The following is a 72,089-nucleotide window of genomic DNA, read 5'->3' as shown; positions in this document are numbered from 1 at the left end:
CACTGGTTCGTTTTCTCATCAACAATCAATGAAATCATTGTGTTTACTGGTGAATTGATTAATTGAAACTGAATTTAAACTTGAATTGAAGCAGCCCCTTCATATCTAGACCCACCCCCTTATTACTCGGCAATTGAACGCCTTTGTTGGTGAATTTCGTCCCTTTTCAGTTAGATTCATCCTCGACCTACTGAAACCCTAAAATTGGATTCCCTTTTCACTTTGCTATAAGTTGTATGTTGTTATCATATATTGCTGTAATTTAGCATTTAATTTCAGATGGAGAGGGTTTGTTTTGGGTGAATAATGTTGTTATCGACGAGCGGTGGTTTGGTTCATGCTTGGTTTTCGGTGGCTACAAATGAAATTGGGAGTGATGGTCAGACATTAGCATAGATTCAGGCCAGTTCCGGTACGCCAATAAGTCCAGCGGAATCCATTCCGGTGACCTTGAATTTAAGAACCCTCAAAATCCAAAATCATCCCTGACGCGATTAAGGTAACCGAAGTTTTCAGTGTTAATAAACTTTTTTCAATTATAGTTAGGTAGATGCAGAGGCTAAAATATTTCCTTTTTTAATAAATTTGCATTGAGTTTCTTACTTATATGCTATTTCTTTTGATATAGTTGTTTTTGTTGTTTCTAGCATTCAACTTCATCATGCTCATAAGACTTACAGATTTTGTGGTTCCGCAATAAGGTAAATTTTTTTTTGAATGGCCAACAAAACATTATATATATATATATATATATATATATATATATATATATATATATATATATATATATATATGGGAAGGATGTATAGAAAACCCACTTTAATTTAGAAAACCCGGGAAACTCAAAGCTCCCAATGTTTTTTTTTCTTGAAAAAATTTACACATGCTATATACATGTTTTTAAGGGTTTTGGGTAAAAAAAAAATCAAAAAAGCGCTGAGTAGATATTTAGAAAAAAATAAACAAGTTTTGGTGTAACACATGTTACATTCATCTAACATATTTGTAACATGTGTTACACCAAAACTTGTTTATTTTTTTTTAAAATATCTACTCGGCGCTTTTTTTGATTTTTTTTGCCCAAAACCCTTAAAAACATGTATATAACATGTGTAAATTTTTTCAAGAAATAAAAACATCGGGAGCTTTGAGCTTCCCGGGTTTTCTAAATTAAAGTGGGTTTTCTATAGATACTTACATTATATATATATATATATATATATAAGGGGCTAACGGTTAATTAGCCCACCGAGAACATCCACACAAACAACCGAAAGAAACAGAGGAACAATACATCATATTCCTATACAAGAGATATCAAAAACTCTCCATTTCTCCCAGGTCAACGCACCGATCTTCGCCCGATTCTTTAACCTTAAAAAAGACATAATCTTTATTTCTTCAACCAACCTATCCATATTTGCACTCTTACCATTGAAAGTTAAATCGTTCCGAGCCTTCCAAATACACCAAATACCCGTTTGGGTGATCGTGTATACCGCCTTCTTCCACTTTCTAGATCCTCGCATTTCCGTGTGCATATTTAACACATCTTTCGCCCCAAAGAAGAACGTCGGATGGATTCGACACCATTGAAGCACATAATCCCAAACCTGATGCACTAGAGAACATAAAGCAAAAATGTGGTACGTGGACTCTTCATACTGGTAGCAAAAAACAAAAGAAAGAGACTGAACCGAAATATTTCTTCTCACGAGCATATCCTTTGTCGGAAGCCTATCCAGAAATAACCTCCATGTGAGAAAGTTAACCTTTAATGGCGACCAACTATTCCATATATGGTGATCATTAGGGCCTTGGTTGCTACTAGTCTTTAAACTATTTCGCAAACTTCGTACTGAAAAAACGCCCGACTCCTCCAACGTCCAAGACCAACTGTCCGCTGAGTTCGAAAGCGATTAAGAGCTGAGCGAAACAGTTAACCTGTTCAGCTCTGAGATTTCATCAGCAGTCGATGGTACTCGCATCCAGCAGAACTGAAAGGACACTGTACCACCAGTCTCTGTGATCCGGTCCGCAAGTTTCACGTTTTTCACCCGTTCAAGAGCAAATAAGGCTGGATATTTAGTGCTTAGGATCCCCTCAAAATGCCAAAATTCTTTCCAGAATGATACTTCTTCCCCATTGCCCATTGTAGCCATAAAGAAGCTTGATAAATTCACACCAAAATCTGCAAGGTCTTTTTCTACTCTCACGACTTGTTTCCACGGGCCCGGAATCGTTGGTTTTGCCGGAATGAATGACCAAGATCTCGCATTTTTGTGTATGCTCCAAATAACCTTTCGCCAAGTATTGTCTTTTTCTATCTTAAAGCGCCACCACCATTTCGCTAACATGGCGATATTTGCCTTTTTTAATGACCCAATACCAATTCCGCCCAAATCCTTCGGCTCCGACACAATATCCCACTCAACCCAGCTAACCTTTTGGTGACCCGTCTCCATACCCCATAAGAATTCCCTTCGCATCCTTTCCAACTCCTTGATTACTTGGTTCGGTGCCCTATATAGCGAAAAGTAGTATGTAGGCAAGGAGTTTAATACGGACTTAATTAAAGTGACCCTCCCACCATAAGAAAGAGTATTTGCTTTCCAAATCGATAGACGACTTTTCAATGTGTCGATAACCGGTTTCCAATGCTTCACCAAATTCATGTTCGCACCCACTTGAAGGCCTAGGTGTTTAAACGGAAGAGATCCCACCCTACATCTTAGAAATGTAGCCATATCCAATCTTTCTTCCTCCCCCACCCCAATACCATATAAGCTACTTTTAGCCAGATTCACCTTCAACCCTGAAGCAAGAAAGAAGCATCGCATAATTCTATTTAGATTCATCACATTCGTGTGTGACCATTCCCCAACAAAAATAGCATCATCTGCAAAGAAAAGGTGAGATAAAAGAGGACCGTGCGGGGTGCACTTGATCCCATGATACAAGCCGATTGAGCATGAGCGTTTAATCATTTTAGATAACGCCTCCATAGCAATAATGAATAGAAAGGGGGACAAAGGGTCTCCTTGTCGTAGGCCCCTGTAACATTGAAATTCTTGAGTCGGTGACCCATTAACCAAAACGGAAGCCCGCGCCGTTGTAACTGTAGCCATCACCCAACCCCTCCATCTATCTGGAAAATTCATTTGACACATGATGGAATTCAGAAAATCCAATTTAGCGAATCATATGCTTTTTCGTTGTCTACCTTAAACAACATCCCGACCTTTTTCGACTTTTTAACCAAGCTATAACTTCATTTTGGATCAAAGGGCCATCCAAAATGCTTCTACTTGCCAAAAAGGCCGTTTGTTCTTCCGAGATTAGTCCATTAACGACCGGTTTCAACCGATTGACCAAGACCTTCGAAATCACTTTATTTATACAACCAATAAGGCTAATCGGACGGTAGTCCCCTAACACCCCCCCCCCCCCGGGTCATTTCGTTTAGGGATTAGTGCTAAAAACGATGAAGTACAGCCCCTGCAAACGGATTGATTATGATAAAATTCTTCAAAATTTTTGTAGAAGTCGCTTTGTAACCCGCTCCAACATTTTTTAATAAACGTAGAGTTAATCCCGTCCGGGCCTAGAGCCCTATCCCCTTCGCAATCCCAAACCGCGTTTTTAATTTCCACAAGAGAGAATGGTCTAACCAATGCATCCGCATCCATCGACGAGATCCGGGCTATGTCGGGGCACACCAAGGTGGGCCGTGATTCAACGGGTTCCTCAAACTTCTTAGAGAAAAAAGCTGCTGCAAAATCCTTTATAATAGGAGGTTGATTTACCCACTCCCCATCAATCCACAGACCATTAATACAGTTGTTGCTTGAGTTCGCCTTAACTACCCCATGAAAATAGCCGGTATTCTCATCACCTTCAACTGCCCACCGAACCCGAGACTTTTGTTTTAGGTGCATATTTTTCATTTTATCCGCTTCAACGATTTACACTCCGCTCGAGACTCAAGTTCATGCGGCATCAAGTCTCGAGATTCGGCTTCAAAATCTAAAGTTTCAAGAATCTCCAGTTTTTGACTATACTGGGCACTCTGCACCTTTTTGAATTCATCCACCCACTCCCTTACCCGAAATTTAATCCATTTTAGCTTCACAGCGAGGCCTAAATCTGCCTTACCCTGAAAATTAAAAGCCCTGCACAAGTGGTCAATGTAGTCCAGCAGACCCGGTATCTCCAGCCACGAGTTGAACACTCTGGTTGGGGTGGGGCCATAGTCTACTGGAATCGTGGATAGTAAAACAGGGCTATGATCTGACACAACATTTGACAGGGCGAGCACCGACGCATTAGGCCAGTTATTCATAAACCCCCTGCAAACTAAAAAGCGATCCAGTTTACTCAATTTTAACCCATTGTCCGACCGGTATGTGAACAAACGACCTCCGATATGGTATTCCAAAAGATAAGCTTGCTCAATGAATAGGTTAAAATGGGCCGCATTTAACGCCACAAACTCCGAATTTTTCCTCTCATCTGGACTCCGAACATCATTAAAGTCCCCAGCCATCACCCACAAGCCAGAGCCGTTGTTTTTTATCTCCGCCAATTTACCCCAGACGAGTCTTCGAGCAATCGGGTCATTAGTAGCGTTAATGTTGACCACGTTCACCAATTCCCCAGTTGCTCTAATGTTACCAGTCACAACTAAAAAGTGTCTTTCTTTAATCGAACAGACTTTATCAAACACAGTAGGATTCCACAGTGCCAGCAAACCCCCGGAAGTACCCACTGCATCGACCGCTTCGAAATCGAAGGCCGATCTCCCCCAAAAGCTGCTATACACGACTCTCCTGCCCCTACTCAGTTTCATTTCCTGTATCGCCATAAAATGAGTCCCGTGTGTAGTTTTGAGACCCCGAACCCACTCCGCTTTCTTCGGGTTCTGAACCCCCCTCAAATTAATCATCAAAAAATTCATTGGCTAACCTCTAATGCTCTGGGCAGCATCTTTGAGACTCGAGAGAAAGTATTACCGGAGAAGTGGTAAACTTATGTTTCTTTCTGCCTTTAATCATCTCTTTTCTTCCGATCTTCTTGTTGCTAATGGCCATTTTCACCCTTTCGGTTCCAAACCTAGCTGATTTTGCTTCCTGTCTTCAGTCAATATTGATTGATTAGAATCCCATTGGTTTATCACTTTGAACTCTTGTGGTTCCTCTTTTTTGGACTGCGTGGAAACAATGACGCTTTCATGACAAAACTCCAAGAAGACTCACCTTTGACCGAAACTGAATCTTCTTCTTTTGCTAATTCATCATCATTCATCACATATAAACCCCTGGAAACACACTACATCACACATGATATTGAGCTTAGCATATGTTTTTGTTCTTCATCGCTTCTACAATCACTAGGGAGAAAGAAGTCCATAACGAACTCAGTGGGTCCCGTGTAGGTGCTTTGTAAGCGTATTGCTACCGCACCACCAAGTCCAAACACCTTGGCATGATCTGCTAATGGGTATTCACTCTTACAAAAACCCGTGATGTCCGTGGCAAAGCATGCTTGGTTTGTGCCAATTGCTTTACCAACAATACCTTTACCATGAACCACATGTAGCTCAGTGCATGCCTTGTACAACCCTGACACATTAGGATTAAACAAGTAGGACGTAGAACTTATGATTGACATGCAACCAATAGATTGCTTTTGGCATCCAAGTCGACCTTGTTGAGCACACGGGCTCCATGTTTGAGCCAAGGGTAAACAATGCGCGTCACACACCGATTTCAATACTTGTTTGATCTTTGTCAGAGCCAATTCATAGGATCCATTGCAGAGATCCTCATATATAGAATAAGCCACAAGTTTTGAATTGGCATGGGTAGCTGTTTTGATCATTAAAGAATGTATCCGTTAAAAGATAGTCGAAACGGTTTACATCCACTTCATCTTCACAAGACCTCTCGTGAGAAAGGTTCTGGTATAAACATGTGAGTTAGGTTTCTGAGGAATTAAGGTACAACGGAGACGATTCTATATCGTATGATCTGTCATCCAAAGCTGTTAGATCACTTTCTTTAGTCGATCCAAACATGGAGGCTAGACGATCATTCATATTAACCGTCTTTATGCAGGATTGATTGCAGAAAAATAAGAAGGAAATGAATCATGAGCTTATCAGAAAAGTTGATATGCAGGGTTGTTCAACAGGTTGTTTCCGCGGGTTGGTGGGTCTAACACCACTCGAACCTGAAATTTTTATAGGAATCCTAACCCGTAAATCATGGCATACTCACGAATATTCCATATGTGTGAAATTTTGTCTTCGTATGCAACTTTCATATATTCTAGATACATATGTGATTCTATTTAGAAATCATATGCTGTTATCTCATCCTAACTGTTATATACTGATGTACATGTCCAAAATATTCCTCTATTTGTTGGTAGTAATATATAGTGGGAGATTGAAAGACACGTAGGAAGTGATGGCATAAGCAACCGCTGTTAAGATGAAGCTGCAACAAATATCTTTAATCATATTAGAACAATGGAAGACAAATAGAATAGAAGAGTATTTCTTTATGTTGATCAGCAAGAGTTAGATGTATCAAATTAGTTGCATGTGGTTTTACACATTCAGCCAAATTTTACTTGTTATTAGAATGGTTATATGTGGATGTGTACTGATGTGTAGTGTTCCCTTTTCACATCTTAGAAGATTGTACATATTTGTTGAAATATTTAGTAATGTTCATGTAATGTTGGTGATCTTATGTCCAAGTTATCCACAATTAAATTGTCATCTTTATCATAGAGACCCACAACACAAGAAATTAGCAAGTGATTATAACAAATACGGACAGCTAATGCATTGGGTTTGTCAATGTGCGCCCCACCGTACCATTGCTCTTTTTGTATTTGTATTGGTATTTTCATGTGGTATAGTGTCATACTCTCTTACCATAGGATGTTGCTATTGAGTAGAAAACGAAGCAGGTTTGACTAAGGAAAGAAAAGCAAATAACTTTTTAACAGGCTGGCGAGGTGTTCAAAGCATCCGTCTTGCATACTGGCCCATCCCTTTAGTGTTGAAATGAATTGTAATGGAACTTACCCGCGGCAACGCGCGGGCATTCCCACTAGTAGTAATATATAGTAATTGATTTATTTAAAAAAAAAACTTAAACAAAAAAAAAACAAAGAAAACACTTCATCACCAATGTGATATACATCACAGAACGAGACCATCACCAAGAGATACACCCACCCACTTGCGATGGTGTATCATGCAACTTCTAATATAAGACGGCTACACAGGCACAACCAGACTATGATACGTATATGGGTGCAAACGAGCTGAGACTACATTGAAGCTTACTTAATAAACAAGTTCGAGGCCGAGCTTGAAAGAGGATTCACAAGCCAACCTCAGACTTCACATATAGAGCTTGAAACAAGTCAAGCCCTACACCGAGTGTGTTGTTAAGTTAGAAGAGCCAAGCAGTTTTACAAACAGAGCTCAAGCTAATACAAGTTCGAGCCTGGCTCAACTCGACTCGTTTAAACCCCTAAATGTGCATATGCAAGTGCAAAACACAAGCACAGGCCCATATGGAACTCAAACAAAACCTCAAATTCTATTGCAAAAACATGGCCCGTTTAGAGCATCAAACGATCCAACTACAAACTGACCGGTATAGAACTATTTAACAACTAGAAACAGAAACAGGTAAACCCAGGCAGAACTTTGGATTCAGAAAAGCGGCTTTTTACCGTTTAACAATCCCATCAGGTGATCCAAAACATGGCCCGCACCATCACGTAGACCCGAGTGCATGTATTCATTAGTTACCCACAGCCGAATGCCTGCTATCTCAGCAGCCGTCTCTGTTGGGGGTGGTGGCTTAAACAAATAAAAAGAAAGGATTTATAACAAAATGTTATCGTTGTTAAAAAACCTCAAAAGGCCTCTCAATGTTGTTTTGTGAAAACTTTTATAGTTTTTTAAATATTGTCTTTTTATATTGAGCGTTTCAGTAAACGTTTTTACAATATTCGAATACTCCGGACGTATACCATCGGCCAAAAAGTATCGACGTGTGTAGTCATTTCCATTTGCATGAAACATGGCTTTCGACATCGTACCTGAAATGTAACCCTCTAGCAATGGTAAACACTCAAAAGTATTTATGTCGTTCATACACCCGACTGTAAGATTAAATATATTATGTTTTAGTATTTAATCTAGTAGCCATTATAATCATTTACATAATATAGATCAAAATATATAACAACCTATTAAATAATTAGTTGGTAATTGTTGATGGACCATATTACCCTTATTGATTTATGTAGAGGTTCTAAGGTTAGACACATAACCTAATTCTCATAACATCATAATCAAATAAATATTGTTCCAATTCTAAGGTTCCGACAACTCAGATTTAATTATTACAAAACCAAATAAATATTGTTCAAATGTTTCTAAGACCCGTCTAGACAAGATCTACATACAGCTAAGTCCTAGACTCCTGCTCAGAGAACTATTTGTTGGGGGCCTCTAGAAACTTATTCTAGCCTCGCTTTCCTAGCAAGCGAATACCTTAAACACCTGTCACATACGTTAAAATAAAGTCAATACATAAAATGTAAAGGTGAGTACACAAGTTTGATATAGCATATAGAGTTTGAATAGTTTACGCATAACCAGCACGTACACAGAGGAAAACGAAGCATGTTAATTATCGACATGGGACCATTGGTACCAACGACTGCGGGTTGACTGTCCGAGACAGTTCGCAATACATGACTACCACCGTAATCCATGCAAGTAATTGTCCTTAACAACCCCCGTGTGAACGGGTGCTGAGTCCAAACTATAGTACTATGTTGCTAAGGCAGGTAGACAGCATTCCATGTGTAAACATAATAAACAAGCATGCATTCAGTCACGTAGTACATACAATCAGTTAGCGTTCAAATAGTTTGTGTTTGATTGTGATTTGATATGTAACGTATGTAACACCCAAAAGTGCTAAAGCAAAAAGGGATCGAGTATACTCACAGTGTTTGATTATGGATTGAAGGGAGCGCTGAGAGTAGGTTAGCCTGAATAGTTCGATAGTATAACGATGAGTAACACGGAAATGTTGACAAGTATAATGGATCGAACGGTCTGGTCGATCGAACGGTAGGTTCGATCAACAGCCCTATCCGTTCGGTTGGTCTAACCGTTCGGATAGTCTGCTCGATCGGCCGGATGGCTCGATTGGCTTGGACAGTTCAAGTGGATTGTTTCTTCCTTTAGGAAGGATGTGTTTGTGTATGATGGTTTGAACTTTTGAAGTTTTAGTTGCAGCATTTGGAAACATTGAAGTATTCTTACCTTTCAGGTCGTTCGATCGATCGAACGGGTAGTTCGATCGGTCGGCCCAACCGATCGGTTAGTCAACTTCGGTTGCAAGTCCTCAAGGAATGGTTACTCGATCGGGCGGTGTATCCGATCGAACAGCAATCTAAGGCTTGACTAGTTTGAAAAACGATTAAGTGTTGAAGCATAGTATCTCATGATCCGAAGAGTAATGTTTACCAATCGAGTGGCATATTCGATCGAACATCGCTTCGTCAATAACATACTTCACGAAATTTGAAAAGATGTGGGACCATGTGTCAGCCGATCGGCTGGCCCGGTCGATCGGCTGGTAGGTCCGATTGGCTGGACTGTTCGTTCGAACAGCCTAGCCGTTCGGCCAGCATTTCTGACCTGGTCGGCCTTTCGTCTAACACTTGGCTGTTTTGGTTTGTTTTGATATGATTTTGAGGTATTTTGACGACGAGTTGAACCATAGAACATGGGTTCTTACTTGTTTCACTGGTGCGGTGTAATGCCCATAAATTTAAAATCATTATGCTAGAAATAAAAAGAATAATAGTAATTTATAAATTAACCACTAGAAAACCCTAATTAAGACACCCAAGCATGTCAATCAAGCAAGTAGGTAGGCATGTCAATCAAGCAAGTAGGTAGGCATGTCAATCAAGCAGGTAGGTAGGCATGTCAATCAAGCAGGTAGGTAGGCATGTCAATCAAGCAGGTAGGTAGGCATGTCAATCAAGCAAGTAGGTAGGCATGTCAAGCAGGTAGGTAGGCATGTCAATCAAGCAGGTAGGTAGGCATGTCAAGCAGGTAGGTAGGCATGTCAAGCAGGTAGGTAGGCATGTCAATCAAGCAGGTAGGTAGGCATGTCAATCAAGCAGGTAGGTAGGCATGTCAATCAAGCAGGTAGGTAGGCATGTCAAGCAGGTAGGTAGGCATGTCAAGCAGGTAGGTAGGCATGTCAATCAAGCAGGTAGGTAGGCATGACAAGCAGGTAGGTAGGCATGTCAAGCAGGTAGGTAGGCATGTCCCAAAAATTAGTATAAATAGAGGACATTGGGACTTGATCTGGGAAGGTGAAACGACGCTCATAAGTTCTGTGTACGTCGAGTTATAGTTAAATCAGTCCACAACACACACTAATTCACGAAGTGCTGCCACAATCAGGGTAATAACTCGATCGCTATTACGATTCATTTTCCGACTGATCAATATATCCAATGGATGTTTAAGTGCCGCCCACATTAGGGTTATACTTTGTCGTTCGTCGTTAATTCGATGGATGAGTTTAAGTATCCTACTTTGTCGTTCGTCGTTAATTCGATGGATGAGTTTAAGTATCGTACTTTGTCGTTCGTCGTTAATTCGATGGATGTTTAAGTATCGCACTTTGTCGTTCGTTGTGAGAATTTGATCTCGTGAGTTATCGTAAATGCTGTATTAAGTTACTAACCTAGTTTGTGTGCATGTTATTTAAATTAGGTTAAAAGATTAATCAGTAGTCTAAACTCTGCCCATATAAATCTAAAATATTAGCACAAGGTAGCTTCACTTTGGAGTTATTAAGGTACGGATCCTTACCCCACTCTTTATTGCTTCATATTCAAATTGTTATAAAACCACTAAATTACTATATCTGTTAAAAACTCCTCACGTCTTTGATTATCGATTCATTTGACAGTCCGTTCGATTCCTATCCTAATCATTTGATTTAGCTTTCATGTCATGCGATAATATTATGTTATATTCATTATCGCATGTTCCAATATATGTTCCGTTTTGTTATGAAAATAAGTTTTATAAGTTATGTGAATAAGACCATTTGTACTCTGATACCCTGAGTATCGCTTCTCATGGAGTGTCCCACGAGCATGTTGTTGTGGCATCAACATCATGTGCTCCATCCGTGACGGAGAGATCAGTTCACGGCGTCTCTTAAGTACAAGTGTGGTACATAAGGCTATTAGGAGGCGTATGGATCGATCCTAGAATTTAAGTATAAGGAGGTGGATAACGGGTATGCCAATTCGCCATCTCATGTGATAATTATGCAGGAGTAGCTACCTGTGTATTGTCACGTTTTAAGTTTGCTCATGGGTACATCCGTAAGATATAATTATGAAATTATGTTCTTGCATCGTATCATTTTCGCATAAAGTTCCATCCGGGTAAGATTTCATATAAAGCGTTATTTGTTATTTGAGCCTAAAATTCCGTACTGAGCATTCGGCTCATTCCGTAAACTTTTTGTATATACAGGTCCACAGATTATTTTGGGAGGGGAAAAGAGAGAAGAATAAAGCCTAGGAATAAATCTGAAGATGTTAGTTAATTAAGATGAATGTTTCCGCTTGTATATTAATCTTAATTTTAATGGTCGTGTGATGTTACCGTTATTGTGACACGTCTGCCCTTCCGGGTTGGGGTGTTACAGCTATGGTATCAGAGCAAAGGCTCTTTCCTGTAGAAAACTTAAAGATAGTAATTGATGCGTGTGTAGTGTAATATATTTTTAGATATATATTTAAGCCCTTTTTACACTTTTAGCCAAGTTTTAAATTTATAAAACACGATATTCACTAACACTAAACACACATATGGGCAATTGCACCCATCGTGGACGTAGTATAGTGTTGGTAAGATACCGAGGTCGTCCAAGGACACAAGAGCTTTTAGTACCGGTTTATCCTCAACGTCTAATCAAATCAAAAAGGTTAGAAAAATGTTTTAAACTAAGAAAAGTAAAAACTAACTAAATGCTGAAAATAAAAAATAAAATAAAAATAGATAGACAAGATGAATCACTTGGATCCGACACGTGTATTAGTATAACCTTTGATTATTTTCGCACTTTTGCACTTGTTTAAGAGATTATCTTAGTTATTGTAGTAGGCCCCTCTTTTGAAGGCGACGTTACCCTCAACCCAGTAGTTTGAGTCAGCAAGGATACAATCCTAAAGGGTCGGATTATTGAAAGATAATGAATTAAGTTATTAATGCAAATTGTGGTAGGCCCCGCTTTTGGCGGTGACGTTACCCTCGGCTAAGTAGTCTGAGTCAGCAGGGATACAGTCCTAAATAGCCGGGTTATAGTATTAATAGTAGTTAACTTATGAGGGGGTCAAAGAGTTTGGATCCCCGCCATCCAATACCTATGGGCATTGAAGGAGATCCTACTAAATTTGACCCAGGTCCCAAGCAGGACCTCTAAACGCTGAACAAGGGCAAGACCCTTACCAAACCGTTCCCTTAACCCCCGACCAGGTAGCCAACATACCTCCATATAGACCGTGGAGATATGAATGGTGAAAATCTTTTATTTTATATAGACAGTAAAATAATGCCAAGACACCACGGACAAACGATAAGGAAAGATCACCTTCAACATAAGTAACTAGTTATTAAAGTCATTAATACAAAACCAAATAAAAAGTGCAAAAGATTAAAAATAAAAAGTATTATACTAAACACTTGTCTTCACCAAGTGATGTAAGAGACTTAGGCAAACATGGCCTTGATTGTCAAGAACTCTTACGATCAATCTTGGATCCCGAGACGACTCACACACTCTACGATGGACAATGGATGATGGTGGTGGATGATGGTGTTATGGTGGTGGTGGGTGGTGGATGAGGTGTGAGAGAGGTGGTGTGCCAAGGGATGAGAGAGAATGAAGCCAAGCTCCTCTATTTATAGGCTGAACAGAAGGCTGGACACGGCCCCGTGTCCGCTGGACACGGCCCCGTGCCCGTCTGACACTCTCTCTCCTCATTAATTGTAATTGCGAATTACAATTAATGCGCCTGCTGTACTTTCACCACGCCCCCGTGCCCGCTGGACACGGCCCCGTGGTGGGCAATGGAAGCTTCTACTGGTTTGTCTTTTCTGCTGCTTCCTGGGCACGCCCCCGTGTTCGCTGGACACGGGGCGTGTTCAGACTCTGTTTCTTCTCCTTTGCCTTGGGAGGTGCCGTTGAGGGTCCGGGCAGTCTACTTTTGTTCCTTTTCTTGTATTTATGCTAGAATTAGTTGTCTTTTTGCTTCTTTTGTGATTTTGAGCTCATTTAATCCTGAAAATGCAAAAGGAAGACAAAAACACTATTTTTCCAACATTAGTACTCAAAAAGGGTTAGTTTTATGCCTTAATTGATGTGATTTATATGTTGCATTTTACACACATCAAATACCCCCACACTTGAACTTTTGCTTGTCCTCAAGCAAAACTCTTTAAATGTGGCTTACACTCCCAAATGGAATAGGTAGAAGAGAAGTTTTTTAGCTTGTCCAAGGTTTTTATAGGTTTTATTTTTATTTATTTACAATCCTATTCGTTATGATTTATTTTGAACGTTTCATAAGATAAATTACTTATTTGGGCATAGCATGCCTTATTAAAATTCCATTTATATACAAGTTCACATACCTCACGGGAGATCACTCAACACTCGGCCGAAGGTGTACATTTTTAGTGAATCACTCGAGAGCGGCATGGAACTTACGCCTTCCATAGGCTTGCCAAGCAATCAATCCACCTCCTTTTTAACTTTTTACCTTTGTAAATATCAAGAGGACTTTTTTGGGGTGAAGGGTTAGGCTTGGGTTAAAGGTGGGTGGTTGGTTAGTGGTTAGTAAAAAGGGCGAAAATCATAACAAGCGTCGGTTTTCGTGAAATATCTTGTTTTTAGTGACTTTTTATTTTGAAGTATTTCTCCAAACAAGCTTTTGTTTGTTTTTGACTTCATCATCATTTTTTTTTTCGTCACATAAAAAGGTGAGTTTACGAAAAAGCGAGCTTGTTACTAAAATAAAGGGTGAAAAATAAAAAGGTTTTTGGTGGGTAAAAAGGGTTTTGGGGTAATGAAATGAAAGGTTTAGGCTCAAAGGGGCTATCTAGGGGGATTTTGGGTAGGTGATAAAAAAATGAAAAATAATGGTTTTGAAAGAAAAATGGTTAGTCCTAATGCCTCCATCATTTACTTACTTGGGTTTAAGTTGGTAAGGACCGGGAATGTATCGTCGTGGCAAGTTCTAGATTTGTAAGAACCAAGCGGCTATTCACACAAGAAACGAAAAATGAGTATTTAGTCTAAATATGTATATTTTTATGCTCAATAAAGGCTCAAAACTCACTTTTGTGGGAATGGGTTTTTAATGTGATCAAGTATATATAATCGAATTTTTAACTAAGCTTGTCATGCCGTTTCATAATTTTCTTGTGTTGGTTCTTTTTATCATGACGCTATCGGTTGTAAACTTGTAAAAATATAACCTTTTTAGAACTTGTTATTCCCAACTTAAACTAAGACAAGTAAATAAAAAAATGAAAAAGTTTTTGAAAAAATTTGGGGTGTTTAGCGGTTCCAATAGAGTTTTGTGTAAGGCTTGTGTTTAGGATTTTGCAAAATTTCAAGGTTTTAGCATCCCCCCCACACTTAAATTACACATTGTCCTCAATGTGTCCAAAAATAATGTTTTTGGTTGATTAGAATGTGTAAAAGTGTGTTTAAAAGCAAAGGTTTATGTCACTGGCAGTCTGGACACGGCCCCGTGTCCGTTGGACACGGCCCCGTGGTGAACTGCCAGTAACGAAAACTTACAGAAGGTGAACACGGGGGCGTGTCGGCTGGACACGGCCTCGTGTCTGGCAAAAAATTGCAGGTCAGTAGCCAAACAGCAGATCTGGGAGATGAACACGGGGGCGTGTCGGCTGGACACGTCCCCGTGTGGACAGTCTGTTAGCCTGAAAAACAGGTTTTGTCTCCCGGTTTCTCCATCATAGGGCTGCAAGTGCTAATGTTTAGCACTCTAACCCTCGCATTGCACCTGTTTAAACACTAAATACCAACCAAACAAGCACAAACCATCCTAAATTACCATCGTCAAGCATCATCCAAACATAAAGTAAAAATAAAACAAAGATAAAAAGTAGTTAGAGAAAGTAAATTGTTCGACAAATGGCACGCAGGCCATGAATTGTTTGATAGATAGAAGGGCACTTAAACCTGTGGGCTCATCACCATCCAGCCCCTTGTTCCTTCATGCCTCCTACTCCATGTCTTCATCACTACCATCACCTCCATCCCCGTGCCTCGCCATGTACTCCCGGATGCTACCGATATCATCTTGTATATCGTTAATGTTGCGTTTGATAGCTCCAACCCGGTGGTGTGTGTTGTTGGCGAGATTGTAGGTGTTCCTGGTGCACATGAGGTTTTCCTGCAAAAGATCATGTAAACTTTGAAAGTTAGGAAAACCACCTCCTTGAGAGGAGGATTGGCCCGGATCGCCTTGGGGTGGGTACTGAAAATGGGGATGTGGTGCATGAAGAACTAGAGCCTCTTGCGGGTTCCATGCATAGCCTTCGTCCTCTGAAAGCTCACCGTCCCGTCCTCCGCTTCATAAAGCAAGTTCATGGATCGGCAAATGTGATAATCGACCCGTCCCGACCATGGACTCCTTTCGAAGGACCTTGGGATATTCGTGAAGTGCTTGAAAAGACGGTACACCCATCCTCCGAAGAAGATCGGTGTAGGAGCATGAGCAAGGCGGTTTAGGTGCATGTTTCGCAGTAGGAGGTACGGAACATCGAGAGGCTTCTGGTTGTGGATGCAGTGAAGGACGACCAAATCTTTCAACCCAACAACGCCACTACTGTCGTGGCGTTGGTTCAGCGAGTAGGAGAGGAGCCTGTGAATGTATCGGTATAGCGGGTCCCTCAGTTTGGTGCTTTTGGTGCTGCTCGGGTTGTAGATTCCTTCACCTATTTGAGCCCATGCGGCTTGGCGTTCAGTTGCATCCAAGTCTCGTAATCCCCCAGTATTCTCTTCATTCCCCGCTTCCTCTTCACTATATAGCCCAATGATGGCTCCAAACTGTGCCATGGAGGTTCTAAACGTGGTCCCTCCACATCGAAATTCGACCGCCTCATGGTCAAACGGTTCGCGTCTCGAGTTGAAAATGAAGGTACTGTAGAACTCCATTGTGCATTAATGTACCGACCGTAGTCGGGTGGTCAATGCGACATGCAGTGGACCCCTCACAATGTTGTTGAAGCGGTCAAGTTGATTCACCATGGTTAGCAAATCGGTACACGCCCGCCTTGGGTACTCTTCCGGTCTTGTTTGTAGAACCTCGTATCGTGCCCTAGCGTCCAGTTCATTTGCGTTAAACCTCGTGAATTTCGACATCTGAAAAGAATACATCAAAAGTTAGTACGAAACAAGGAAAATCAGAGTGAAACTGCAAACAGTGGGCTGGACACGGCCCCGTGTTCAGCGGACACGGCCCCGTGTCCAGGCGTCTGTAACCCAAAAATTCCATTTTTCGTCCCGGTTTCGAAAACCTGAAAATTTTTAGCCCAATAGTAGCGGTTTCCCCCGAAAATGAAACCCTAAGTGTCATTTTTCCCAAAACAAACCGTTTACCCTTTCAATTTCGTGTTTTTCGGTTCAAGAACAAGGGTTTGGTGTTTTAGTTGGAAATCGGACAAATCTATCAACAATATTTGTCTATTTACTTTCTATTACTCTATTCTAAACTACTACTAACAAATTTCATCAAAAATTTTGGGTTCGATCCGGATGAACATGAAGAACCCTAGATTTTTCCCCAATTTTTGATGTTTTAACTACATGCAAGTAACTAATCTAACTACTAAGAAGGATAGAATCATACCTTGACGTTGTTAGATTCAGTGGTGACGTTGAAAAACTGCAGAAAATCGCCTCAAACCAGAGCGTTTTCGGCTAAACGGGGCGTGTGGAATGGTGTAACTGATAGGAAAAGAGGGTTTTATCCCGACAGTCGCCTCGACACGGCCCCGTGTCCAGCAGACACGGCCCCGTGCCGGGCAAAGTTTTTAATTTTTTTTTTATATGTGCTCGTGTGCATGCCCCTTATTTCCGAAAAAAATGGTTAGAAGATTTACCGGCTTTTAAACGTACACTTACCTGTAACATGTCTGGTATGAGTTTATTCGTTAACCGTTTGAAGTGAGATCTCCTCTTCCTCATCCTCAATGGATCCTCGGTAGAGTTTCAGCCGTTGGCCATTGACTTTAAATGGTGTCCCATTTCGAGTTTTAATTTCTACTGCACCGTGTGGAAAAACATGGGTGACTGAAAAAGGTCCTGACCACCTAGATTTTAGCTTACCAGGAAATAACCGAAGTCGTGAATTAAACAATAGAACTTGATCTCCAACCCGAAATTCATTAGATTTAATATATTTATCATGTAAATTTTTCATTCTTTCTTTATAAATTTCGGAGTTAGAATATGCATAATTCCTTAGCTCGTCTAATTCATTTATTTGATAGAATCGATTTTTTCCTGCATTTTCTAAATCTAAGCTTACGTTTTTTATTGCCCAGTAGGCTTTGTGAGCTATTTCTACTGGCAAGTGACAACTTTTTCCATAGACGAGTTTATATGGGGTTGTGCCTATAGTGGTTTTATAAGCAGTTCGAAAAGCCCATAAAGCGTCGTCTAATTTGTCGGCCCATTCTTTTTTATTTATTCCTACGGTTTTTTCAAGTATTCGTTTTAAACCTCGATTAGTCACTTCGGCTTGCCCATTTGTTTGAGGGTGATATGCTGTTGAGACCCGGTGATAGACCCCATACCTTGTTAATATTTTTTCGAGTTGATGATTGCAAAAATGGGTACCTCTATCACTTATTAAAGCTTTTGGTGTCCCGAAACGAGAGAACAGTTTTTTCAGAAATTTTACCACTACTCTTCCATCATTTGTTGGAAGAGCCTCGGCCTCCGCCCATTTAGACAAGTAATCGACTGCCACAAGTATATATTTGTTTCCCTTTGAAGGTGGGAAAGGTCCCATGAAATCGAGTCCCCACACATCAAAGATTTCACAAACGAGAATGCCGTTTTGAGGCATTTCGTTTTTGGAAGAAATATTACCTGATCTTTGGCAGACATCACATGTCTTTACAAGGTTTTGTGCATCCTTGTAAATGGTCGGCCAGTAAAATCCCGAATCAAATACCTTTCGTGCGGTACTTGTGGCACCATGATGTCCTCCGTATGGACCTTCATGACAATGACGGAGAATTCTTCGTGCTTCATTACCATGGACACACCTTCGGATGAGCTGGTCAGCACACATTTTGAAAAGATAGGGGTCTTCCCAAAAGTAATGCTTTACATCAGCAAAGAATTTCTTTCTTTGATGATGTGGCCATCCTTTGGTGACTATACCGCTAGCTAAGAAATTAGCGTAGTCGGCATACCATGGTTCTTGTCTAATTTCCATCATTTCCAAGGATTCCGTGGGAAATTTCTCGTTGATTTGCTCGTTTCTGGTTGTCTCCAAAGCTGGGTCTTCTAAGCGCGAGAGATGATCTGCAGCAGTGTTTTCTGCTCCTCTTTTGTCCTTGATTTCAATGTCGAATTCTTGGAGGAGTAGAATCCATCTGATCAAACGGGGTTTTGCGTCTTGCTTCTTGAAGAGGTACCTGATGGCTGCATGGTCTGTATAGACTACTGTTTTAGAAAGAACAAGATAAGAACGAAATTTATCAAAAGCAAATACCACTGCTAGTAATTCTTTTTATGTAGTTGTATAATTTTCTTGTGCGTCATTAAGAGTTTTACTAGCATAATAAATTGGGTGGAAATGCTTTTCTTTTCTTTGTCTCAAGACTGCTCCAACAGCAAAGTCACTTGCATCGCACATGATTTCGAAAGGAAATTTCCAATCTGGCGCTATCATGATAGGTGCATTGACTAGCATTTCCTTGAGGGTTAGAAATGCTTGATTGCATTCCTTGTCAAAGATGAAGGGTGCATCTTTTTCAAGTAATTTTGTTAGAGGCCTTGAAATTTTTGAAAAGTCTTTGATAAACCTTCTATAAAATCCGGCATGTCCTAGGAAACTTCTGATTGCTCGCACGGAGGATGGAGGAGGTAATCGAGAAATAGTCTCTATTTTTGCTCGATCAACTTCCATTCCTTCGCTTGAGATTTTGTGACCGAGTACTATTCCCTCTGTTACCATGAAATGGCATTTTTCCCAGTTAAGGGCGAGGTTAGTTTCCTCACATCGGGATAGCATTCGTTCAAGATTATCGAGGCATTGGTCATATGAGTCTCCAAAGATGGAAAAGTCATCCATGAAAACTTCCATTGTCTTTTCGATCATATCATGGAAAATGGCGACCATACAACGTTGGAATGTTGCAGGCGCATTACATAGACCGAATGGCATGCGTCGATATGCAAAAGTTCCGTAGGGACATGTGAAAGTTGTTTTCTCTTGGTCTTCTGGTGCTATCGGTATCTGAAAGTAACCTGAAAAACCATCTAAGAAACAATAAAATTTATGACCGGATAATCTTTCTAACATTTGATCAATGAAGGGCAAAGGAAAGTGGTCTTTCCTTGTCGCTTCATTTAATCGCCTATAATCTATACAAACTCTCCATCCTGTGACGGTTCTTGTTGGTATTAATTCATTTTTCTCGTTAGTTATTACCGTCATACCTCCTTTCTTCGGGACTACTTGAACGGGACTTACCCACGGGCTATCGGAGATAGGGTAGATTAGTCCGGCGTCGAGTAGTTTGATGACTTCATTCTTAACCACTTCTTGAACATTGGGGTTCACTCTTCGTTGTGGTTGAATTACCGTTTTGTAGTCATCGTTCATTAAAATTTTGTGCGTGCACATGGAAGGGCTTATTCCTTTAATATCTACAAGCTTCCAAGCGATCGCGTTTTTGTGTTTTTTAAGTAGGTTAACTAATTTTTCTTTTTCTAAATTACTTAATTTAGATGAAATAATTACAGGTAAACTACCATCTTTGCCTAGAAAAGCATATTCCAAACCTTTAGGAAGTTCTTTGAGCTCAACGGGTGGTTCTTTGGAAGACACCTTATTTTGTGGCTCATCTAGGTTAAGAATCTTAAAGGTTTGTTCTATGGCTATCTCTTCCTCGACAAAGTGGTCTTCTTCGTTGGTTGTATCGGGTGGTTCAGCTTCATCTTCAATTAGGGGGTCATTGTTACCAAAAGGATATTTCATTGAACGCTCAAGATCTATGCTCCTTTTGAATGCCCCTAATTGAAGAGGTAGATTGTTGAATTTCCGGTTTTTCAAAGCTTTATGAGTTTGTACAAAAGGTTTTCCCAAGACTAAGGGGGCGTCATCAAGGATGACGAAGTCGGTTGGGATTACCAATTGATTTGTTTGAACCAAAACATCTTCAACTACACCGATTGATTTCATTACTTTCCGATCGGATAGAAAAATGGGTATTTGAAGTGGAGTAAAATCACTAACACTTAATTTTTCAAAAATGTAGTTAGGCATTATGTTAACACAAGGATCTTTATCAATGGTGATATTACTAATAAATGAATTTTGAAAGAAACATGGAACCGGTGTAATGTTAATTTCAAAAGGATCTTCTTTTATTAGCGAGGTTTGATCATTAGTTAACTTAACACTTACTAAGTCTTTGATTTTAGCACTAGTGTTTAACTCTTTTAAAAACTTGGCATGAGGGGTTATTAAACAATGATTTTCGAAAGTAGGTGACAAGAGAGTAATTTCCTCAAAACTAGTCTCTTCTTGAATTTTAACATTATCGGACTCACCATTTTCGTTGTTTAACTCATGTGTCGGTTTTTCACTTTCTTGTTCTTCCATTTTTACACTTTCAACTATCTCTACGTTATTATCACTTTTTAGTTCTTCTCTTGCGCGGGATTCCTCTTCCCTTGCGCGAGATTCTTTTATATAATGTTCGATAGTTTTAAGTTTTTCCAATATCCTATTAGTTACTTCGGTGAGAGAAAAAGAATTTGGATCCTCAAAGCTTGAATCCGGTTGTTCGATCCTTGGCTCCTCATAATTCTCATATGAAGTAGATGGTTCACACCATTGTTCTTCATTATAAGTATATGATGGATAAGGGTCGAAACTTTGTTCTTCATAGTACTCATATGAGGTGGGTTGTTCACGCCATGGTTCCTCATAATAAGAGTATGAAGGTGGTGGCTCATATGGTGAATCTTCAAAGTATGAGTATGAAGGCTCATACCTTGGTTCATCAAAATATGAGTATGAGGGAGTAGGTTCATACCTTTGGTCTTCATAGGATGTGTATGAAGTTGATGGCTCGTACCTGGGCTCCTCATAATGGTTGTATGAATTGGATGGTTGATATGAGTTATTATATTGAACCGAGCGTGCGTTACGACAATTAGTGCAATAATTACCCCTATAATCATCCTCATCATAGGTGTAGTTGTAACCTCTTGAGTATTGATCCATAAGAATCACTCAACAGACCACAACTGAGTCTCGGGACCAGAAAACAAAAATAAGACGGAAACAGAAGCTGGACACGGCCCCGTGTTGAGTGAACACGGCCCCGTGTTCAGGGTCTGTATCTGGGCGTTTTAATTAAATTTACTGGTCACGTTGAGCACGGGGGCGTGTTCAGTGAGCACGGCCCCGTGTTCAGACTCTGTATCTGGGTATCTACTCTAAAAATATGCAGCACGGGGGCGTGTTCAGCGAGCACGGCCCCGTGTTCAGGCTACTGTAAATGCAAAACTAAACTAAAATGCAGAAAAAATGCGCGCGTTTTGAAAAGGTTTTTGAAAAACTGATTAGGCCGTCGATTTTAAGCTTTCTTAAAATCCTTGTGTCCCCGGCAACGGCACCAAAAACTTGATGCGTGTGTAGTGTAATATATTTTTAGATATATATTTAAGCCCTTTTTACACTTTTAGCCAAGTTTTAAATTTATAAAACACGATATTCACTAACACTAAACACACATATGGGCAAGTGCACCCATCGTGGACGTAGTATAGTGTTGGTAAGATACCGAGGTCGTCCAAGGACACAAGAGCTTTTAGTACCGGTTTATCCTCAACGTCTAATCAAATCAAAAAGGTTAGAAAAATGTTTTAAACTAAGAAAAGTAAAAACTAACTACATGCTGAAAATAAAAAATAAAATAAAAACAGATAGACAAGATGAATCACTTGGATCCGACACGTGTATTAGTATAACCTTTGATTATTTTCGCACTTTTGCACTTGTTTAAGAGATTATCTTAGTTATTGTAGTAGGCCCCTCTTTTGAAGGCGACGTTACCCTCAACCCAGTAGTTTGAGTCAGCAAGGATACAATCCTAAAGGGTCGGATTATTGAAAGATAATGAATTAAGTTATTAATGCAAATTGTGGTAGGCCCCGCTTTTGGCGGTGACGTTACCCTCGGCTAAGTAGTCTGAGTCAGCAGGGATACAGTCCTAAATAGCCGGGTTATAGTATTAATAGTAGTTAACTTATGAGGGGGTCAAAGAGTTTGGATCCCCGCCATCCAATACCTATGGACATTGAAGGAGATCCTACTAAATTTGACCCAGGTCCCAAGCAGGACCTCTAAACGCTGAACAAGGGCAAGACCCTTACCAAACCGTTCCCTTAACCCCCGACCAGGTAGCCAACATACCTCCATATAGACTGTGGAGATATGAATGGTGAAAATCTTTTATTTTATATAGACAGTAAAATAATGCCAAGACACCACGGACAAACGATAAGGAAAGATCACCTTCAACATAAGTAACTAGTTATTAAAGTCATTAATACAAAACCAAATAAAAAGTGCAAAAGATTAAAAATAAAAAGTATTATACTAAACACTTGTCTTCACCAAGTGATGTAAGGACTTAGGCAAACATGGCCTTGATTGTCAAGAACTCTTACGATCAATCTTGGATCCCGAGACGACTCACACACTCTACGATGGACAATGGATGATGGTGGTGGATGATGGTGTTATGGTGGTGGTGGGTGGTGGATGAGGTGTGAGAGAGGTGGTGTGCCAAGGGATGAGAGAGAATGAAGCCAAGCTCCTCTATTTATAGGCTGAACAGAAGGCTGGACACGGCCCCGTGTCCGCTGGACACGGCCCCGTGCCCGTCTGACACTCTCTCTCCTCATTAATTGTAATTGCGAATTACAATTAATGCGCCTGCTGTACTTTCACCACGCCCCCGTGCCCGCTGGACACGGCCCCGTGGTGGGCAATGGAAGCTTCTACTGGTTTGTCTTTTCTGCTGCTTCCTGGGCACGCCCCCGTGTTCGCTGGACACGGGGCGTGTTCAGACTCTGTTTCTTCTCCTTTGCCTTGGGAGGTGCCGTTGAGGGTCCGGGCAGTCTACTTTTGTTCCTTTTCTTGTATTTATGCTAGAATTAGTTGTCTTTTTGCTTCTTTTGTGATTTTGAGCTCATTTAATCCTGAAAATGCAAAAGGAAGACAAAAACACTATTTTTCCAACATTAGTACTCAAAAAGGGTTAGTTTTATGCCTTAATTGATGTGATTTATATGTTGCATTTTACACACATCAGTAATTAAGACCTGTGAGGAATGGGTAGATATCTATGATAGGATTCAACTTGATCTCTTATTTGGTTTAACTCCTATGTCTATTCTTATAGATGCCTCCTCATCGTCCGCCACGTAGGAAATATCAGTACTAATAGTCACTCTAAGTATCCGTAAGTCTCTATTGACTTTTCGTACTTTAAGATATTTTATTAAGATACGTTATAAAAGGACCATTAGGGCACATATATAAGGTAATTGACAAGTATAGTCATGACCTTAGTTATGAATTTCAGATACACATGTGTGGTTAGGAGATTCTGGTTATATAAGTTAGTAACTCTGCTATGAAAGTTTCGTTTCTGTTACTTATACGATAGGTTATATTCTTATTTGAAAAATTTCGAGGACGAAATTTCTTTTAAGGGGGTAATAGTTGTAATGCCCATAAATTTAAAATCATTATTCTAGAAATAAAAAGAATAATAGTAATTTATAAATTAACCACTAGAAAACCCTAATTAAGACACCCAAGCATGTCAATCAAGCAAGTAGGTAGGCATGTCAATCAAGCAAGTAGGTAGGCATGTCAATCAAGCAGGTAGGTAGGCATGTCAATCAAGCAAGTAGGTAGGCATGTCAAGCAGGTAGGTAGGCATGTCAAGCAGGTAGGTAGGCATGTCAATCAAGCAGGTAGGTAGGCATGTCAAGCAGGTAGGTAGGCATGTCAAGCAAGCAGGTAGGTAGGCATGTCAATCAAGCAGGTAGGTAGGCATGTCAAGCAGGTAGGTAGGCATGTCAAGCAGGTAGGTAGGCATGCCAATCAAGCAGGTAGGTAGGCATGACAAGCAGGTAGGTAGGCATGTCAAGCAGGTAGGTAGGCATGTCCCAAAAATTAGTATAAATAGAGGACATTGGGACTTGATCTGGGAAGTTGAAACGACGCTCATAAGTTCTGTGTACGTCGAGTTATAGTTAAATCAGTCCACAACACACACTAATTCACGAAGTGCTGCCACAATCAGGGTAATAACTCGATCGCTATTATGATTCATTTTCCGACTGATCAATATATCCAATGGATGTTTAAGTGCCGCCCACATTAGGGTTATACTTTGTCGTTCGTCGTTAATTCGATGGATGAGTTTAAGTATCGTACTTTGTCGTTCGTTGTTAATTCGTTGGATGAGTTTAAGTATCGTACTTTGTCGTTCGTCGTTAATTCGATGGATGTTTAAGTATCGCACTTTGTCGTTCGTTGTGAGAATTTGATCTCGTGAGTTATCGTAAATGCTGTATTAAGTTACTAACCTAGTTTGTGTGCATGTTATTTAAATTAGGTTAAAAGATTAATCAGTAGTCTAAACTCTGCCCATATAAATCTAAAATATTAGCACATGGTAGCTTCACTTTGGAGTTATTAAGGTACGGATCCTTACCCCACTCTTTATTGCTTCATATTCAAATTGTTATAAAACCACTAAATTACTATATCTGTTAAAAACTCCTCACGTCTTTGATTATCGATTCATTTGACAGTCCGTTCGATTCCTATCCTAATCATTTGATTTAGCTTTCATGTCATGCGATAGTATTATGTTATACTCATTATCGCATGTTCCAATATATGTTCCGTTTTGTTATGAAAATAAGTTTTATAAGTTATGTGAATAAGACCATTTGTACTCTGATACCCTGAGTATCGCTTCTCGTGGAGTGTCCCACGAGCATGTTGTTGTGGCATCAACATCATGTGCTCCATCCGTGACGGAGAGATCAGTTCACGGCGTCTCTTAAGTACAAGTGTGGTACATAAGGCTATTAGGAGGCGTATGGATCGATCCTAGAATTTAAGTATAAGGAGGTGGATAACGGGTATGCCAATTCGCCATCTCATGTGATAATTATGCAGGAGTAGCTACCTGTGTATTGTCACGTTTTAAGTTTGCTCATGGGTACATCCGTAAGATATAATTATGAAATTATGTTCTTGCATCGTATCATTTTCGCATAAAGTTACATCCGGATAAGATTTCATATAAAGCGTTATTTGTTATTTGAGCCTAAAATTCCGTACTGAGCATTCGGCTCATTCCGTAAACTTTTTGTATATACAGGTCCACAGATTATTTTGGGAGGGGAAAAGAGAGAAGAATAAAGCCTAGGAATAAATCTGAAGATGTTAGTTAATTAAGATGAATGTTTCCGCTTGTATATTAATCTTAATTTTAATGGTCGTGTGGTTGTATCCTTATCAAATAAATAAATGGAATTATGACTTTTGGTTATGTTACCGTTATTGTGACACGTCTGCCCTTCCGGGTTGGGGTGTTACATGCGGGCAGGAATCACCCAAGTCCGGCCAGTGAACTGTTCGGAACGGTAGCTTAACGTTTAACCCGAAATCGGTGAACCTCGTAGTTAGAATCCGAACCTTGAACCACTTGATTGTTAGAATGATTTGTGAGCTGGTTCAAGCTCCGTTTCTACTGGTTCTACTGTGTCGAGTGTAAAAGAGTTGAAAGAAAGTCGGAAAATCCGTCTTTCAATCTTTCACACCGTGATATGTTAAGATCTATGATAGATTTTAGTTTGTTAATGTGGAAATCGGCTAGATCTAAGCTATTCATGGTTGAATGAGGCCAAAACATGATGTTCTTGAAGAACACCATGATGACATCATCCAAGAACTCCTAGATCTTGGTGATTTCACGGTTAGAAATCAAGATTTGAAAGATAGAAAGGTGTAGAATCGTATAATGAACAAAAACGTACAAGATTTAGAGTGAAAACTTACCGGAGCTGAGAGAAATCTGAGAAGAGGTGAAGAATAGGAGCTGGTCGGTCAGAGCTTTCCAAAAGTGGAAATGAAGACAATGACAGCCCTATTTATAGTCTTCCAAAAGAGGAAAGGGTTAACCGATCGGCCAGGATTCCTGGTCGAATGGGTTGCTTGATCGAACAGCATGTTCGATCGGCTAGCCTGTTCGATCAGTGACTCCTGTTCGATCAGGAAGTCCCCTTTTGAGTGTTTCGCGACGATTTTTGATATTTCGATTTCGATGAACGATGATTCGAGTACGATAGAGTTTCCTAATCAAATTACTTTCAGTTCCAACTACTATATCTAACATAAGCATCCTAGTTTCACATTTCGGTTTCGATTTTCGATTGAGTTCGATTGCTTTTCGAGTTTCGATTCGATTCGATTCGATTGATCACCACACATAACAACATAAAGTAACACGCACAAGTAACACATAAGGCACACACACGTATAACATCACCAAATTTCGCATAATTCGAGGTTCGAGTTCGATGATTGATTCAATTAGCTTGGTCATTGATTGATTAACTTTATCGCATTGATACTTCCTAGCATTCAAAGTCGATTAACGATTCGCATCCGATTAGCATTCGATTCATTTTGATTAGACAAAACTTACTCCACATAATACAAAAATTAAAATAGACTAATTACAATAAAAGTCAACCTTTGACTTTGACTTTGACATTCGAAAACACAGGGTGTTACAGCCTCCCCATGTTTAGGGAATTTAGTCCCGAAATTAGGCCGAAGGCTACAGAACGCCGTGATTTACCAATTTGATGCTTCAGATCTATTTATTTAAACAACTGCGGGTACTTGGCCTTCATGTCGCGTTCGAGTTCCCAAGTGAACTCCGCGCCTCGTTTACCTTCCGATCAGACTTTCACGATAGGGATGCGGGAGCGCCTGAGTTGCTTGGTTTGGCGATCCATGATTTCGACAGGCTTTTCCACGAAGTGTAACGTTTCGTTAACCTGAAGATCGTCGAGCGGTACGATTAGATCATGATCAGCTAGGCACTTTCGTAGGTTTGACACATGGAAAGTCGGGTGGACGTTACTAAGTTCCTCCGGTAGTTCGAGTCTGTAGGCGACTTTTCCGATCCTTTCCAGATTCTTAAAAGGTCCAACATCTCGAGGCGCGAGCTTCCATTTCTTGCCGAATCGGACTACACCCTTCCAAGGTGATACCTTTAGGAGTACGTAGTCACCAACTTCAAATTCCAGGGGCTTACGTCTTTTATCGGCGTAACTTTTCTGTCTATTCCGAGCTTTCACCAAGTTGTCTCGTATCTGGTGGATTTTGTCAGTCGTTTCTTGTAGAATCTCGGGACCGGTTAATTGAGAATGACCGATCTCGTGCCACACAATAGGCGAACGACATCTCCTACCATATAAGGCCTCGAATGGTGCCATTTGGGTGCTGGCATGATAGCTGTTGTTGTACGAGAACTCGACTAGTGGCAGGTGCTTGTTCCAACTACCACCAAAATCTATAACACACGCACGAAGCATGTCTTCAAGAGTACGGATCGTCCTCTCAGTCTGTCCGTCGGTTTGAGGATGGAATGCGGTACTCAGATTAAGCGACGTGCCAAGCGCTGCTTGAAATGTTTCCCACAATCTCGAGGTAAACCGAGCATCACGGTCTGAAATAATGTCACGAGGCGTACCATGATTACAAATGATCTCGTCAGTGTAGATTTGGGCTAGTCGTTCCACCTTGTAGTCTTCTCGTATTTTCAAAAAGTGGGTTGATTTCGTCAGACGATCAACTATAACCCAAATACTGTCGTGACCTGATGGCGTGGTCGGGAGCTTAGTTACGAAATCCATAGCTATACTCTCCCACTTACATATAGGTATCGGCGGTTGTTCGAGTAATCCAGAAGGTCTTTGATGTTCAGCCTTGACTCTTGCACAGGTTAAGCAGCTTCCAACATATAGGGCGATATCTCGCTTCATGCCAGGCCACTAGTACTAATAGCGAAGATCCTGGTACATTTTGTCAGCACCGGGATGAATGGAGTATCGGGATTTGTGGGCTTCGTTCATGATAATCTTTCGCAAATCGGTCCGCTTAGGGATCCAAATTCGGTCCAGAAAATAGAAGATCCCATCGGATTTACTTACAAGCTGAGCTCCATCGTGATAGATTCTCTCTCTCTTCAATGTACGCTCGTTGAAGCAAGCATGTTGAGCTTCGCGGATAAGGGATTCGAGATTATGCTGGGCTTGAACGTTTCGGATACTAAGCACGTAACTCTTTCTGCTGAGTGCGTCGGCAACAACATTCGCTTTGCCTGGGTGATAACGAATCTCACAGTCGTAATCGTTGAGAAGTTCTACCCATCGGCGTTGATGCATATTAAGTTCCCTCTGATTGAAGATATGTTGTAGACTCCTGTGATCAGTGAAGATCGTACACTTGGTACCATACAGGTAATGTCGCCAGATCTTTAATGCAAAGACAACTGCGCCTAGCTCGAGGTCATGGGTTGTATAGTTCTTCTCATGGATCTTGAGCTGTCGAGATGCGTAAGCTATAACCTTGTCCCGTTGCATAAGAACACAACCAAGACCGAGGTTTGAAGCGTCACAATAGACAACGAAGTCGTCGCTTCCATCGGGCAGCGTAAGAATCGGAGCGTTGCACAGCATATGCTTGAGGGTTTGAAAGGCAGTCTCTTGTGCAGTTCCCCGCACAAAAGGCTTGTCTTTATGGGTAAGAGCGGTAAGCGGCACAGCGATTTTGGAGAATCCTTCGATAAATCGTCGATAATAGCCCGCTAGTCCGAGAAATGAACGAACTTCAGACGGGTTCTTAGGCGTAATCCAACTTTTGACTGCTTCAATTTTCGCGGGATCGACGTGTATACCCTGACTATTCACGATGTGACCCAGAAACTGAACCTCCTCCAGCCAGAATTCACACTTGGAGAACTTGGCGTAGAGTTGGTTCCCCTGAAGTAACTCGAGAACCAAACGTAGATGTTGCGCGTGTTCGGTCTTCGATTTGGAATAGATCAAGACATCGTCAATGAACACGATGACGAAACGGTCTAAGAAGGGCTTACACACGCGATTCATTAGATCCATGAAAACCGCGGGTGCGTTAGTTAAACCAAAAGGCATAACAACGAACTCATAGTGGCCGTATCGGGTTCGAAAAGCGGTTTTGGGATGTCTTCCTCTTGAATCCGCAATTGATGATAGCCTGAACGCAGATCGATCTTCGAGAAACACTGGGCACCTTGCAGCTGATCAAATAAGTCGTCGATTCGGGGTAGAGGGTATCGGTTCTTGATGGTTAGCTTATTCAGCTCCCGATAATCGATGCACATTCGGAACGACCCATCCTTCTTTTTGACGAAAAGGACTGGTGCGCCCCAAGGAGAGGTGCTCGGGCGAATAAAGCCTTTTTCAAGCAATTCCTGGAGTTGGTTCGATAGCTCTCGCATTTCGGATGGAGCGAGACGATAAGGAGCTTTGGCAACAGGGTTGGCTCCAGGAATGAGGTCAATACGGAAGTCGATATCACGACTTCGCGGTAATCCAGGAAGATCATCAGGGAACACCGAAGGAAATTCACGGACCACTGGAACATCTTTGACTTCAACTTTCCTTTTCTTTTCCTTCTCCGCTACTACAATGTTGGCCAAGAAGGCTCGGTATTCCTTGCGGAGATACTTGCTGGCTTGAATACACGACATGAGCTTGAGACCTTTCGACGCTGTTTCACCGTACACACATAGCAGATCTCTGTTTGCGAGCGAGAATCGAATCATCTTATCAAAACACACCACTTCAGCATGGTTTTCGCGAAGAAAGTCCATGCCTACTATGACATCGAAACTTCCGAGTTGCATCGGAATAAGGTCGATTGGGAAGATGTGATTGTTGAGCTCGAGAGTAAAATCACGGAGCACAGAATTAACGGCGACAGTTCTTCCTGTAGCAACTTTGACTTCGAATGACGACGAAAGATAAGAGCGCTTACGACTAAGGAGCTTCTCGAATTCAAACGGCACAAAGCAGTTATCGGCTCCAGTATCAAACAAACACGATGCATAAATACCATTCACAAGGAACGTACCATTGACCACATTGTTGTCAGCTTGAACCTGATGGGCGTTGATGTTGAAGGTTCGGGCATGGGCTGCTTGCTGTTGCTGCTGAGGCTGCTGCTGTTGCTGAGGCTGCTGGGGCTCTTGTTTAACCACCCTGTTTGGGCACCGGTTTGCAAAGTGGTTGGGATCACCACATGCAAAGCAGACTCGAGCATTGACTGCGGGTGCTTGAGCTGCTGGTTGGCTTTGAGGGGCAGGGAGTAGAGCTTGGTTGACAACGGCTTGAACTGGGGCTTGACGAGGACCATAGCGACAGTTCGAAGTGAAATGACCGTATAGATTGCAGTGAGCGCAAAAACGACAGGCTAGACCCACTGGATGATGGTATGAGCATGTCGGGCAGAGTGGGTGAGGACCTGTGTATGCACGCTTAGCTGGCGGTGCATTGATCACTGGAGCTGAGCGATGGTGCTGCTGCTGTTGAGCTGGTACGGATTGGAGAGGAGCAGCAGTTGTTGCGGCTGCACAATTCTTGTTGCTGGAACTGTTGTTGTTGTGTTTCTTCTTCCTTCTTGAAGACTTGGAGGATTGAGCAGAGGCGGTGTCGGTGGATGCTATTGTGGCTTGGTGTAGAGACTTGGTTTGCTTATCCCAAAAACCAGACTTGACCCGCTTGTCGTTGATCTCAGCGGCAAGTAGGTAAGTCTCTTCGATTGTTTCTGGCTTGGCGGCTTGAACAAAATCGGCTACGCAATCTGGCAAAGCTCGAATGTACTTCTTGATGGTTTGATCCGGGGTCTTGACTTGGTCGGGACATATGATGCTGAGCTGCTTGAAGCGAGCAGTGAGAGCAGCGTTGTCTCCATCCTTCTGCGTGATGGTCCAAAATTCATCCTCCAGCTTTTGGCGTTCATGAGGAGGGCAGAATTCGTCGATCATAATAGCTTTCAACTCCTCCGATGTCAGCTCGTAAGCTGCATCATTCCCACGCTTGTTTCGTTCGGCCGTCCACCAGTCTAGAGCACGGGACTGGAAGACGCCTGTAGCATTGAGAGTGCAGAGATTTTCAGGACAGCCACTTTGGCGCAGAGTGACTTCGACCGAGTCAAACCAATGAAACATGGAAGTAGGGCCATCTTCGCCGGTGAACTCTTTGGGTCCGCATGCTTTGAATTGCTTGAAGCTAAAAGCAGTCTTGCTTGAATCCTTAGGGGTGTCGGCTTGAGATCCCTCAGACGACTTGCTGGCGTTTTCATACACTTCACTCACAGCTTTAGCCACTGATTTGGAAATGATAGCAGCGAGACGCCTGTCTCTCTTCTCTTGGCGGGTCAGACGTTGTCGGGATCCAGACGACGACATGGTCTGCAACAGACATCGTCACAGGACTCAACACAACGAAATCGAATCTCACCTCACACGTCTAGACTACTAAAGCTTAGGAACACGTCGAGGCACATATCATGTAATCTCATAGGCACAAAAGCACAGAATCCACATAACCACAGAAGCACATAAGCAAGTAGAGCACAGGAACACATAGTCACGAAAGGCACATACGCATTTAATCACAGAGGTAGTCAGAAAACAGAAACCTATCCTTCCAAGTCGAGTGTCGTTCGTATAGCGATCATGTACGGCATATCGAGTAGCATAGTATAGTATAGCCTAACTTAGTCGTATAGCATAGCATAGCATAGTATCGTATCGTCTAGATCGCAACTGAATATCGAATTGAGATAGAATAGCAATGCGAGTCGTGTGTGTCGGTCAAAATAGCAGCAAAATCGAATAATATCCCAGAAATATAAACACGTAAACAGATAAAGCACATAAAATCACATAAAAATCAACGAGTCATCAGAGTACACGGTTGCGGTTCTCAGAATCGAAACACATAAGGTCGAGGGATAGATTGTCTGCGGCTACTAGACATCGACTACCCAAGGCAACTCGACTATTCACAGTAGACTTGTCATCACTTTCGAATCTAGAGGTCGCGTTTCTGCCTCGATTCTTGGGTATTCCACACGCGTTCCCTAGGTCATACTTGTGAGTTCGGGTCATTGGAGTCCGTCAAATGCCTTGGTGAGATGAAATAATATTTGGAATAAATTGTCAAGGTTAGGGTTTCACCCCTGGCTTGGCAATTTCTTCCTTGTTTTAAGAAAATCTAAGGAGAATTTGTATCAAAATGCGGATTTCACTCCTGGTTAGATATAATTCCCCTCGTTTGTTAGTGAAAATAATGAGATAAACATGAATAAATGAATAAAATCAGCATAAGCTACGCAATTTGGCCAGGAGTTTGCGGTTTTCACACCTAGTCCTGACTAGATTGCTGGCTGTGATTGAAATTCGAGTGCAGTGATAGCGAAGAATAGCATAAATAAGCACATAAACTTGGTCTGATGGTTCCTAGCTATAGTCTAGGTCTCTAAGACAGCGACCCGGACTAGGTCGTGTCTAACCTAATTCCCTATAGTTATGGCTCTGATACCAATCTGTCACACCCCAACCGATAGCGGAATCATCGGGGCGCGGCACTGAGCGAAACAGATTGTCCAGAAGTTTCCACAACAACTATCATACAAATTCAGTTGAATGATACGTCCCATACCGTATCCCAAATAAATAACAAGTCATTACAGAAAACATCTAGTCAATAAATCCTGTTCCGACAACTCAGATTTAATTATTACAAAACCAAATAAATATTGTTCAAATGTTTCTAAGACCCGTCTGGACAAGATCTATATACAGCTAAGTCCTAGACTCCTGCTTAGAGAACTATTTGTTGGGGGCCTCTAGAAACTTATTCTAGCCTCGCTTTCCTAGCAAGCGAATACCTTAAACACCTGTCACATACGTTAAAATAAAGTCAATACATAAAATGTAAAGGTGAGTACACAAGTTTGATATAGCATATAGAGTTTGAATAGTTTACGTATAACCAGCACGTACACAGAGGAAAACGAAGCAAGTTAATTATCGACATGGGACCATCGGTACCAACGACTGCGGGTTGACTGTCCGAGACAGTTCACAATACATGATTACCATCGTAATCCATGCAAGTAATTGTCCTTAACAACCCCCGTGTGAACGGGTGCTGAGTCCAAACTATAGTACTATGTTGCTAAGGCAGGTAGACAGCATTCCATGTGTAAACATAATAAACAAGCATGCATTCAGTCACGTAGTACATACAATCGGTTAGCGTTCAAATAGTTTGTGTTTGATTGTGATTTGATAAGTAACGTATGTAACACCCAAAAGTGCTAAAGCAAAAAGGGATCGAGTATACTCACAGTGTTTGATTATGGATTGAAGGGAGCGCTGAGAGTAGGTTAGCCTGAATAGTTCGATAGTATAACGATGAGTAACACGGAAATGTTGACAAGTATAATGGATCGAACGGTCTGGTCGATCGAACGGTAGGTTCGATCAACAGCCCTATCCGTTCGGTTGGTCTAACCGTTCGGATAGTCTGCTCGATCGGTCGGATGGCTCGATCGGCTTGGACAGTTCAAGTGGATTGTTTCTTCCTTTAGGAACGATGTGTTTGTGTATGATGGTTTGAACTTTTGAAGTTTTAGTTGCAGCATTTGGAAACATTGAAGTATTCTTACCTTTCAGGTCGTTCGATCAATCGAACGGGTCGTTCGATCGGTCGGCCCAACCGATCGGTTAGTCAACTTCGGTTGCAAGTCCTCAAGGAATGGTCACTCGATCGGGCGGTGTATCCAATCGAACAACATTCTAAGGCTTGACTAGTTTGAAAAACGATTAAGTGTTGAAGCATAGTATCTCACGATCCGAAGAGTGATGTTTACCAATCGAGTGGCATATTCGATCGAACATCGCTTCGTCAATAACATACTTCATGAAATTTGAAAAGATGTGGGGCCATGTGTCAGCCGATCGGCTGGCCCGGTCGATCGGCTGGTAGGTCCGATTGGCTGGACTGTTCGTTCGAACAGCCTAGTCGTTCGGCCAGCATTTCTGACCTGGTCGGCCTTTCGTCTAACACTTGGCTGTTTTGGTTTGTTTTGATATGATTTTGAGGTATTTTGACGACGAGTTGAACCATAGAACATGGGTTCTTACTTGTTTCACTGGTGCGGGCAGGAATCACCCAAGTCCGGCCAGTGAACTGTTCGGTTCTGAAGATGCTAAAACCTACTTGGCTTCTATGGAGGTGTCGTTCAAGGGGACATCTAAAGCACACGCTAGTACCCTTATCCTCAAGCTAGTGACAACTAAGTATGGTGGGATGAGCGGCATTCGCGAGCACATCACGATGATGAATGACATGGCCAATAAGCTGAAGGGGCTAGAAATGGAAATCAGTGATGGTTTCCTCGTTCATTTCATCATTACTTCGCTTCCTTCATCCTTTGAAGCATTCAAGATCAATTACAACACTCATAAGGACAAATGGACGATGAGTGAGCTGGTCACTATGTGCGTAAAGGAGGAAGAGCGTATGAGGATGGATCGCACTACTGATGTTGCTAACTTCACCACTTCCAACTCTAAGAAAAGGGAGAACAATCATCAGAGGAAGGATACTTCAAAAGTCCAAAGGCCCAATCCTAATACAAGTGCACCTTCCAGCTCTAAGAACTCCTTAGGCGGAATCCACTGCAAGTTCTGTAAAAAGGCAGGACATATGCAGAAGGAATGCCTTGACTTTAAGGAGTGGCTGGCTAAGAAAGGTAACGATTATTTTATGATACTCGAGTCCTATAATTTAAATGTTCATGCTAATTCTTGGTGGTTTGATTCTAGTTCTATGGTTCATGTTACCAATTCAATTCAGGGATTCCTTACAATCCGGAAGCTGGAAGGAAACCAAAGAACGCTTATGGTTGGGGATGATCGAGAATTAGAAGTGAAGGCCATTGGAACATTACAATTATTTATGAAAACTGGTTTATGTATTAAACTTTATGATACCTTATATGTTCCTGAGGTATCTCGGAACCTTGTATCAGCACCAAAGTTAGACATGGACGGTTTTATTATTTCCCATGGTCATCGCAAACTCTCTATCCTCTATGATTCTGTTCTTTATGGTACTGGTATTCTGGATGGTGGACTCTATAGATTAGAACTAGATGATAATTATTCCAAATCTTTTTTGTCATATAACATTAATGAATCACTCACAAAGATGAAAGAAAAACGAGACTTAGAGACTTCGTCCATGTCGTGGCATCAACGCTTAGGCCACATCTCAAGAGAACGATTGAATCGTCTCGTAAAGGATGAAGTCTTACCTCCTCTCGATTTCTCTGATTTTGGAACATGTGTCAAATGTCTTAAAGGTAAAATGACATTAGCGAATAAGAAAGGTGCCACTAGGAGCTCTAATTTATTAGAACTCATTCACACTGACATCAGTGGTCCCTACCAAATCACTGGCATAACAGGACATACTTCATTTATCACTTTCATTGATGATTATTCTCGTTACTTGTACATGTATCTTATTAAGGAGAAGTCTAAATCTCTTATGTGACACCCGGCTTTTCAAGCCGTACCGTATAACTGTAACACATGTTGTGAATAGATAAAAGGTTGTATTTGACTGATTATGGTGTTTATATATGATATTTTGTAACACCTCGTAAATTCACGTCCAATGATGTATTGACACGTGTAATAAACTCTAATGAAGTCAAACATGGAATTTAAGGGACTAAATTTTTCGAAAAATCGAAAACTTTGATAATGAAAGGACTGGAAGTGTTAGCATACCTAAAATAAGTTTCTGAATAACCTCTCACGGTATTTATATTCACAAATGAGACACTTATTGATCAAGTGCAGTCGTTTGCGTAATTAATTGAAAGTTTGCGCAATGAAGGGTTAAAAGCGTCAACATGTTAATTCTTACCTCTGAGTGACCTTTTAACAAATCGAGAGCTTCATGATATTTGATTATACTCTCGGGAATGCCAACTATTGGCCGTCCAAGGTTTTTATGCCTATAAGTAAAGTTACGCGCAACTTTGCAAGTTAGAGGGACTAAAAGTGTCAATATGTTTAATTATACCTCTGAATGACCTTTTAGCGAACCTGAAGCATCGTGATGTTTAATAATACTCTAAAGAATGCCTAATATGGATTAGATGAGGCTTCGATGCTATTAAATGATGATATGCGCAAGTTTGCGCATTAGAGGGACCTTAAGCGTCAACTTTTGAATCTACGCCTTTTGGTGACCATTTAAATGATCGGGAGCATAGCGATAATTAAACTCATGCTTGGGAAGGACCATTATGGGCCATGGAAGGTTGGATGTCAGTAAACGACATTTCGCGCTATTTTGTGCGATTAAAGGACTAATTGCGTCAAACTGCTAAAGTATGCCGATTCATATCGTAACGGACCTTCCGGAATATGACCATGAGTTAAACATGCCCTAATTATCCTTTATGTAGCTTAGATATAGGCTTAGAGGTGCTTGGTGCACAAAAATAAACATTTACGTCATGGAGGGACTAAAAGTGTCAAAAAAGTGCACAAGTTTGCATTTTCATGCATATCTTGCATTTTGAATATATCCGGACATCCAAAAATTCATGTAAGCACTAAAATATTTTATTTTAGTGTTTGGCTTGATAAAATTCCACTCGTCGAGTAATTTGGATCGTTTTTAGCGTCCGTTCGTATTCCGTCGTAATTCGTCGAACAACGTGACCGTACGTCCAAACGAACCGACATCCGACATGTTTTTGAGCATGTTTCATGTCCCCTATGTGTGACATCATTATAGAGCCTTAAAATGAGGTTAACGGGCCTTTAATGTGCCAAAAATGACCTTTCATGCAAACAGGGACCAAAACTGTCATTTCTAAAACTTGTATTGCTGGTCTGGACTGTGAGGCGGGTCGCGTAAGGCCACACAGAACCTACGCGGGCCGTGAGGCCTGCACAGATGGAGAAAAGAGCTGCTGAACTTGTTTTAGTTGCTGGTTTTACTAAAAATGGTTTCTATACTCACATATTCGAACCTAGGGACTTGCCCACTGATTATTAAAACCACTATACACTTGTAATGATCTGAATTTAGCTCCCCGACACTTGTCGTGATCCTACGAGGTCCCGAAAAGTATATAAGGAGGTGGGTTTTTCACTTTCACCTCACACCTCCATTCCTTTCTGCTTTGGCTCTTTGAACTCTAGGGGATCCTGATCAAATTAGGAACCTCCTTCAGCCCATAGGACCTCTTATAAGTGTCCCTTCGTGCTTAGTATTAATCGTTTAGCGTTTATAGCCGAAAAGTAAAGCGTTTTCGATAAACGCTTTGACTTTTAAACGGTTGAGCCATTGTTCGCAACGAACATGGCTACGTGATCGTAATTAGGTAGGTATTAAACCCTTAATAGGGCACCTCCTAATTACCACGTTTACTTAGTTAGATTGTCGGGTCAAATAAAAGTCAAACGGGTTAGTTTTAAATAAAACTCATAACTATTAATATAGAAACCATAAAATCAGTTTTCTCACTTTAATAACTTGGTAAATATTAGTTGAACATGTCTAAAGCATGTTCAACCCGACAATTCTAAGTATAGGCTCGGTTCGGAACCGAAAGTCGCAAAAGTTGACTTTTGCTTTGACTTTCAGTTCTGACCCGATTTAGCTTAGTTTAGATATGCCTTAGGATTCCTTTAGGACCATGTTATAGGTTAGTGTAACCCTCTGAGGTTATACAACTTGGATCCTTAGTTATCCTATTCATGTTTCCGTTGTATGCTAAAATGTTGACCATTATGCCCTTTTGACCCTAAAACGAGAAATTTGAAAATGTGAGAGGACAATAATCTTTATTACTTATTTATAAACTTGTCCCTAAAATTTGACATCGGTTTGAGGTCTAGATTAGGAGTTATGCTCATTAGCGTAAATGATAAGCTTTTTATTAGTTAAACGGCGTAATTAGCATAAAGCCTATCTAGACCCAATTTTTGATACCAAACTTTTTACCTACTGATATAAAATAATATTTTGGGATTTTTGAAGATTTTTATTTATTTTTAGGCTGAGCATAACATAGGGTTCTAGGCTTGATTCGGTAATTACCGGTTTTGCCCTTTTGGCTTATAAATTGAGTTTTACAAAACATTTTGACCCCAAACCTTTTGATACTGATTTTATAAGATAAATAAAATATTTTAAGCTTTCTGGAATGATAAAAATATCAGCTTTTCTTTAAAAACCCGAAAATCGCTTAAAACCGCCTTTTTACGCGTTTTAAACGCATAGTGTGTATAAAAACCATTTTAAATATATAAGACTTATATAAGACTTAATACCTACTGATGTTTTAAGTAAATTTATATATTTTAACAGTAAAGAAAAGTTTTAAACTCAGATTCTCTAATTTTTACCTTTTAAGCTTATGTGAAATTACCAAAATGCCCCTACAGTGCATAATTTGGTTATAAATAATAAATTTCACATATATGCTATACCCTACTGTTATAACTTATTAAATTAAGTATTTTTACTGATTATATCAGACCTGAAACTCAGATGAATATTTAAACTCTCTTATAACCTTTAAAATGACCAAAATACCCTACAAGGCATAAATTGGTTTTAAATTCGTTTTGGGCATAATGGAAGGTATCCTACTTATATCACAACATATTTAAGGCATATTAACTTAGGAAACCTGTTCATGACTCTTTTGGTTACCCGTTACGCACTTTTCGCGTTCGGATCGGCTTATGTAACTAGTTTGCATAAATTAGCTGAAACGGGTTAAACCTTATCATTTTTATCTCAAAATCCAGAATGTGTTTAGTTTACCCTTGCTACACAAGTATACAAGCTTGTTGGGTCTAAACCAAATTCTAATCCGGTTCTCGCTTATCATGCGTTTTGAACCGTATCCTCCTTTAAAACTAACCGGTCTAAGCATAAGCTTAATTAAGACCCGTTAGGAATCTAATAGGTTATTAAAAACCTTCGTTCCAGATTTAGGAGCCCAGTAAAAGCTATCTGTACTTGCTGATTTGATATACGGCTGGGATTGAATTTATATTCAGCTCGGGTAAATACTTTTAACTTATTTTCCTATACGGGCTTGGGGTACGGTATATAAAATACCGCTTGGTCGGGCATTGAATCTTTAATCGTATGATGGTTAATTTATTGAAATGACCCGTTTAAATTGTTTTGTTTGCTTAAAACCTTTGGGGGTTAATGACCATGTCCCGGATATCCTTGGCATCATTCGTTGAATGGCCACGACCTTAGCACGGGGTGTAGGCGTACACCTGCCGGTGCATATATAAATAATAAGGTATAACTGCCGGTTATGAGAATAACTCTCCGCAGGACTATACCATGTGGTGTGTCAATTAATCTTTAACCCGGTATTCAGCCCAGGCTACTGAACGTATAACGAACATGTAATTCTTTTACAAGTTTATATATAAATAATTATCCCAAGTTATAAAATGTTTTGTGCCTTGTGCATTAAAATCAATTTTCTAAACCTTTTTTTCAAAATGAGTCAGTTAATTGTATTTACCAGTGTAAACTGACGTATTTTCCCAAGAAGGCTAAGTGCAGGTACTAATCGAAATAGGCTGGCCTCTCCTATCATCAAATAAAAGTCTCGCAAGCTTAGATGCCTTAAAGTCTGTTGAACAATTATCTTTTATTTGATCCGCCTGTGGATCCGTTACAATCCGTTTTGTGATACTTTGATATTACTAAATATTCGGTTTGTAATATGATTCATCTTTTGCTTCCGCTGTGCATTTAAATTTGTGTTGTTTGACTATGATGATATCAACTACGTCACGATACTCCCCACCGGGCCCACTGGTAATACGTGGAAATATTGGGGTATGACATATTTAATGAGTTGGTAAATTTAAACCTTGGTAAAAATTATGGTGGCAACGATAAGATAAACGCTTATCGCGTAACGGTTAAAATGCAAAACGAACGTCGGTGACCACCCAATCAGTGTTACAATCCTAAAAATAGTCTGTTATGATCAGAATAGTAATTTTAATCATATTCGTGAGGAAAAATAAATTCAAACGCTAAGAAACTCTATTTTTCGAGTTTGAGCGCGTACCGCGCAATACTGCGCGCATTAGACAAAATACCGTCAACACAGCCAGTCAAGGCAACTGGTAATTATTTCAGTAATAATTTTGTGTGATTATTTTTATAGAATGACAAAAATAATTTAAAACGCACTAAAACGGGATTAAAACGCTAGATAAAATACCCGGTATCCAGTAAAATACTTGTTTTTACACTAAACTATATACAGCCAGTCAAGGCAACTGGTAATTATTTCAGTAATAATTTTGTGTGATTATTTTTATAGAATGACAAAAATAATTTAAAACGCACTAAAACGGGATTAAAACGCTAGATAAAATACCCGGTATCCAGTAAAATACTTGTTTTTACACTAAACTATATATATATATATATATATATATATATATATATGGGATGGTTCAAATGAAAACCACTTTTAGTGTGAAAACTCGAAAACTAATTAAAAAAAGCCTAAAAAACACACAAAAAAACATTTTTTTTTCAATTTTTTTATAAAAATCGCTGGTTTTTATATAATAAAAAAAACTTTTTTTCAAAAAAAAAAAAAAAAATTGTGTAGTGCACATGTGTAATAATACACATGTGTAGTACAAAAAAAATAAAAAAAAAATCTTTTTTTATATAAAAAAACTTGCGAAATTTGGTTTGCAAAAAATATAAAAAAAAAATTTGTATGTTTTTTTGGCTTTTTTTAATTAGTTTTCGAGTTTTCACAATAACTAGTGGTTTTCATTTGAACCTTCCTCTATATATATATATATATATATATATATATATATATAGGATTAGGTTCAAACGTGAACAAAATCCCCAGCGTGAACTGCGTGAACTAATCTGGGCCCTTGATTTTTATCATCTTGAGATTTTAAGTCAATGGCATGATGGTAATTATTTGATTAATTGTTACTAATTAATTAAATGATTAAGGGTATATGTGTAATTTCTATTTTAAACTGATTCCATAAATTTCGTTCTCTCTCACAAATCATCATATTCAATCTTTCTTCATCATCCAACTTTCTCTCACCTTGCCCAGATCCAGATCGAAGAAAATCATAACATTCAATCTTTCTCTCTCACATATCAAAGCCGACATCAAAAAAATCCCATTCCACACAGATCTGTCGGCCAAAACCACCACCGATTGATCGATTTTTCTTGTCTCTCCATCTCAATGATGAAACAGAGTGCCGCCGATGATGAAGTAGACGATGAAAACTGGGTTCTATCTCTGATTATTTGTGTGTAAATGTTCTATTTTGTAACCCATTTTTTTCCGGCGAAACTGGTTTCTTAACCGGAGAGAAGGAAAGGTTTCATGATGAAAAGAAAGAAAATAAGGTAATAGAATATTTTTAAAAAATTGAGCATATCTCGAATCTCTCTCTATATTGCAAGATTTTTTGTATCTTTAATTGTATACATCATTTTAATTGTTAGATAACTAAAGAATTTCATTTGTCATAGTTGAAAATACTTAAAGGAACATTCAGATTCCATACGTTCAATATCAGTTAAAATTTTAATTATATGATTGAGAAAAACAGAATTACTAGTTTTTGATTTTTTTACTTATTTTGTTAAAATGGTTTAACCTGTTTGCTAATATAATAATAGAAATATTCCTGTTTCTTTTAGTTTGCAAGATTTTTTTATCTTTAATTGTATACATCATTTTAATTGTTAGATAACTAAAGAATTTCATTTGTCATAGTTGAAAAATACTTAAAGGAACATTCAGATTCCATACGTTCAATATCAGAATTATAGTTGAAAAATACTTAAAGGAACATTCAGATTCCATACGTTCAATACTTAAAGGAACATTCAGATTCCATACTTAAAGGCGATGTATACATGTGTATTCTGATTTTGCTTGTTTTTAAGGCGTTGTACACATGTGTATTCTGATTTTTGCTCTGGTTTTAAGGCGTTGTACACATGTGTATTCTGATTTTGCTCTGTTTTTAAGGCGCTGTACACATGTGTATTCTGGTTTTGCTATGTTTTTAATGCGATGTACACATGTGTATAGCGTCTGTTTTTGTGATATCTCATATTTTTTGTGTATTGAATGTGTAAAGTTGTTGATGTACACTTGTGAATTATGCAAAGTACTAATTGCTGAGTTTTTTGTGTTATTATAGGAGACGTCGTAAACGAGGAAAGTGGAGATGGAAGGTCGATAAGGATGATTCACGTATGTTTGTTTGCTTGATCGATAAGGATGATTCAGCATACAACGCGGCGAATAGTTGTAAAAGACTATGTCTTTATTATTTTTCCGATTATGTTGCGTTTTATTGTTTTCACGAAACTGGAACTTGTAATTGTATGTTTTTTTTGGTTTGGCGAACATTATGGAAATTGTTATTTGCTTAATATAAAATAGGTTTACAAGTTTTGTTTATATGTATGTATTATGTAGCTAATTACACATATGTACCATGCTGAGTACACATGTGTACTGTTCAATTCATATCAAAGTACACATGTGTATACCGTTGAAATATGAAGGTTACGTGAATCTTAGAAATCATAATCCGAATTCTGTTGGTGAAATCTAAAAAATAACAATGAAATAAAAGATAATGTGGATAATGAATTTAAAATAGGAAAGATGTAACTTAATTCAATTATTAAAATAATGATTTAAATATAATTTTTTATATAATTACAATCATACCCTTAACAACTAAAAAGGAAATCAATGGTCCAGATTAGTTCACGCAGTTCACGTATGGGATTAGGTTCACGCTGGAACCCTACCCTATATATATATATATATATATATATATATATATATATATATATACATGTATATGCGTGTGCATGTGTGTGATATGAGAGGTGGCAGCTGCATAAGGCCCTCTCTCTCCTCTCTCTTGACACTTGTGGACATGGGGAAGCTACATGTTGTACCCAAAGGCTTCCATAATCACTCAAAACCCAAGAAACCCTTTCACCATTTTCATCTTCTCTCTCCCTATCCCTCTCTCTCTCTAGCTCGGCCGAACACGCCCATAACACACACATTCAAAATTTAAAACCATTTCTTGAAGAATCAAAGGCATTCCAAGGTGATTCCAAGCTAATATGGAGGTTTAGAAGTGATTCCAAGAAGGTTCAAGCAAGAACAAGGCCCCATATCATCATCTTTTTCAAAAACCCACTAAGAAGTCTTGAAGGTATAAACTATAACAACCCTCGGAAAGACCATAAACAAAATCCGAAGTGTGCGTGACGAAACTTGAAAACTTGACGTTAATGAATTAAACCGCACAAAAGTACCTTTAGAAGATTGTACATATTTGTTGAAATATTTAGTAATGTTCATGTAATGTTGGTGATCTTATGTCCAAGTTATCCACAATTAAATAGTCATCTTTATCATAGAGACCCACAACACAAGAAATTAGCAAGTGATTATAACAAATACGGACAGCTAATGCATTGGGTTTGTCAATGTGCGCCCCACCGTACCATTGCTCTTTTTGTATTTGTATTGGTATTTTCATGTGGTATAGTGTCATACTCTCTTACCATAGGATGTTGCTATTGAGTAGAAAACGAAGCAGGTTTGACTAAGGAAAGAAAAGCAAATAACTTTTTAACAGGCTGGCGAGGTGTTCAAAGCATCCGTCTTGCATACTGGCCCATCCCTTTAGTGTTGAAATGAATTGTAATGGAACTTACCCGCGGCAACGCGCGGGCATTCCCACTAGTAATAATATATAGTAATTGATTTATTTAAAAAAAAAAAAAAAAAAAACTTAAACAAAAAAAACAAAGAAAACACTTCATCACCAATGTGATATACATCACAGAACGAGACCATCACCAAGAGATACACCCACCCACTTGCGACGGTGTATCATGCAACTTCTAATATAAGACGGCTACACAGGCACAACCAGACTATGATACGTATATGGGTGCAAACGAGCTGAGACTACATTGAAGCTTACTTAATAAACAAGTTCGAGGCCGAGCTTGAAAGAGGATTCACAAGCCAACCTCAGACTTCACATATAGAGCTTGAAACAAGTCAAGCCCTACACCGAGTGTGTTGTTAAGTTAGAAGAGCCAAGCAGTTTTACAAACAGAGCTCAAGCTAATACAAGTTCGAGCCTGGCTCAACTCGACTCGTTTAAACCCCTAAATGTGCATATGCAAGTGCAAAACACAAGCACAGGCCCATATGGAACTCAAACAAAACCTCAAATTCTATTGCAAAAACATGGCCCGTTTAGAGCATCAAACGATCCAACTACAAACTGACCGGTATAGAACTATTTAACAACTAGAAACAGAAACAGGTAAACCCAGGCAGAACTTTGGATTCAGAAAAGCGGCTTTTTACCGTTTAACAATCCCATCAGGTGATCCAAAACATGGCCCGCACCATCACGTAGACCCGAGTGCATGTATTCATTAGTTACCCACAGCCGAATGCCTGCTATCTCAGCAGCCGTCTCTGTTGCCAGGTTGAAGTTGACAAACATATCTTCATAATAAACTGCAGCAGCAACCGGCACCTATCCAATATTTCAAGTTTCATTAAATTTAATAATTAGAATACCGAAAATATAGAAAACAATTTAAATATAAAAAAAAAAAAACAGGTAATTTTATATGTACTCCTGAAAAGTGAAAACTTGCATAATATCATACTTACCTAACCGAACAAAATTATATCAAAAATACCATTCAAAATACTTAATTTCATATTTACTCATTTATTTTGATACAATTTATAATATGACCATTATACCCTTCTCATTCACCTCACACCCTAAACTCTCATTTTCTCGCATACCCTAATGTATTAAATTTTTAAAGTTATAAAGATGTTCATGATTATGATATAAGTTATATAACACATATGCGTAACTATGTATTCGAAAAATAAAAACCTATATAAATAGTGAAAGTTCAGCAGGCACTTCAGTTTACATGGCTGGTTCCAAGTTCCAAACCTACCGAACCATCAAAACCAAACTGTGAACCAAACCGTTTGAATCTCAAACCAGCCGACTTGCTTTGGTTTGGAAACTTCGCTCAATTTCAACGATTTACGAACACCCCTATTTGATATTATTACTTTTTGTTGGGTAATAGGATATTGATATTATACCAAGTTTTGAACGAGATATATGAAATTATCCCTAGAAAAACATACTGTGTTCTTATTTAGTGCCGTTTTGTTATAAAGAGGAGGCCAATCTTCCTTCTCGGCCAACAAATTAGCCGCTTCCTTAAATGGCTTCAACGCATGAATTTCATCGAACATCCACGGAAACACCATCTGAATTAAGCAAAGCGTAGAACAGTCAAACGGGTTTAAGTTTAAATACGTTGCAAATAAACTATAAAAAAGTGTTTAACAATTACCTCTCCTGTAAGATAAACAGGCCGGCCTTCTTTAGCAGCCTTTACAGCATCTAGTTTATGTTCGTGTTCTGCCCTTACTCTGTGAGCAGCCCATCGTGATGCAGCCCCCTTCGCGTACAATCAAGACAAAGTTAGAAACAAACGTTTATAATAAAACTGGGAATTTATTTATTTTCTGCACTCACCTGACAGTATATAGACTCGTGCATAAGAGCATATAATGGGTTTGTATCAAACGACAGCCACCTCTCGAACTGCAAATTTGTGAGATATGTTAGCGAAAAACGATTTGCAGACATAAACGACAGAAATAGAAGAAAAAGTGTTGTTAGTTGTTACAGCGTTCAAGAAGTAATAGCTGATTTGCTTCTTTGCTCCTGGAACTATGACCGGGTCCCATACTCTTTCGAACCTAAACAAAGAACGCAACATCAATTTAAATCCAACATAAACCAATAAACTTACAAAAAATCTAATTTAACGTAGTTAGGTAAAAATACCTTTAAAAAGAGTAAAGTACACGGATAGTCCCTGTGGTTTCTCAAAATTTTGGATTTGGTTCCTAGCTTTTCAAAAGTACACAGATGGTCCCTGTGGTTTGCACTTTGTAACGCATTTAGTCCCCAGCTTTTTTCCAAAAGTACATGGATGGTCTCCGTTATTTGCACTTTGTAACGCATTTAGTCCCTAACTTGGACATGCTAAATACGTTACAAAGTGCAAACCACAGGAACCATCCATGTACTTTTGGAAAGCTAGGAACCAAATTCAAAATGTTGGTAAACCACAGGGACCATCCATGTACTTTTGGAAAGCTAGGGACCAAATCCAAAAAGTTGGTAAACCACAGGGACCATCTGTGTACTTTACTCCTTTAAAATGTTGGCTTTTTCTTTGACATGGGTCTTATCAACCGTTTACCGGATATCAAAGTTAAAATTAACCTCAAATCTAAACATTTAGAAAAGATTTGAGGATTTGCATGGGAGAAAATAAAGTTTATTAATTTTTTTAAGCAATTTAACCCTTTGATTAATAGTCAAAAAACACTTTATCTAAACTATATGGGAGAGTCAAATAATGCATTTATATCAAGACAAACAAGAATTTAAGAACATAAGTGAGTGAATGGAAGCATACAAGTAATGCAAGCGCTCGAAACCCGCGCTAGATCCTAAGCCTGTAAGGCCAAGAAGTTGTAGACCCCTCGGGGTTAATATACCACCAGATGGAAGAGGAACCTATAACATACAAAAACGCACGGTGAGAGACAATGGGGTTTATTTATTTTCTTTTTTATATGATCTAGTTTCAGAATTGTTGATAAAACTCTCACCCCGCCTCCCTCAGACTCCTGCAAATGATTTACAACATCACGAATGATCTCAATGTCCTGAGGGTATCTCTTGTAGTATTTCTCATTCTGTGTAATGATTGGACCAATGCAAGCCTTGTATACAGCCTCTGCTGTACACCCATCACCAATTGGCGGGATTCCACCCGTTAAGTAGACTTCTTTCAGCCCGTTTGGTGCAAAGCTTAGGTAGGTCACTCCACAAAAACCACCAAAACTCTATGCACAAAAATAATTAGTCGACAAATTATAAAACAAACATAAAGAACAATAAAAAAATATATACCTGACCCAAGACTTTCCAAGGACCCTCTTTAGGAACAAGATGTTTACGAATAAACTCAGCATCATTCACGATGTTATCTGCCCGAAAGTATTTCAAGTAACCAACCAACTCTTGTGCGGATTTCATTTGAAGCATAGATGACGTCGTCAGAGGAGTCGACAGTCCTGTTCCTCGCTGCATTTGATCACATCAGAAGACAGTAAAAAAAAAACTACATAGTAATGTATTGATTTGTAGTAATAAAGAAGAGATCACAAAAAACAAGCATGCCTGATCCAATAGAATAACACGATGTTCTTCGCATGCTTTACTCAACCACCCGCTTGCTTCAGTTGGCCTCGGTGACTCAAAACCCGGTCCACCTTGTAAGTATAACAGGTATGGCATATCTTGATTTTCCTTTCCAACTGCACCACACAATTTTCATCAGATTATTTAAAAACTAAACTCAAAGAGTATAATAACTATGTTGTCAAAGGCGCAAGGCTCACTTAAGGCGCATAGGCCTCGCCCGGAGCCTAGGCGCAAGGCGCTTAAAAAGCGAGAGCTTTTTTAAGCGAGGCGCATAGTATAAATATATTATTTTTAGAGGTTTTAGACATGTTCTATACTTATTTAGGGCTAGCTTAATAATAAGTAACAACCATTATTACATAAATATTGTTTTACAAATGTAATAAAAATCTAATATGTATATATAATTCATATAAGAAAAAGGAAGGTGTTAAAAAAAAAGTATAAAATATAAAATCTGTACATCAAAATTTAAAAGGTAATAATAATAAATTATATCAAAACAATATTTTTAAGCAGGAAGGAATCGTGTATGCAAATTATCAATAGCAAAAAAAGGAAAGCCTAAAAAGTCAAATATAACAAAAATAAAAAAGGAAGCCCAATAATAAATAAATAAACCATATAATAAAACTCTAATCTGTGAAAAGAAAAAGCGCCGCTCTTGCAAACAGAAGAAAGAAACACGAATGGGAGAAAAACGTAGAAGCAGAAGGTTATTGTTGCAGTTCAATAGGTTCGTTACTTCTCTTTATCTTCTTCACTGCGCCTGAGTCCACGCTTTTTCTCGCCTGCGCCTGGCGCTAGGCGCTCGCCTGAGTAGCGTTTTTGCAAAAAAAAAAAAAAAAAAAAAAAAAGCCCAGATTTGCGCCTGAGCAACAACCAGGCGCTATAGCCACGCCTCGCTGCGCCTGAGCGCCTAGGCGCGCGCCCGACGCATTTTTGACAACATAGATAATAAATTCATTAGATTATTTTAAGACTAAACTCAAAGATTATAACAAATTCCATCACATTATTTATTAACTAAACTTAAAGACTATAACAAATTTCATCAGATTATTTTAGGAATAAATTCAAAGATCATAAAAAATTCCATCAGGTTATTTGTCAACTAAACTCAAAGATTATAACAAATTCCATCAGATTATTTATCAACTAAACTAAAAAATTATAACAAATTTCATCGGTTTATTTAAAAACTAAACTCAAAGATTATAACAGGATTGGAAATATAAAATTACAAAAACCCTAAGCATCACTCTAATCATTTTTTCTAGCTTCAACTTAGCATCAAACTCCATATCCAACAAGTTTTTCACACTGAATCATGGAATTTATACAAAATTCAACTTAAAAAAAAAAACCTATAAACTCTGATCAAATGTTAATCTATTTGGGATTGTAGTTCAAGTAAGATAGATCAGTAAATTGAGGTAAAATGATGCTTAATTTTCAACTTACAAGATGATAATGAATCTAAAAAAAATAGAAACACTAAGTTGAATATATTAAAAAAGTAACTTACATTTGCAATAATCGGATTGGTTTGACCTTACAATAATTCATATTGAAAATAGAAACAAATAAGTAAATTCAGTGGTTTACCAGAAACAGCCTCACGAGCGAAAACAGAGATCTTATGGGACTGAGATTGAGAATAGTCGAGTGGAACAGTGAAGCGGTGGTCACGAAGACGGAGTTCGGGAACGGAGTACCATGGTCCGACGACGTGTTCTGAGGTGTCGTGGTTCATTGTGGAGAAACTTGATCTGATTAAAGTGCAGAAGTGACGAGGTTGTTTTCTTGGGAGTGGGTTGCGATGCAAGAGTTTTACGGAGAAGGATAGTGTAAGCATCGTGAACAGATTTTGATTTTGCTGATGGGTCCATTTTGAATTTTTTTAGAATATCACGGGAATTAAAGTGATAAAAATATGATAGTGATATAAACCAAAGAGAATTAGGGATAAAATTTTAATTCTCATTATTTTAACATTACAATATATAGATATAGATGAACATAGCTATAAACCCTAAAGCCCATAAGTAATGGGTTGGGCCTAAATGTTTGGTTTATAACACTCCCCCTCAGACATTTAGAATTATACACAGTTTAACAACGTACTTCAGGATGATGTTAAATAGGTACTTCAGGACCTGAACAAATAAACTGATACTACTGGATCAACTATGCTGCCTCGTTAAAAACCTTACTAAGAAAACCCAGTGGGACAAAACTTAGTTAAGGGAAAAAGAGTACAGCGTGTATAATTCTCCCCCTGAATTCAACAAACATCTTTCAATCTACGAAGACCGATCTTGTGTGATAGCTGCTCGAAACTGCTTCTAGGTAAAGATTTCATGAACAGGTCAGCTAGATTTTCACTTGACTTAATCTTGCGAACATCAATTTCCCCTTCTTTTTGCAAGTCATATGTTGAGAAAAATTTTGGTGAGATGTGCTTTGTTCGATCACCCTTGATATAACCTTCTCTGATCTGAGCTATGCAAGCAACATTGTCTTCATAAATAATTGTCGGCTCCTTCTTGATCTGTTCTAATCCGCATGCTTCTTGTATGTAATTAATCACTGATATCAACCACACGCATTCTCGGCCAGCATCATATAGTGCTATCAATTCGGCATGGTTTGATGATGTTGCTGTAAGTGTTTGCTTAGTTGACTTCCAGAAAATTGTTGTGCCACCGTATGTGAATACGTAACATGTCTGAGATTTTGCTTTGTGAGGATCTGATAGATATTCGGCATCAGCATACCCAACAAGCTGGGACTTTTGATCTCTATGATAGAAAAGACCTAAGTCTTGTGTCCCGCAAATATACCGGAATATATGTTTTATGTCATTCCAGTGTCTACGTGTTGGATTCGAACTGTATCTCGCTAGTACATGAACTGCAAATGATATATCAGGTCTTGTGTTATTTACGAGATACATAAGGGCACCGATCGCGCTTAAGTACGGTACTTCTGGACCAAGTACTTCTTCGCCTTCTTCTTGAGGGCGATAAGGATCCTTGTGTGGATTTAGAGATCGGACAACCATAGGTACGCTAAACGGATGTGCTTTATCCATATTGAAACGTACTAACATCTTCTGGATGTAGTTTGAAAATGTGCCATTGCACAGATACTCAAATTGTAGTCTGATGCATAATTTTGTCATACCAAGATCTTTCATCTCAAATTCCTTCTTTAATAACTGAGCAGCTTTCTCTATCTCTTCAGGAGATCCGATGATGTTGATATCGTCAACATAGATTGCTATTATAGTGAAAATTGAGAGTGATCGTTTTATAAAGACACATGGACTGGTTACATCAGACTTGTATCCTTTCTTTTCGAGATATTCACTAAGTCGATTGTACCACATACGACCAGATTGTTTGAGACCATATAAAGATCTCTGGAGCTTTATAGAACACATATCTCGAGGAGTTGAATTTAATGCTTCAGGCAATCTTAATCTTTTAGGGATTTTCATGTAGATGTCATTTTCAAGTGTCCCGTATAAGTATGCGGTGACGACATCCATTAGTCTCATATGAAGTCCTTCAGAGATTGTGAGGCCGATTAGGAACCTAAGGGTTGTCGCATCCACTACATGGGAATACGTTTCCTCATAATCAACTCCTGGGATTTGGGAAAACCCTTGTGCTACAAGTCGAGCCTTATATCGTACAATCTCATTCTTTTCATTTCTCTTTATTGCAAACACCCATTTATAACCTACTGGTTTGACGTCTATGGGCATTCAGACTACAGGTCCGAAAACATGTCGCTTTTCGAGCGAATTCAATTCGGCGTTTATGGCATCTTGCCATCTTGGCCAATCATTTCTGTGCATGCACTCTTCTAAAGTTTTTGGTACGTAATCATTTTCATTGATTACATCCGTTGCTATAACATATGCGAATATATCATCAACACGTGTTTTATTCCGGTTCCACATTGTACTATCTTGTACATAATTAATAGAGATCTCATTTTCGTTCGGTACCGGTGTTTCTTCTGAAACTTCATTTTCCTCTGGATTCATAGTTGTCTCTTCTGGGACATTTACCTCTACCGGGGTTTCACTTATAATCTTTTGGGAGTTTTCACCAACTGCGTTACTTTGCTCTTTTCGTTTCCGTGGGTTTTTGTCTTTGGAACCGATTGGTTTCCCACGCTTTCGTTGTATAGTAATCGCTTCTGGGATTACTTCAATTCGAGCAGGTGCATTTGATGCTGGTACATGTGACTTTGTCACTCTATTCGTGTCTGTGAATGCATCTGGTAATTCATTCGCTATTCTTTGCAAATGTATGATCTTTTGGACTTCATATTCACATTGACCACTTCAGGGGTTGAGATTTGATAGCGACGATGCATTCCATGTTATTTCTTGTGTTACCAGTCTTTCTTTGTCCTTATCTCCCCCTAAGACTGGGAACATTGTTTCATCAAAATGACAGTCAGCATACCGTGTTGTAAACATGTCTCCCGTCATTGGTTCTAAATATTTAATTATAGACGGGGAGTTAAAACCAATATAGATACCCAGTCTTCTTTGGGGTCCCATTGTATTACGTTGTAGTGGTGGTATTGGTACATATACCGCACAACCAAAAATTCTAAGGTGGGACAAACTTGGTTCTCGTCTGGAGACCAGTTGCAATGGGGAGTATTCGTGATCAGCAGTTGGTCTCACTCTAATCAGTGCAGCTGCATGCAAAATAGCATGGTCAAATATCCCATTGGATTCTTTCAAAAAATGAGGGACTTTCATGTATTAGCTTAGTTTGTGAAGGCCGAGTTATAAGTTTGCCCAGAGAGCATGCTGCACATTATAAGTCTTGTGGTAGCAAAACTTTTAAGTTTTTGAGAGGATGCCCGATTGCACTTTTGATTATTCGTCTCATCATTATGCTACCAGGGTGACCTAGACGGTCATGCCATATATTGAATGTCTCTTTATCTAACAGCTTTTGGTTACTCACCATGTATGATTCGATATTAGTACAATATAATCCAGAGGATAAGGCTTCTAATTGTTCAACAATGGTTTCTTGGCCATTTTTGTTTGAAGTAATTTGAAGATATTCAATATTATTTTCAGATATTGTCTTTAGGTGGTAACCGTTTCTTCGAATATCTTTAAAGCTAAGTAAGTTTCTTCTGGATAATTCATTATCAATAATGAGTTGGGTACTCGAAGATAATGTTATGTGTGCTCTGTCGGAGCCTTCGATAAGGTTACTGATACTAGATATAGTACCAATCGGTGTCTCTGCTGGAGACAACTCAGAGAAAAATTTCATATCTTTGAGAATAGTGTTAGTACTACCGCTATCTACCAGACATTCATCACCCATAATAGCTCTACTAGAGCTCGTATACATATTTATTTTTAATGAAATCACATGCATCCAAATGAACGTCTGGTATCGTGGCTGGTGGTGCATCCCCAATCAAGATTAGTTTCAGCATTCTTTCATTTTTTTTGTTTATTGGTGCGACATGTGCCAGACCAATGATTTGGCATCCCACATTTATAACAAATGTTGCTTTGGTTCCGCAACTTTTCCATTTCGAAGGTCGCCCCGTATTGTGTCGACTCGATTCACCACCGCTATTTTTAGTGTTCTGGGACTCTCGATGCCATGTATATCCCCGTCCTCGACCACTACCACGACCTCTGCTGGGGTCGCGGCCTTTACCTCTACCTCGTCCGCTTTGATAATTGGCCAAATTCGCTTCAGGGAGTGGGCTTGCACCGGCGGGTCGCGATTAATGGTTTTGTAGTAGGACCTTGTTGTTTTGCTCCGCGACTAGAAGACATGATATCAATTCAGAATATTTAGTAAATTTACGTTCCCGGTATTGCTGCGACAGGAGCATATTTGAGGCATGGAACGTTGAGAAAGTTTTTTTTTTTCAAACATGTCTTTATCGGTAATTTTCTCACCACATAATTTTAACTCAGAGGTAATGCGGAACAAGGCAGAATTATACTCACTGACAGTGGTAAAATCCTGTAGTCGTAAATGAAACCATTCATAGCGAGCTTTGGGGAGTAAGACCAACTTCTGGTGGTCAAAACGTTCTTTGATATTTGTTCATAATTCAAGAGGGTTCTCAATAGTTAGATATTCCCACTTTAGATCTTCGTGAAGATGATGGCGGAGGAATATCATAGCTTTCGCTTTATCTTGAGGTGAAGTTTGATTACCATCAATAATTGTCTCCCCCAAATTATTTGCCGTCGAAAGAATTTTAGTATCAAGAGTCCACGGGAGGCAGGGGCGGACCTATGTGGTGACTAGGGGTTGCCCGGGATACCCCTGAACTTTCTTGACGGAATACAAATTTTTTTAAAATTTTCGATTGTTTGTATCAGGATAATCTAAACAAATATTAGGATATCCCTGAGTGTAGGTGAAATTGAAATGAGAAAATAATTTCCGGTCAACGGAAACGAAATTTCCGAAGAAAACTTAAGTTGCAGCGTCAGTTCGAAGAAGATGAAGTTCTAATGTCGAAGAAGATGAAGTTCTAATTTATTATTATAATAATATTTAGTATTTGAAAAGTCAAAAAGTAAAGCCTGCAAAAGTGTTGTGTCAATTTTAAAACTTTAGTTAATATTCTTACCATTTACCTTTTATTTTCGTTCAAGAAAAATGTTAATGCATATTTAACTATTAATTTTTTATTTTGTTTTATTAGTGTAAACGTTATCCATTTGTTTTTTTACTTTTTTTAGTTTATCATTTTATTAGGTATTATATCTACTTTGTTAATAATTTTCGATCTTTTTTGTTGTTATAAGATATTTTTATTACAAACAAAATATTATCTATAAAACTTCAAAATAACATTTAATGTTTTACAAAAAAAAATGATAACATTCCCGTGTGTGTTTGATACACCCATTAATAAAAAATGATAATCAACGTATGTTCTAGAATATAAAACAAAATTATATTTGGATCCTATAATTAATTAGTTTTCATTCTCTCACTTTATTAGAGAGTGAAACTCAATTTGATTAACAATTTTACTTTAAAAATAGTTTACAACACACCTATCTATACCTAATCAATATGTAATTTCAATTATATCTTATCTCAAACTATCATATTATAATTTCTAAATTTTATTACTAACTTTTAATATTTTTTTTATTCAACGCGTGTAATACACGGGTTTGTTACCTAATAATTGTATATATTAAAGCTCATTTTTACTAGCCAACCTGGGTCTTTTAAAGATTGTTGAATTCTCACGGACGGGCCTAGGTTAAAAAAATAATAAGGGCCCATTTTTACTAGCCGCACCGGTCTCTTGAACTTTAAAGAGCGGCCCAAGCTAAAAAAAAATAGGATACCCCTAAATTTTTCTTCTAGTTCCGCCACTGACGGGAGGTAGTTGTTACCCGAGATGTCAAGGGCGGTAAATTCAAGTTTTGATAAGTACGACATATTATCTACAAAGGAAAGAAAAACAAGCCTTCCAATGAAATGTATATTGTATGAGAGCTTCGGGTTCTCTTTTGCTAGAACTGCAGGTTCTAAACTTTAAGCATGTTTATAAAATAGAGAAGATAAACAAACTCATTTATTAATTTTGTATTTTGTAATGTGGTTGTCTGGTAACATTATAATTGTTGGTTAAAAAAAATTGTACCATTAATAATATATTATATCAGTAATATCTTCAAATATGAAGTATAACATATTTGAATTCCAAATTTAAATATATTAAAACTAGATTCTTTACCCGCCGCGTGTTGCGGCGGCGCGCAACAGATAGGCAACGCGCAGCGACAACGGATAGGCGACGTAAGTAACTCGATTATTGAATTGCAATTTTATTTATTATACAAAGTCTCAAACCCATACACTTGTAGGTTCATGCTGTAGGTTCAACAGGTGGTGAAACAACCAAGCATTAGCATTGATGCTGGTAGATGTTGACTCGGTCTAGAGGATTGCACATTGTAGCATGTTTGAAATTGAAAATAACACTCTGTTTCAAGAGTTTACTATACAAAATCCATAAATGTTATGTAATATCCATAAAAAAAATTAGAGTCTAGCCAGCTTTCATGCCCAACAGATTACGCCAAAGTATTTCAACCTAAACCTGTGTTTTTTTTAACACCACCACTATAATTCGCCTTCTAAAATACACTTCAAGTATTGCCCGCCCTTCTCAATGCTTCTTCTCCAAGTTCGCAATCTCTTCATGGGTTCTTTTTCTTTGAAACCATCTCTCCATGATCATCATCTCTGCAAAACTAAACAACTTATTCAACCTCGATTGTTCAAATAAATGTGCGAAACAAAAGACGGATAAATGCTCCAAACAAAAAAAAACTTTTGGCCCGATAAATGACCCCCATTTGACCCATTACCCAACCCATCAGACACCCATTTTGCCACGTCCAGTCGGTAAAGAAAATGCGAGTTTCAACTGAGAAACACGATGAAGAAGATGCAAGTTTCAACTCAAAAAAGTGTAATCATACCTTTGATTCCATTTCCGATAACTATGTGAGTTTAATTGGATCAAGACCAAAAAAACATGATTATTGCCTTTAACATGTATTGCTCGTTTAATAATGTTCGAGTTTAGCTCGGTATTAAACAGGTTGAACAGTTAACCTGTTTAAATTTGTATGTTTTTTTAACATAAAGGTTTATAAAATTTGTTTTTTTTATTTTTTCAATCTGTGTTTAAACTTTTATTCAAAGCTACACATATACCTTACTCAAATGACAAACAACACGTAACTATTCATGCCAATTCTTAGATAACATGAACCTTTCTGCTTTTTTCCTTTTAACATAATTAAAATTTGTTATTCCTACGATAACATTAAACTATTATTTCATTTTTTTTACTTCATTTTAATTTTAGGCAGGTTATCTTTTATTGTACAGTTCCAACTTCCAACTACACAGGTCTTGAGCTAGGCGTTAATAAATAAACATGAGCAGTTTAAATCTTATTTTCCATGGTTGATTGCAAATGATTAATTCGTCTGATGCGGATACAATACAAAATAAGTGTTTTGTGTAGTCATTAATTTCTTTTACAATGTAATAATGCTTAGCAACCAATATCTCTTCATCAAAACTTTGATTTTTACCTATGTACTGTACTAATAACACGAAATCCGTTTTTTTTTTTTTTTTTTTTGCTAGTTTTTCTTTGATTAGATACGGGGAAACCAATATAAGATTTCATAAACTGTAGCAACTAACCAATTCACATCACACAAAACGAAAAGCCTTCGAAAGTCAAAGAAAGTGATGCAAACAACACTTATTCATCTAATGAAAGCAATAATACGAACAAATAATTCTACGGAGCATCTAAATGAAATCAAACGTACCGTGAGCATCTGCAAAGACTAATAAACAAATTCAGCAACAGCCGGCTAAATATGGATGGTTCTAGGTTCAGGAAATTCCAAGTGCTTGCAGCCTCTCCAGTATTTGCCCGATCGGAGTGTCGAGAAAATCTGATGCCACTGCCACCATCCAACAAAAAAAGTAAACTAAAATAAATAAACGAAAATAAATGTAAACTGAATCGAAGGAGAAACGCGATCTAGTTGTAAACACAATTGTTTTACAATCTCATCTCATCCATAACACAACTGAACCAGATGTGTGCGTGAAATATATGTCTCATTGAAGATCTTTTCCAATTACATTACAAAAACAAAATAATTTTGGATGGAAAGTCGTATTTTAGGAGTAAATCATTTTTTGAAGCAGGGTCACTAATTTAGAGTTCTTTGGCTTACTCCATTCCCTCTTTAGAGCATGTATTGCATTTTTTTTTTTGTTGCTTTTCCTTCTTTGTTAAAGAGGCTTAACACAGGTAATGCAGCCATACTTAGTAGACTTTTTTTGCACCAATTGTGCACATATGAGACCGTGGGGTATGGTGGGGCGGGGGTTTGGGGCATGGGTTGACACGTGGACTTCGAGGGGCACCGCTGGTCAATTGCATGTTGGGTCGGTATGGCGGGGCGTGGCTAGCCCGCGTGGGTTGGCCACGTGTTATAATTTTTTTTTCAATTATTATGGGTTTGGCTTGACCAAACGGTTGTTTTTTAAATTTAAATCCTAGCCACCTATAGCTTAGCCAACCCAGCCAATGAGAGCCGGCCACGTAAGACCGCTAGGCCCGCCCAATGCCCGGGCTGAAACCCCTGCCCAAGGGGCCACGCCGAAACCCAAGCCCACCCGGGGTGATGACTTGGGCGTTTGTACCCAACCCACGCCCCAACCCCGCCCCATACCCCATAGTCTGATTACAACTCTCTTTGAAATTGATAAAATCATAAAAGATAAACAACCTCCTTGTAATTTTGAAAAGCAACTAATGATCCTCCACCATGTAGATCCATATATTTATAAAGCCATTCTTGCTACCTCCATATATATGCTGTGAACCATTTGAGGAAAAGATTGCTCACTCTTCCATCCCACATGAATAAGAAGCAAGCACCCTATTCAACAAATCATTACATGTGCAATTATCAATTCAACTTAGTAAAACCACTACAAAAATAGTCAAAAATACATGCAGCAGTTTCAAAAATTTAAGCTAATAATGAATACTTCTTTTCAAACCTTGTGCCACCATTCAAAAGGGCTATCAGATAAATATTCATAGCATGCCTCCTTAGTACCTGTAGATTGATAAACAGGAGAAAATGGTGTAAATACCAAATGGCCTTAAAAAGCTCTGCTACAGATTGGCAACTAACTGACTTGCTAAAAAATGCGCAGTGTCATATGAGAAACTAAAGGAAAACATACTAAAACAGGAACCGTAAACAAAACTCAAAAGTAGGGCTTGCGTCAAGAACAGTGACTAATTCATCAACGGAACCCGGAGGATGTCACACCCGCTACTTTGTTTCCTTAATCCGTTACTCTTACACAACATCTGATGAGGTCATCTTAAATTCCACTCACTCAATTCGATGTTTTTTCAAGCCATGATCATCGCTATCTTCACAATCTAAAATTTCCAACAAACATCGATTCATTTCTATTTCTGTTTAAAATGTGAACAAAACTACCAAAAAACATACTTGTGGTCGGCAACAACCATAGTTCGCCGGGGTCGTGCTCGTGGAATTCTCATTCTCTTTTTGTGAAACAAATGAAGTATATATGATATATTAAAAAAATAAAAAACTTACCATTGTGGCATAGGTAGTTGAAGAACTCTGTCTTGATGCGCTTCCGTCTTCCATACCTAAGCTCAACTATAAACTAAACCCTACATCAAATTATTTTGCTCATATAACTTTAAACTGAAGAAAATTTATTGCAAATCAAATCAATATAATAATTGAATTTTAAAGTCAAATATAGTGAGCAAAGTGACATAAAACCTGTAAAACAGTTGCCTAAATCCAACCGTACCTACAAACAAACTTAAATAAACCGGAGTAGCAGGCGACAACAAATTGAAAAATCTCCAAGTTATTGTCTACCTGTACCGAACAAACACATGAATCGAAACAAAATGAGATCGATTAAGAGAAAAGTTTCGGTATATACAGACCTTCGCCGGAGAACTCGCCGGAAGAAATGTAACAGCAGCGGCAAGATCTAATCAATCAAAAAGCACACCACCAGATGAAGAGATCGGAAAAGTCCACAAACCCTCAACGACACCGCCATCACTGTGCCCCCGTCGTCTCTCCACCCCCTCCTTTCTGTCTCTCTCTCTCTCTCTCGCCGCTTGGTCTCTCTGTCGTGTACTGTGAAGCATCATGCGATGGTGGTGTTACCCGTCTCTTGCTCTGTCTCTGGAATCTTCTCTCATTCTTTGAAGAAGAAGAAGAGGAAAAGGAATTCTGGTATGAGTTTGATGGTCTTTCTTGGTTTTTATGTAAAAAAAAGGAAGGAGAGGGACACGTGTTTACCTTGCTATGCATCAGCCACCACGCGGCATTATCACAATAAAACTAAACCTTGAAAACCTAAATGCTCTAAGCAGATTAAAACAGGTAATGATGTACAACCAATAAAAAAAACAATACAGCAAACAAAACCAAAAACACAACCAAAGCTTAAAGTACAAATCCACAATGCATAAACATATTGCAAAATTATAATTTATAATATATAATATGTATGAAAACTTAATGTATGTGATGCACAGTATCTTATAAGGTATATATTTAATTATTGAAAGAAAAGAAAATGTCATCACATTCCCATTTACCCCACTAATGTCAAGGTTGATATGTTAATCGACTGAATCCATATTAAAAGGCCAATCTAATCTAACTACTATAATAAAAGAAACCAAGTTTTATACACATGTCATTTCATTCAAGGTATCCTCAAATTTATACTTATCTTATATTAATTAAATAAATAATAAATTAATATTAAATGTTATCCTAATTTATTAAAAATATTTTTTTTTATTATTTGGTATACAAAATTATATTCATTCAACTCATGTAAAATGCAGGGTTTTGAAAAATATGACTTTTTTTTTATTATTTGCTATACAAAGTTACATTTATATACCCGTGTAATACACGAAGTTTTTAAAGATATAACTTTTTATCATTTGATATGTCAAATTAGATTTATTCAACACGTGTAATACACAGGGTTTTTAAGATATATTTTTCTATTATTTGGTAGATTTTTCAACCCGACTATACAAGGGTTTTTTAAAGATACGACGTTTTTAGTATTTAATATACAAAATTACTTTTATTATATAACCCGTTACGGGATTTTTAAAGATACGACGTTTTTAGTATATAATATACAAAATTACATTTATTTATTATGTGTAATACACATGGTTTTTAAAAATATAACTCTTTTTTAGTGTGTAATACACGAAGTTTTTAAAGATATAACTTTTTATCATTTGCTATGTAAAATTTGATTTATTCAACACGTGTAATACATGGGGTTTTTAAGGATATATTTTTTTTTATTTTCAACCCGACTATACACGAGATTTTAAAAGATACGATGTTTTTAGTATTTAATATACAAAATTACATTTATTTAATATGTGTAATACACATGGTTTTTAAAGATATAACTCTTTTTTAGATCTATTCAACACGTGTAATATACGAGGTTTTTAAGGATGTTATTTTTTTTATATGGTAGATTTATTCAACCCGATTATACACGGGTTTTTTAAAGATACGACGTTTTTAGTATTTAGTATACAAAATTACATTTATTTAATCTGTGTAATACACATGGTTTTTAGAGATATGACGTTTTTAGTATTTAGTATACAAAATTACATTTATTTAACCCGTACAATACACATGATTTTTAAAGATATAACTTTTTTTTATTATTTGATATATAAAATTACATTAATTTAACCCGTACAATATACAGGGTTTATAAAGATATAACTTTTTATTATTTAATATATAAAATTACATTTAATCAACTCGTGTAATACACGGGATTCTAACCTAGTAGCCATTATATAATTATTATTAGCCCATTCTAAAATATGTGATGAGGAATGAGTTGCCCTAAAATTGTTTGAAGTTTACTGTCGTCACACGCGCAGAACATTCATCCCCTTCTATTTCTCTCTTTAGCCTCCACCCTTCTGGTATTTTCTTGTTAGTATCACGACCTTGACGTTCCCCTAAAAAATTGATGGTGTTTGTAAAACGGTTCTTCTCGAAGACTACCTAAATTTTCGTAGCCTATAATTCGCCGTCGTTGATTTTCAGTTATTCCTTGCTAAACCGTGGTTAACGATCCGCGGGTTCACCGGAAACCGCCTGCAACAGATGTGGACTTTCAGATCTTGCAAGATGCAGGGTCGATTGAGTTCCAGAGATCTAGTAAGATCACAAATCAAGGGGTAACTTGGAAGAATCGGTTCTAGAATCAGTCATAATCTCCGCCAAGCAAAATCGAATCGACTATGATTTAAGATCCATCAGAACATTGGTGGTGTGTAATGCCGGTTGTCGGTTTACGAGCGCCAGAGAAGCGATGTTTACGGGAATCTCCAAAGCGATTTTTAAGGGTCAGTTGTGAGAGTTTATAGATTGTGATCGTGGTTCTTTCACAATGTTCACGACGGCAGTGACCGCCAGATTGTTAGGAAAAAAAATTCAGTTCTTTGATTTCAGATCGATTCTTTAAATTATATTGTTTTCATAAGTACAAATCAAAGGAAAATCCTATGCTATTCTAAAAGCCATATAGAAAAACCTATTTCTGTTGATCCAAAGGATGAGATCTATAAACTGATTCGATTTTTTTTTTTTAAGAAAATAGAGGAAAAAGGTGATGCGATTTGTAATGTGGGGAGTGTTATGGTAGATCAGATGAATGAAAAAAAAAACGTTTTCTAATTTGCAATTTGTGAACCATTTTATAATTAGCACTTCATAAATTCGAAACTTATGATTCATCCTTTGGAAATATGTATGTATACTGTACTTCAATAAAAAATAATGGAAATATATTCAACACAGTGTGGAGATTTGGATGATGTGTACCCGGGTGGTGATGAACAATAAATTCTTGTTAAATCTCTGGTTAAAGATTGCTAGAAATTTCAGTGGAGAGTCATCGTGCTGATAACGTGATAAAAACCAAAGAGAATTAGGGATAAAATTTTAATTCTCATTATTTTAACATTACAATATATAGATGAACATAGCTATAAACCCTAAAGCCCATAAGTAATGGGTTGGGCCTAAATGTCTGGTTTATAACAGATAGGTTGTAGATAAATTATAGTGAATTATTTATTGAGACTTTATATGGATTTGTTAGTTTATTAGATAGGTTTATCTAATTAGTTATTTTTTATTTAAAATAGAGTTTGAGTCGGGTTAGGACTAGAATGAGTTTAGCATAAATAGATGGTCAGGTCTATTGTATTTGGTTTATTTTCATTGATAAAAAATAAAAAAGATGGTTCCTTAGCCTTGCTCAACTCGTTTCATGCAGATGGTTCCTTAGCCTTGCTCACTGTGGATTTCTCCAATGCTTTTAACACGGTTGACCGCACGGCCTTTCTCCAAGAGGTTCATCAGCATTGCCCGTCAATCTATCGGTGGGTCCAATTTCTTTACGCTCAGCCTGCTAGGTTGTATGTTGGTAACGAGTGTATTGGGGCTGCTACCGGAGTTCATGTCACACCCCCAAAATCCACCATGCGGAGTATCACCGCTTGGAGGCGTGACATGACCAGGATCGAGCCACTAATCATATTGAACAACATAATTAAGTAAATAAAACCAAACACAATACGATTGGTGACCAAAAGGAAGTAAACCGATTTTAGGTTAGCAGCGGAAGCATAAAACATAAGTTCAAAACATAAGTCCATAATTCATAAGTTTAAAGTCCAAACGTAGGTTTAATAAGTTCATAAAGTTTATTCATTAAGTACTGGACATATCAGTTCGCATCCCACAACGACCACCTCCATATGCAAGCTCCATAGCATCTAATGACCTGCAAAGTAGGGGTGTTCAAAAATATCCGTATCCGAAACTGAATCCGAAATATCCGAAATTCCGAATCCGAATTATCCGAAAGTTTGGATATTCGGATATCCGAATTTCGGATATCCGAAAATTCGGATTCGGATTCGGATATTGATATTGAAAATTTTTGGATATTTCGGATATCCGATATCCGAAAATATTAAATACTATTTTTTTTAATTTTTAAATATATATAACAATACTTGAAAACTCTCTTTTCTGAATCTCCCCGCTCATTCCTATCCAAATATTTCGTCTTCCCCGCTCATTGCTATCCAAATATTTCGATTTCTGCCGCCCTTTTTTTCCTTCTTTAAAGTTTGAATTCTCTGCTGCGAATCTACGATTCATCTTTTGATCATCGCTGGTGAGAGTTTAGGGCTCCTATTCACGTTCAGTTGATCATCGGTAGTGAGAATTGCAGCTCAAATGCTCTGCTGGGGTTTCTCTTCTTCAGCTCAAATGCTCTGCTGGGGTATGTATAAGATAATCAACTCCACCCCCTTCCCATACAATTGACATATTGATTATCTTCTTACTAAAGATTGATTTTTACTTATTTGTTTATTATTATAAGTGATGATTTGGATACCAATCTATCAAATATAATAGTGCTTTCAATCTGTTCTTCCATGATATTATCCTATTTTAAATAGCTTAAGCCAATCGTTCATATCTATTTGATTTGTAACTTTTTCATTACAATTTGCTGTCTTGGAAACGATTGTGTTTTATTTTTATTTAGGAACAATTTACTTTTAGAATTTCGGATATCCGTTTTACTATCCGAATCCGTATCCGAATTTTCGGATATCCGAAGTTCGGATATCCGAAAATTCGGATACGGATTCGGATAGTAAAATGAACTATCCGAAATTTTCGGATATCCGAAATTTTCGGATATCCGAAATTCGGATATCCGAACTTCCGGATATCCGATTTTGAACACCCCTACTGCAAAGCATGTAATAACGAGTCAACAACAAAGTTGAGTGAGTTCACGGTTGGTTGTCCATTTTAGAGTTGTTTCCAAAAACATAGTTTAATCTCATTCGGCTATCCAGCCGTGGGGGTTACCCCATAGTTTGAAAACGTTTATTAGTTAACCATCCCATGTCCACCTTCCCTGGCTATCCAGCCCGGCACTTTGGCCGTGGGGAGCTACCCCAGTATTTTAAACTACCAGACTCGTTTATCATATCGACTACTAACAAAAATCAATTGTGCCCTAGCGTCGGTGTTCTATCACCACCGACGTGCCATAGTCCATTAGTACACGCCCGACCGACTGGCACGGTGTGAGGTTTGTTAAACCTAATAGCGCTATTAACTAATGACCCGCTCGCCATAGCCTCGGCGATTAAGTCGATACAAAAGGGAGGGATTTCGCTGATAGAGTTCTAGTCCAGTAAGTCTAACACGTCCCAACAGAACGAGGAATTTACATTTCTGAACACGTCTCAAAGGACGAGGAATCCCTATTCCTGTACCCATTCCCATTCCCACCGGGAATTTACCATGCTTTGTAGAAAAGTGTGAACTCACCTCGGTTTGCTCGGTTAGATTCTCAAATATCGCTAACAGTCAAGGTCGGTCAATCACGTCCTAGTATGATTTACAGTTAGTCATTTAGTGTCTTACAAATAGAGCACAAAGTTCCTATACGTATCTATCACATAGCATGCATTACTTTAACTGTTTATGCCCGTATATATATATTTCCCATCCATTCCCCACTCATAAGCATACATACGATAGTGCACGTAACACATATAACATGTTAGATCATTCACAGATAGCATACTCGACATTTAGACACGCAAGTCACAACTTATATCAATTCAGCATTAATATTCAAAACCAGGCTGTTTTCGGACATTTCAATAAAATAGTTAACTTATTCCAAAAATTCCCAAATTTTTACAGGAGGTCTTAAACGTTCCATATTTTATTGTGTAAAAATATCGGGGTCCGGTTAATTACCAATATTTTATAAAAATTCATGTTCCGGACTGAACTCAGATTTGTGTATTTCTAACCACAGTCCACAGAACAATTTATTAAAAATTCATCGAGTGTCCGATTTACGAAATTCCAGTGGGGTAATTACAAATGCATCGGTTGTCATCTACTGTACAAATTTCATGGTCCGATTCATCACAAAACTTAGGTTATGACTGAAAGTATGACACCCATTTATTGCTGTCAAAATTCAGCTTAAGTTGCTGTTACAAATTAACACTTTAAAAATAGCAAACGGAGTCCAAAAATTACGATTCCGGTGCCATTAGAACCGTATTTCATAATAACATATTTTAGATTCAAAATATCGGTTTTTCGTTAAGTTTATGACCTGTTTACAGCCAACTGAAGTTGGCTGTAAAGTATGGACAGATTGCTGTTTTTGGTCTCTAGCTTACTAGTTTGTGTTCGGTTGATCCCGTTAATTATGTTTAGCGACCACAACAACATCACACGTCAATAATAATCAGCAAAACATCAAATAATCCACCAATAATCATAATCACACAAGATCTACATGAGTTACACACCTATCTTCCCTTTATTCATCTTATTCATCTTTTATCCAAGACTAATGTAAGTTCTTTTAGAGTTTCATAAGTTTTTAACCATTAATCATCTATTAACCATCATAAATATGTAGATCAAGAGTGTTAGAGTGTCTTACTACTAGCACAAGGCTAGGGAAGAAACAAGTCGGAAATGTGGAGGATAATAGCACACAAGAGAGGTCCTTCGAGTTCCAAGCACACCGGGCTTCCTACTTCACCTCCTAGCACCTTGCTATCACCTTGGATTGGATTGAAGTTGCAAGAAAATGGGTGGTGTGTGGGTGGTGTATGGTGGCCGGTTGTGGGTGGCCGGGAGGAGAGAGGGAGAGTTGAAGGAGATGGTGTGATCTAGTTGAAAGATATGAGATGATGGAATGAGATACACACCATACTTAAAGATCTTCATATCTAATATCTTGCCCACTAGATCAAGCAACAATCAAATAAAATCTAAACAAAATATATGAGGAGATCTAATAGAATCATGGTGATCTTGCAAAGGTACTTATAATCTTACACCATATATTTTGTTCATATTCTTAAGCAAGACATCAAATAATATCTAATAAAATATACTAAGAGATCTAGGAAGTATGGTCATGGTGTGGATCTTGTGGGTCCTCTTGTGACCGATTCGGTTAGGGGGGGGGTTGGTTGCAAATTTTGTAACTAATTGGTAAAGGTTAGTTAGGTTGTCAAGTATATACTTACATATATTAGTATGTTGATATTTAGGGGGTGTTATGGTATACGGGGATCATGACTAGTCAAAAATAATAAAACAATGTATTTGACAAATATTTGGTGTCCCGGGTAATGTCCGGTTGTTCGGTTAGATACTGTTCCGTTAAAGTACTTAATTAATTCGTAAGGCGTCCTATTTATATATTTTGTAACGTTTTTACTTTCTAACACTTGGGAAAATATAACGGACTATTTAGTGACCTTTCTGTACACTATTAGTATATTAACAAATGCGTGTAAGCATAACACAGATATCAGAAAGCAGTTAAGTAATTCCACACAGTCGTCAAACACTTTAATTATCAATAATAAATTGTACGGAATACATAGGATTTTGAGGGTTGTCACAGTTCAACAAGGAGATCCTTTGGGGCCCCTTCTCTTTGCCCTCGCCTTACACCCCCTTATTCTCCGAGTTCAGAACCGCTGTAAACTCCCGTTTCATGCTTGGTATTTGGATGATGGGACGATTATCGGCAACGCCTCTGAGGTTGCTAAGGCCTTAGACATCATCAACGAGGAGGGGCCATCTCTAGGGCTTTATCTCAATATTAAGAAAACAGAGGTTTATTGGCCGACATGCGACGACTAGAAAGTTCAGGACGGGCTTTTCCCGAGAGGGATCGGTAGACCAGAGAAGGGGGTTAAGCTCCTTGGTGGAGCTGTTAGTCGGGATCCTAGCTTTATTGGAGAGTTGGCAGGGCGACGGGCCTCGGGGGCGGTTGACCTTATGAAACTCTTACCCTGCCTGAGGGATCCCCAATGTGAACTCCTCCTGCTAAGGTCGTGCATGGGTGTTGCTAAGTTGCTTTTTGGGCTGCAGACTTGTCAACCCCATTTGATGGAGGATGCGGTATCTTGGTTCGATGATGGCCTTAGAAAGGCTATAGAAGACATAGTAGTGGGAGGCGGGCCCTTCTTTGGTGACCTCCAGTGGCGTCTAGCATCTTTGCCAATGCGTCTAGGTGGTTTGGGCCTCTTCTCAGCCCGAGATGTTGGGGCTTATGCCTTTGTGGCGTCTAGAGCTCAGTCTTGGGAACTACAGGATCATATCCTTCGAAACGGTGGGGTCGTCGGGCTTGACCCAGACTATCAACAAGCGCTCGAACGCTTAAATGTCTCTCTCCCAGACTTGGATATTGGCGGTTTCTCTAACAAGGACACCGCCCCCTCGAAGCCGCAAAAAACTTTGGCGAATGCACTTTTTAGCAAAATCGCTCAAAGCCTAGGAGAAGCTTTTGATTTGTCACCCCGCCAGAAGGCGGTGTTTGAGTGTCTGAAGGGTCCCCATGCTCAGGAATTTTTGACCGTTATCCCGATTGAGGGGCTAGGACAATGCATGTCGGCAGTACAATATAGAACCATTCTCAAATACTGGCTAATGATCCCTATGTACCCAGAAGATGAAACCTGCTCGATATGTCGTAAAGCTTGTATGGATAAATATGGGGAGCACACAGTTCACTGTAAAGAGCTCCCTGGGTTTAAATATCGGCATGACTGAGTGCGAGATGTTTTGGGGGACATCTTAAGAAGAGCTGGGATTTCTGCTAAGAAAGAGGCACCTGTGAATTTCCTCACGGACCCTATGGAAGGGAGATCTACTCTGCGACCAGCGGATCTGCTCGTCTTTGGCTGGGCTGGGGGGAAACATGCTTGTGTAGACCTCACGGGGGTTTCCCCTTTGGTTGGTTTAAGGGAAAACGGGTTTATAGCTGGACTAGCAGCAAGAAAGGCAGAATCAAAGAAAGTGGATAAGCACGCTAAAGCTTGCGCAGAGAACCAACATGTCTTTATCCCTTTTGCCTTTGATACTTTTGGCTCCCTAGCGCCAGAAGCCATCAACTTCTTGACGAGGGTTCCACAGGTTATCCACAGCAATTGTTCGACCCCAGGGGGGCAGGGGTTTGTGTTCGGGAGGTTGGGGTTTGCAATTCAGAAAGGATTGACGGCGCAGCTTGTTGCCCGTCTACATTCTGTTTTGATGTAACTTATCAGACTTTATATTTCAAAATAAAAGTTGACTGAAGAATTTAATAAAAAAAAGAGTCAAACGAGTTTGTTCATTTGGTGTTTTTGTGTTTTTACTATTCAGTAAAGTGTTGTATAATTGGTCTAGAACAGTGAATTCAAAGAATTAACAAACCTGGAATCCAAATTGAAATTGCAAAAGTTATGTTGAAACTTGGATTTAATCTCTGAATCGTATGAGAACTATCAGATAAACCTATTTTGGGTTACACGCAATGATTTATCGGATTAGACAGAGATCACTCTTGAAGGAATTAGATAGGAATTGGATTTGATGATTGAACTGTATAATGTAACCGTATACTTTCTGTTTTGTGCGTTCCCCCTTGTTCTTTTTGAGAGAGGTCTATCATCAAAGTCTGCCAAGACTTTCTTTTTATATGACCCTTATTAAAATAAAGTTTATATATTCTTTTTTCATCGAGAGTTTTTGAAATCTCCCATACTTCATAATATGGCCTCAATTAAAAAGAAAAATTTAGGGATTCTTTGTTTGTACCAAAATCAGTTTGTGACCCATCATCATCAAGACATAATGGTAAAATAATAGTATTGGGCTTTAACCATTCTAATGGTATTTATTAACATAACAATTGTTAATTACAGTTATTTACTAATAGGCTTTCAACAAAACATTATATTAATTAATATAAAATAGGTTAAGCCCAAACTATTATTTGACTAATCAAACTAATAATTAACTAACAAGCCCAAATAACATTCGTGTTAAACGAGCTCGCACTTTCACGTCACCTAACTCGTTTTATCACCGACGTTATTTCCCCGATCAACAGATTAATCCAATACCCTAAAATCCGTTGATAACACTAAAAGAACCAACATTCCTCCCCAATTTTAGTGGTTTCCATGATTAACTTAACCGTCCTCACAGAAACACAAACGCATGCATAATGAAAATGTCCTAAGGATTGAATTTTCACTTAGTATATTACACGATACAAATATTAGAATAACAGGGTGTCTCTATGGATTGAACCCATGTTATCCATTTAAATACATGTAGGTAACATACACACACATTTACCAATCCAAATTCCACTTGACACAATGTTTTACTAGCCCGTGTCCTAATCCTTCAAAGAATATATCAAAGCTCAATTCCAAAGCTTCTTGAAGCGGCTAAACTTCATATTCTTATAGGTAGTTCATTACTCTTGCACCTGCACTGCAATTTATCAATGAACTATTAAGAAGTTCAACTTCAACCTACTTTATCTTGCAGCCTGAACACATGAACACATACCTTGGGATGATTTGCTAATGTGTTCCAATATCGTTATGACAAGCTTTCCGCATTGAATTCTGCATCTAACGTTGTATTAGATGGGAATTGGGTGTCTTGACATAAGATATTCAAAATGGACTTTAAACCCATCCCTTTAGCTGATTTCTTCACGAGATCTCTTCATAACCCCTTGGTTAGATGATCAACTAAATTAAGCTCAGATCTAACAAACTCAACGAATATCACCCCATTCATGATTAATTCTCTAATCATACTATTTCTAACACCTAAGTGTCTAGACTTCCCATTGTACACTTGATTATATGCCTTAGCCAATGTAGCTGCACTATCGCACTTGATAGAGATTAGTGATATCGGTTTTGACCATAATGGAATCTCATAGATCAAATTTCTGAGCCACTTCGCTTCTTTACCAGCTGCAGCTAAAGCCACAAACTCAGATTCCATAGTTGAGTCAGTGATGCAAGTTTGTTTCTTTGAAGCCCAGGAGATAGCACCTCCACCAGGTAAGAACACCCATCCACTTGTGGAGGAATGATCTTCCTTATTGTTTATCCAACTTGCATTAGAGAACCCTTCTATAACTGAAGGAAAACCTGAATAGCATAAACCAAAGTGCATGGTTCCTTTTAGGTACTTAAGCAGTCTATTCACTGCTTGCCAGTGTTGAGCACTAGGATTGCTAGTAAATCTGCTCAACTTATCCACAACATAAGCTATGTCAGGCCTTGTGCTAATCATAGCATACATCAAGCATCCAATGACCTTAGAATACTCTAATTGTGAAACTGGATCACCAGAATTGGGCATCAACCGGATGCCAAGATCTAGAGGAGTGCTCACATGAGAACAATTATAATGATTGAATTTCTTCAACACTTTCTCAATGTAATGAGACTGTGTCATGGTTATACCATTGTTACTCCTTTTAATATTATTCCAAGGATCACATTCGCCTCTCCCATATCCTTCATTTCAAAATTAGAAGACAACAATTTCTTTGTCTTATTAACTTGATCTTGGTCAGTGCCAAAGATCAACATATCATCTACATATAGACAAATAATCACTCCTTTAGCAGAGGATTCAAACCTACTTAGACATACTTATCAGCTTGGTTTAGAAGAAAACCATGAGATAAGATCACCTCATCAAATTTTGATGCCACTGCTTAGGTGCTTGTTTCAAACCATATAATGATTTGACGAGTTTACACACCTTGTGCTCTTGTCCAGGTAATACAAAACCCTCAGGTTGTTTCATGTATACCTCTTCATCCAATTCACCATTCAAGAACACGGTCTTGACATCCATTTGGTGAATTACCAAGTTATGAATTGAAGAAAGAGCTAAAAGAAGCCTTATGGTGGAAATTCTTGTAACAGGAGCATAGGTATCAAAGAAATGTATTCCTTCCTTTTGTCTAAAGCCTTGGATAACCAACCTGGCTTTAAACTAATCTATGTTACCATCAACTTTCATCTTTCTTTTAAAAATCCATTTGCAACCCAAAGGTTTGCAACCAGGAGGCAAATCAGTCAATTTCCATGTATTATTATGCATGATAGAATCCATCTCATCTTGGATGGCTTCTTTCCTGAAAGCAACATCCCTAGATGCCATTGCCTGACTGTATGTCTTAGGATCTTCCTCAATATTGAAACAATATTGATACTGATGTTTAACCCCATTCCTGGTTCCTTCCACCAAATAAAGATGAAAGTCAGAGCCAAAAGACTTGGCTTTCCTGACCCTAGTACCCTTCTTATGTTCTGTACTAGTAGATGGTACATCTTTGGTACCAGCAGAGTTATTACCAAACTCGGTTACCAGGGCCGGCTC

The 72,089-nt window shown here is 38.6% G+C and overlaps 1 protein-coding gene and 1 long non-coding RNA gene across 9 annotated transcripts; both read right to left on the bottom strand.

Moving 5' to 3' along the window:
• Positions 1-44,699: 44,699 nt before the first annotated feature.
• LOC110921183 (proline iminopeptidase) lies at positions 44,700-49,956 on the bottom strand. The gene is made up of 10 exons (XM_022165466.2): positions 49,679-49,956; positions 48,047-48,183; positions 47,777-47,950; positions 47,473-47,709; positions 47,277-47,377; positions 46,476-46,548; positions 46,322-46,390; positions 46,137-46,244; positions 45,925-46,050; positions 44,700-45,280 (listed from the first exon to the last, which is right to left on the bottom strand). Exons 1-10 carry the CDS (start codon positions 49,926-49,928, stop codon positions 45,086-45,088), a joined length of 1,470 nt encoding a protein of 489 aa, XP_022021158.1. The 5' UTR covers positions 49,929-49,956; the 3' UTR covers positions 44,700-45,085.
• A 6,125-nt stretch (positions 49,957-56,081) lies between these two features.
• LOC110925602 lies at positions 56,082-60,096 on the bottom strand. 8 transcript variants are annotated; one of them, XR_004887332.1, is made up of 8 exons: positions 59,675-59,969; positions 59,533-59,603; positions 59,307-59,386; positions 58,918-59,122; positions 58,729-58,787; positions 58,452-58,604; positions 57,477-57,614; positions 56,088-56,367 (listed from the first exon to the last, which is right to left on the bottom strand). It is a non-coding gene; the product is annotated as an uncharacterized LOC110925602 (long non-coding RNA). The 8 variants fall into 8 exon arrangements; XR_004887333.1 differs by lacking the exon at positions 59,533-59,603 and having other exon boundaries at positions 56,082-56,367; XR_002584607.2 differs by adding an exon at positions 60,039-60,096 and having other exon boundaries at positions 59,307-59,939.
• Positions 60,097-72,089: the final 11,993 nt, after the last annotated feature.

Source organism: Helianthus annuus, chromosome 17 (assembly GCF_002127325.2).
Source record: "Helianthus annuus cultivar XRQ/B chromosome 17, HanXRQr2.0-SUNRISE, whole genome shotgun sequence".
Classification (NCBI taxonomy): Eukaryota; Viridiplantae; Streptophyta; class Magnoliopsida; order Asterales; family Asteraceae; genus Helianthus; species Helianthus annuus.
This window is presented reverse-complemented; position numbering and strand designations above follow the sequence as displayed.

Bases quoted from the DNA above. Each gene is read 5' to 3' on its own strand.
- LOC110921183 (XM_022165466.2), bottom strand. From the start codon at position 49,928: ATGCTTACACTATCCTTCTCCGTAAAACTCTTGCATCGCAACCCACTC. The intron at 48,184-49,678 runs GTAAACCACTGA...TGTGTGGTGCAG, and splicing joins CGCTCGTGAGGCTGTTTCTG to TTGGAAAGGAAAATCAAGAT. The intron at 47,710-47,776 runs GTATATATTTTT...TTTTGTGCATAG, and splicing joins CTTGGAAAGTCTTGGGTCAG to AGTTTTGGTGGTTTTTGTGG.